This window comes from Salmo salar, chromosome 01 (assembly GCF_965601325.2).
Source record: "Salmo salar chromosome 01, fSalSal1, whole genome shotgun sequence".
NCBI lineage: Eukaryota > Metazoa > Chordata > Actinopteri > Salmoniformes > Salmonidae > Salmo > Salmo salar.
In genome coordinates, this window is record NC_138291.1 from 53,797,456 (window position 1) to 53,869,544 (window position 72,089).

General features: G+C 41.4%; 2 protein-coding genes and 1 long non-coding RNA gene across 7 annotated transcripts; 2 read left to right on the plus strand and 1 right to left on the minus strand.

The window, feature by feature from the left end:
• The first annotated feature begins 11,771 nt into the window (after positions 1-11,771).
• On the plus strand, positions 11,772-29,816 carry LOC106604770 (tubulin--tyrosine ligase-like). Of its 2 annotated transcripts, none has more exons than XM_014199801.3 (7): positions 11,772-12,050; positions 16,584-16,662; positions 16,790-17,022; positions 17,283-17,418; positions 17,615-17,884; positions 18,079-18,222; positions 25,408-29,816. In XM_014199801.3, exons 2-7 carry the CDS (start codon positions 16,601-16,603, stop codon positions 25,610-25,612), a joined length of 1,050 nt encoding a protein of 349 aa, XP_014055276.1. In that variant the 5' UTR covers positions 11,772-12,050; positions 16,584-16,600; the 3' UTR covers positions 25,613-29,816. The 2 variants fall into 2 exon arrangements, with proteins under 2 accessions (XP_014055276.1, XP_014055268.1); XM_014199793.3 differs by lacking the exon at positions 11,772-12,050 and adding an exon at positions 14,733-15,494.
• Positions 29,817-33,708: 3,892 nt separating this feature from the next.
• On the plus strand, positions 33,709-36,966 carry LOC106604785 (uncharacterized). Of its 4 annotated transcripts, none has more exons than XR_001328730.3 (5): positions 33,709-33,898; positions 34,353-34,792; positions 35,113-35,221; positions 35,404-35,533; positions 35,879-36,966. It is a non-coding gene; the product is annotated as an uncharacterized LOC106604785 (long non-coding RNA). The 4 variants fall into 4 exon arrangements; XR_014392309.1 differs by having other exon boundaries at positions 33,711-33,898; positions 34,353-34,443; XR_001328728.3 differs by lacking the exon at positions 33,709-33,898 and adding an exon at positions 33,905-34,039.
• A 2,789-nt stretch (positions 36,967-39,755) lies between these two features.
• Positions 39,756-41,439, minus strand: nanp (N-acetylneuraminic acid phosphatase). The gene is made up of 2 exons (XM_014199845.3): positions 41,240-41,439; positions 39,756-41,081 (listed from the first exon to the last, which is right to left on the minus strand). Exons 1-2 carry the CDS (start codon positions 41,327-41,329, stop codon positions 40,440-40,442), a joined length of 732 nt encoding a protein of 243 aa, XP_014055320.1. The 5' UTR covers positions 41,330-41,439; the 3' UTR covers positions 39,756-40,439.
• Positions 41,440-72,089: the final 30,650 nt, after the last annotated feature.

Below are 72,089 nucleotides of genomic sequence, written 5' to 3' on the forward strand. Positions count from 1 at the left end.
TCCACTGGGATTCTCTGCCTCAAACCCTATTACAAGGGCTGAGTCACTGGCTTACTGGTGCTCTTCCATGCCGTCCCTAGGAGGGGTGCGTCACTGACGTGATCTTCCTGTCCGGGTTTTGCCCCCCCTTGGGTTCGTGCCGTGGGGGAGATCTTCGTGGGCTATACTCTGCCTTGTCTCAGGATAGTAAGTTTGTGGTTGAAGATATCCCTTTAGTGGTGTGGGGGCTTTGGCAAAGTGGGTGGGGTTATATCCTGCCTGTTTGGCCCTGTCCGGGGGTATCGTCGGACGGGTCAACAGTGTCTCCCGACCCCTCCTGTCTCAGCCTCCAGTATTTATGCTGCAAAAGTTTATATGTCAGGGAGCTAGAGTCAGCCTGTTACATCTGGAGTATTTCTCCTGTCTTATCCAGTGTCCTGTGTGAATCTAAGTATGCTCTCTCTAATTCTCTCTCTTTTTCTCTCTCTTTCTCTCTGAGGACCTGAGCCCTAGGACCATGCCTCAGGACTACCTGGCCTGATGACTCCTTGCTGATACTCTGAATGATTGGCTATGAAAAGCCAACTGACATTTACTCCTGAGTTGTTGACCTGTTGCACCCTCTACAACCACTGTGATAATTATTATTTTACCCTGCTGGTCATCTATGAACGTTTGAACATCTTGGCCATGTTCTGTTATAATCTCCACCCGGCACTGCAAGAAGAGGACTGGCCACCCCTCATAGCCTGGTTCCTCTCTAGGTTTCTTCCTAGGTTCTGGCCTTTCTAGGGAGTTTTTCCTAGCCACCGTGCTTCTACACCTGCATTGCTTGCTGTTTGGGGTTTTAGGCTGGGTTTCTGTATAACACTTTGTGACATCAGCTGATGTAAGAAGGGCTTTATAAATACATTTGATTGATTGAGTGTTGCCATTGCTTATAAAAGTTATTTTTCTATAATGTTGAAATAAACACATAGCTAACCTCTATCACACACACAAAAGGAAATCATAATACAATACTATGTGTGTACACATAGTACGATCAATTAGAGAAAGCCTCAAATATCACATTTATTCGTATAAATTCATTGTAATCATAAATCACAGCAAATTGGTTCCTGTTTCAAATCCAATCTAATGTTATTTGTCACATGCTTCATAAATAACAGGTTTAGACTAACAGTGAAGTGGTTACAGGTCCTTTTTCAACAATGATGAGTTAAAGATAATTCAAAAAAACATTATATATACGGTACCAGTCAAACGTTTGGACACACCTACTCATTCATGGGTTTTTCTTATTTTTTTAAACTATTTTCTACATTGTAGAATAATAGTGAAGACATCAAAACTATGAAATAACACATGGAATTATGTAGTAAAAAAGAAGAAGTGTTAAACAAATCAAAATATATTTTAGATTCTTCAAAGTAGCCACCCTTTGCCTTGATGACAGCTTTGCACACTCTTGGCATTCTCTCAACCAGCTTCATGACGTAGTCACCTGGAATGCATTTCAAGTAACAGGTGTGCCTTGTTAAAAGTTAATTTGTGGAAATTCTTTCCTTAATGCGTTTGAGCCAATCAGTTGTGTTGTGACAAGGTAGGGGTGGTATACAGAAGATAGCCCTATTTGGTAAAATACCAAGTCCATATTATGGCAAGAACAGCTCAAATAAGCAAAGAGAAACGACAGTCCAGCATTACTTTAAGACATGAAGGTCAGTCAATGCAGAAAATTCTAAGAACTTTGAAAGTTTCTTCAAGTGCAGTCGCAAAAACCATCAAGAACTATGATAAAACTGCCTCTCATGAGCCTGCCACAGGAAAGGAAGACCCAGAGTTACCTCTGCTGCAGAGGATAAGTTCATTGGAGTTACCAGCCTCAGAAATTGCAGCGCAAATAAATGCTTCACAGAGTTCAAATAACATACACATCTTAACATCAACTGTTCAGAGGAGACTGCGTGAATCAGGCCTTCGTGGTCTAATTGCTGCAAAGAAACCACTACTAAAGGACACCAATAATAAGAGACTTTCTTGGGCCAAGAAACACGAGCAATGGACATTAGACCGGTGGAAATCTGTTCTTTCGTCTGATGAGGCCAAATTTGAGATCTTTGGTTCTAACCTCTGTGTCTTTGTGAGATACAGAAAAGGTGAACGGATGATCTCTGCATGTGTAGTTCCAACCGCGAAGCATGGAGGAAGAGGTGTAGGGGTGCTTTGCTGGTTTTTATTTATTCTATTTACCCTTTATTTAACTAGGCAAGTCAGTTAAGAACAAATTCTTATTTACAATGACGGCCTACCCCGGCCAAGCCTGGACGACGCTGGGCCAATTGTGCACCGCCCTATGGGACTCTCAATCATGGTCGGATGTGATACAGCCTGGATGACACTGTCTGTGATATATTTTGAATTCAAGGCACACTTAACCAGCATGGCTACCACAGCATTCTGCAGCGATACGCCATCCCATCTGGTTTGCGATTAGTGGGACTATCATTTGTTTTTCAACAAGGCAATGACCCAACACACACCCAGGCTAAGTAAGGGCTATTTGAGCAAGAAGGAGAGTGATGGAGTGCTGCATCAGATGACCTGGCCTCCACAATCACCCGACCTCAACCCAATTGAGATGGTTTGGGATGAGTTGGACCGCAGAATGAAGGAAAAGTAGCCAACAAGTGCTCAGCATATGTGGGAACTCCTTCAACACTGTTGGAAAAGCATTCCAAGTGAAGCTGATTGAGAGAATGTCAAGAGTGTGCAACGCTGTCATTAAGGCAAAGGGTGGCTACTTTGAAGAATCTAAAATCTAAAATTAATTTGTTTAACACTTGTTTGGTTACTACATGATTCCATATGTGTTCTTTCATAGTTTTGACTTATTCACTATTATTATACAATGTAGAAAATACAAAAAATAAAGAAAAACCTTTGAATGAATACGTGTGTCCAAACTTTTGACATGTATTGTATATATACATACAGCGCCTTTGGAAACTATTCAGACCCCTTAACATTATCCACATTTTGTTACGTTACAGCCTTATTCGAAAATTGATTAAATTGTTTTCCCCCTCATCAATCTATACACAATACCGCATAATGATAAAGCAAATTTTATTTTAAAATCTGAAATATCACATTTACATAAGTATTCAGACACTTTACTCAGTATTTTGTTGAAATTCATTTAGCAGCGATTACAGCCTCGAGTCTTCTTGGGTATGACGCTACAAGCTTGGGTTCTTGGTCACCTCCCTGACCAAGGCCCTTCTCCCCCGATTGCTCAGTTTGGCCGGGTGGCCAGCTCTAGGAAGAGTCTTGGTGGTTCCAAACTTCTTCCATTTGAGAATGATGGGGGCCACTGTGTTCTTGGGAACCTTCAATGCTGCATAAATGTTTTAGTACCCTTCCCAAGATCTGTGCCTCGAAACAATCCTGTCTCAGAGCTCTACAGACAATTCCTTTGACCTCATGGCTTGGTTTTTGCTCTGACATGGAGTGTTAACTGTGGGACTTCATATAGACAGGTGTGTGCCTTTCCAAATAATTTCCAATCAATTTAATTTACCACAGGTGGACTCCAATCAAGTTGTAGAAACATCTCAAGGAGGATCAATGGAAACAGGATGCACGTGAGCTAAATTTCGAGTCTCATAGCAAAGGGTCTGAATACTTATGTAAATAAGGTATTTCATTATTTATTTATTTATTTTTGCAAAAATTTCTAAAAACATGTTTTCGCTTCCTCATTATGGGATATTTTGTGTAGATTGCAGATTTTTTTATTTAAATCAAATCCATTTTAGAATAAGGCACCTGAGCTAAATTTCGAGTCTCATAGCAAAGGGTCTGAATACTTATGGAAATAAGGTATTTCATTATTTATTTATTTATTTTTGCTAAAATTTCTAAAAACATGTTTTCGCTTCCTCATTATGGGATATTTTGTGTAGATTGCTGATTTTTTTTATTTAAATCAAATCCATTTTAGAATAAGGCTAACAAAATATGGAAAAAGTCAAAGGGTCTGAATACTTCCCGAAGGCACTGGATGGTTGAATCATCAGCATACATGGACACGCATGCTTTGTTTAATGCCAGTGGCAGGTCATTGGTAAAAATAGAAAAGAGTAGAGGGCCTAGAGAGCTTCACTGTGGTACACCACACTTTACATGTTTGACATTAGAGAAGCTTCCATTAAAGAAAACCCTCTGAGTTCTATAAGATAGATAGCTCTGAATCCATGATATGGCAGAGGTTGAAAAGCCATAACACATAAGTTTCCTCAACAACAGGTTATGGTCAATAATATCAAAGGCTATACTGAAATCTAACAGTACAGCTCCCACAATCTTCTTATTATCAATTTATTTCAGCCAATCATCAGTCATTTGTGTCAGTGCAGTACATGTTGAGTGCCCTTCTCTATAAACATGCTGAAAGTCTGTTGTTAAGTTGTTTACAGAGAAATAGCATTGGTATTTGGTCAAACACAATTTTTTCCCCAACAGTTTGCTAAGAGCTGTTAGCAAGCTAATAGGTCTGTTGTTAGAACCAGCTTTACCACTCTTGGCTTCCCTCCAGGTCTGAGGACAAAGACTTTTCAATAGGCTCAGATTAAAGATATGACAGATAGGGGTGGCTATAGAGTAAGCTACCATCCTCAGTAGCTTTCCATCTAGGTTGTCAATGGCAGGAGTTTTGTCATTATTGATCGATAACAATATATTTTCCATCTCTCCCACACTAACTTTACAAAATTAAAACTTGCAATGCTTTTCTTTCATTATTTGTATTTTTATGCAAGAGTAAGATGGCTCACTGTTCGTTGTTGGCATTTCCTGCCTAAGTTTGCCACTTTGCCAATTAAGTAATCATTAAAATAATTGGAAATACCAAATGGATTTGTGATGAATAAGCCATCTGATTTGATGAAAAATGGAATTGAATTTGTCTTTCTGCCCTTAATTTAATTTAAAGTACTCCAATGTTTTTTTCCATCATTCTTTATATCATTGATCTTGGCTTCATAATACAGTTTCTTCTTCTTTTTGTTGAGTTAAGTCACATAAGTCAGCCAGGAAGATGTGCAGCCAGACTTATTAGTAAACTCCTTTTGCCCCATCTCTTTCAACCATACAGTTTTTCAATTCCTCATCAATCCACAGAGCCTTAACAGTTCTACAAGTCAGTTTCTTAACAGGTGCATGTTTATCAATAATTGGAAGAAGCAATTTCATAAATTCATCAAGTACAGCGTCTGGATGGTCCTAATTAATCACATCAGACCAACAAATATTTTTTTACATCATCCACATCTTTTGTATGATCTTATACATTATTTTAGGCCCAGCTTTTGGAACTTTGGCTTTCCTGGATATAGCCACTATATTGTGATCACTGCATCCAATATGGGTATGGATACAGCTTTAGAACAAAGTTCTACAGTATTAGTAAAAATGTGATCAATACATGTGGATGATCAGATTACAGGCACTGGTTACAGTGAGAAACTTCCTCTTGAGTGGACAGTTTGATGAAAACCAGTCAATATGCTGGTCCACAAGAAAGTAGACCTCTCTGTTTACATCACATACACTATCAAGCATTTCACACATTATTTACATACTGACTGTTAGCACTTGGTGGCGTATAGCAACACCCCAAAAGAAAAGGCTTTAGATGTGCCAAGTGATCCTGCACCACAACACTTCACTAACACTTGACATAATATATTCTCTAAGCATTACATGGGTATGGCTCTGAATACATACAGCAACACATCCCCCATAAGCATTTCTGTCTCTTCTATAGATGTTATATCCTTGTATTGCTACTGCTGTATCATCAAATTAATTATCTAAGTGAGTCTCAAAAAGGGATAATATATAAATGTTATCTGGTGTTAGCAAGTTATTAATATGGGCTATTTTCAGCCCTTTCCTGGGTAGCTTATCAGAGAGACATAATATGGAAAAGAGCAAACAAAGCAAGAGAAAAAAATATACATTCAGCAGTCCATTAATCAGTTGGTGTGTCATTTACATATAATTTGGCTGATTAGGGGGCTTGTGCACATTAGTGTTTTGTTAAGTAGTTAGCTAAGTTACTGACTAAGCTAATTATTATTAATGTTTTTGTTGTTGTTGCATTTCAAGTGGGCATTGCTGACAGGCCAGGGCCCATATTCACAAAGAATCCCAGAGTAGTACTGACTTTAGGATAAGTTTAGCCTTCACACCGAGTAAAATTACATTGACAAGGGGGAGGTTATCCTAGATCATTATTCTTACTCTAAGACACTTTGTGAATATGGGCCCTGGAAGAAAGTTGTTGCCCAATACCTTGCACAGCAGTCCGTTCACCACAGGACCCTGGAGCAGGGCTAGGCAACCCTGTGCCTGGAGTGCCGCAGGTACTGCAGGATTTTTTTTCAACTAGGCACCACACCATGGGTGCGTTCAGTTAGCTTGAACGTTTGTAACGTTGCAGACTGGTTTGTACTGAACGCAACATTTTCTTAAATCATTGCGTTTTTGTACGTTTTTGACAGGAGTGCAACTTTCACTGGGGATCATGCCCCCCCCACATTCTGAAATTGCTTTTTTGTCCCCCCCAGTTTTATCATTGCAATGTGATACAAAAAGCGACAACGGTGTGCTTAAGTACCATGCGGATGCCTTCGAGTGGTTGGGTGGGCTGTTCAGAGTGTTCAGCCGGCTGGATTTAGGACTACATGGACACTACAGAGCAGGCTGACAGGCTGTGTGAAGGCAAAGCTTCTGGAAGGCAAGCAGAGCAGAAACTGGCTACTCTTTAGTTGACTGATGTAGCTGGCAAGGTAACTGATGTTTAACTTAACAGAAAAAACTAAACCAGTGTTTATTCGCAGTGCTGAGCTAGTATTGTAATGTTAGCTAATGTTTCATCTCCTCTCAACTGAGGTGAATGAATTAGCTATACTAGCTAGTGGCTACAACAGCCAGGTCAGCTCTATCCTCTAGCTATCTGTCAAATAGCGATATGAAGTGGCTATTATTACTATAGTACTGCAGTTGTTTGTATGGAAATGTTTTTTAGCCTTAGTTTTTTCCAGTTTCAACAGAAGTAAATTAACTTGGCTAGCTTTCGCCAGCTGATGTACCGTTAGAGAGAGAGAGCTGGCCAAATGTTGGCTAACGTTAGCTATTATTTGTTCCTCACGCACACTAGACCTGAATCAAATTATGAAACCATCAGCCAAATGATTAAAGATTGATATTCTGATGTTTTTTTCAGTGCAATGTGAGTTTTTATTAGACAGTATGGCAATGTAATGTTATTGATCTGTCAGTTTCTAGCTAATTCCCTACTTTTTACACTGACATAGTAATAAACAGCTCTAACGTTACAGGCTTCACTGTCATGGTGCACAGTAGAGGTCTTCGTGGGACCAATCTCTTTATTCCGCTCCCGCCAGCCTGCATCTGCAGCTTTTCATACCACACTCCGTCTGACTCCCACCCGCTACCGCAAGAACTGGTCCCAAACCCAACCGCAGTCCCGCCATGTTATTTTAGTGATGCAGCTCACTTGCCAGCCATGGTCCCAGCAATTTTGCGCCCTATAGGCAATATCATATGCACAAAAATAACTTTTTCACATGGCCCTTACATGGCCCGAACTTCCACCTTGTGTATTCTACTATTCTAACTCAGTAAGTTGAGACCCCGACTGAATTCCTCCAAAATGTTTTATATTTTTTTCAGTTTTAAAGCAAGTTTTCTGCAGTTCTACACATTTTGCCATGGGGCGGAGAGAACATTTAGCAATTTTATAACAAATTCCATGCAATTCTACCATTTTGCCATGGGGTGGAGATTTAAAAAAATCCGTTTTGAAGCTAATTTCCCGCAATTCTACACATTTTGCCATGACTTAAGCCATGTTAATAATATCTGAGTGAGAGTAACTAACAAAATCAATACGGGCCCCCTGGAGGTCAGGGCCCCTGGGCAAGTGCAATGCGTGACCAGTCGGTATTCGGACATGATAGCTGTCTAGACTAATTTACAAATAAAAAAAGTGTTAGCTGACATGGCTAATTGAGTGACTGTCTTTGACTGACATAACCAAATTTCGAACTTGCACCTTGTGCATTCTACTATTCTGCTTATGTTGCTTATGCCTGGAGCCAGCCCTGACTGTACCTACTGTTTTTTTTGTGTCATTCATTTATTGTGGCCACCAACAATTGGAATGTGCATGCGCACGCACCTACTGTGCGGGAGTGTGTAGTCCACAGGAGGTTGGTGGCACCTTAATTGGGGAGGACAGGCTTGTGGTAATGGCTGGACCGGATTTAGTGGAACAGTATCATTCCATTTGTTCCCGTTCCAGACATTATTATGAGCCGTCCTCCCCTCAGCAGAGTTCACTGTTGTAGTCGATCACGTTACACTTACTTTGTGATACAAAAAAACAGTGTGCTGGCTGTGGTGAAAAGGGAAGTTAAGGAGGGGGGGGGGGGGGAATTGCACCACCAACTAACCCTGCACCTATATCCCACTCTCCTATAAAAACATAATGTTAAGAAGCCAACCTTAATGAATGACATATTATTCAGATCACTTTGTATTGGCCTACTACTCACAGGGAACTGATCTCTTATCCTTGCCCATCATCCTCTACTCTCCTCCATGCCTCAGCATACGACACCTTCTGCACTATGACCCTGACAACCGCTACCTGTCTCTCTTGCACCTGACACTTCTGATCCCCAGGGAACCCCCACAGTTGACACACAGCTTTTTCCAATGATTCTACACACTCCTTTGTTTCATGCCCTCCTGACCTGCACACTTCTTACATCTTGGAATCAGTCCTTCCAACACACTGCTGCAACATGCACATAAGCTTGGCATACATTAGGTGGCGTCACTCCTCACGATTCTCGTCCTTCAACGAAGCTGTGATTTGTAGATCTATGTAGCTATGCGGAGGGCTAGATGAGACTTATGTTTAACACTTGTGTAGGATAGGTGTAAAACACTATACTCAAATTGGGCCGAATCCTGAGCCCTCCCACCTTACAGAGCTCAATGATAGTCCATGGTGCCATCTGGTGGTGAAGATATGCAGTGGCAAGAAAAGGTATGTGAACCCTTTGGAATTACTTAGATTTCTGCATAAATTAGTCTTAGAATTTGACCTGATCTTCATTTTAGTCACAACAATAGACAAGCACAGTGTGCTTAAACTAATAACACACAAATGATTGTACTTTTCTTCTCTATATTGAATACATCATTTAAACATTCAGTGTAGGTTGGAAAACATATGTGAACCCCTAGGCTAATGACTTCTCCAAAAGCGAATTGGAGTCAGGAGTCAGCTAACCTGGAGTCCAATCAATGAGACGAGATTGGAGATGTTGGTTAGAGCTGCCCTGCCCTATAAAAAACACTCACAAAATTTGAGTTTGCTATTTACAAGAAGCATTGCCTGATGTGAACCATGCCTCGAACAAAAGAGATCTCAGAAGACCTAAGATTAAGAATTGTTGACTTGCATAAAGCTGGAATGGGTTACAAAAGTATCTCTAAAAGCCTTGATGTTCATTAGTCCACGATAAGACAAATTGTCTGTAAATGGAGAAAGTTCAGCACTGTTGCTACTCTTCCTAGGAGTGGCCGTCTTGCAAAGATGACTGCAGTAGCACAGCACAGAATGCTCAATGAGGTTAAGAGGAATCCTAGAGTGTCAGCTAAAGACTTACAGAAATCTCTGGAGTCTACGATACGTCAAACACTAAACAAGAATGGTATTCACGGGAGGACACCACGGAAGAAGCCACTACTTTCCAAAAACAAAACATTACTGCACGTCTGAAGTTCGCAAAAGAGCATCTGGATATTCCACAGCGCTTTTGGCAAAATATTCTGTGGACAGATTAAACTAAAGTTGAGTTGTTTGGAAGGAACACACAACACTATGTGTGGGGGAAAAAAAGGCACAGCACACCAACATCAAAACTTCATCCCAACTGTAAAGTATGGTGGAGGGAGCATCATAGTTTGGGGCTGCATCAGGGCCTGGACAGCTTGCAATCATCAATGGACATTTTTTTGCAGGAGAATATTAGGTTATCTGTCTGCCAATTGAAGCTCAACAGAAGTTGGGAGATGCAACAGTACAACGACCCCAAACACCAAAGTAAATCAACAACAGAATGGCTTCAACAGAAGAAAATATGCCTTCAGAGTCCTGACCTCAACCCGATTTAAAATGCTGTGGCATGACCTCGAGCAGTTCACACCAGACATCCCAAGAATATTGCTGAACTGAAACAGTTTTGTAAAGATGAATGGTGCAAAATTCCTCCTGACCGTTGTTCAGGTCTGATCCACAACTACAGAAAACGTTTGGTTAAGTTTATTGCTGCCAAAGGAGGGTCAACCAGTTATTCACATACTTTTCCCACCCTACACTGTGAATGTTTACACAGTGTGTTCAAGAAAGACATGAAAATGTCTAATTGTTTGTTATTAGTTTAAGCAGACTGTTTGTCTATTGTTGTGACTTAGACGAAGATCAGATCAAATGTTATGACCAATTTATGCAGAAATCCAGGTAATTCCAAAGGGTTCACATACTTTTTCCTGCCACTGTAGCTAATAGCAGAACATTGATAGTGTACTGTGGGAATTCAAATATATTTTGTTTAATTGGGGATAGTCCGGGCCAGTCCAGTAAGTTCAGTTCAAGTCTAATTAGTCCAGTCAAGTGTAGTCTAGTCAATCAGTCATGTCTAGCCACGTGTCCAAACAGGCTTTGACCCCGGGCATTGCTGTGCATTGTTTTTCACTATATGTCTCATAATTTAATATATAAGATCTGCTGGGTATTGATTGAATAGGAGGCAAGCTCAACTGACCATTATTAGGCAATACTCTCAAGAGAATAAGATACATTAAATCTGCACATTCATTCAGAGATTACATCTGTATCCATTTCAAACAACCAAAATAGAGGTTTCATTTAGACAAAAAAAACTTTCTCTATCAAAACCTTTTGACCCTTAGAACAGAGTTTCTAAACCCAGAGGCGCAACATTTATTTATTTATTTCACCTTTATTGAACCAGGTAGGCAAGTTGAGAACAAGTTCTCATTTACAATTGCGACCTGGCATAACATCGCGAGACTTCCAGGAACGCTTGCAAAACAGACGATGCAGACCGGTTTGGGGTTTGAGAAGTCAATGGCCATGTTCGAGAGGATCAAAAACTGTAGTGTATCATGGGTAAATTGTGACTGACTTATCAACAAATAGAGTAGTTATTTATGATGCAAAGTTATTTGTAGATCAGTCAGTCGGCAGCCAATTGAGAGAAGATAATTTACAACTAAGGGATAATGTTTGTCATAAGTAGTTGAACATGTAATTACTCCAACCTCATAAAATTGACAGACTGGCGTTTTTTTTCTTTCGTAAACAACCTCATATTGGAGTTCCTTTCATTTGACGGCAATTCGGCGCAGTTCGGCGCAAGATGACTGTTAGACCCGATGACGTTATTTTGCGCATGAGCTTAGCTAGATCGTCACTAGTTACCACAGCTACAAAGTCAGAAGGCCTGTCTACACAACCAATCAGGTGAGGGAGTGTAATAACACGTTTACCGGTTTCGGTATATTTCAAGTTCAAGTTTGAGGTTCAATGGTGCTTTCAAGACAATTGCGAATTTGGAAAGAAATTTGGTCAAATTATGACGTCAATGATCTTCAGGTCGGAAAGTCTGAGTTCTAGAAAGATGCAAGTTGCCGACTTGATGACCGTTCAAAACTATTTTTTCCCAGTCAGAGAGAGTTTTTTTCCCCCGAGTTCCCAGTTGTCTTGAATGCACTGAAATCAGAAGAGGGAGATTTCCGAGTTTCAAGTTGTTCTGAATGCGACACACATAAATAAATATGCCATGTTCAAAACAGCTGAGGACGTTCAAGACAACTGGGAACCACCAATACATTCGGCAACGCCACTGACGTTCATAACATTGAGAAAGGACAAAAGGGTAAGTTATCTTTTTCTTTTTTTAGTTAACTAAAATACTAGTTATAGCTAACTTGCAACTCTCATCTAAAATTAGCTAGCTAACTAGCATTCCATTCCAACCACAGAGTTATTCTATTTGATAGAGCAACGTTTTTAGTTTCTCTACAAGCCTTTCATTATAATAGTAATATAGCCTATCATATTCTTTCTATATTTATTTGTATTTTTTTTTCGGCTTCCATCAATGTAATTGTCTGCGTCATTTCCTATATATATATTTACCTTGAACAGATTCACAACCTTTGGAAGGAAACACTGCAAAGAGCTTTGGGTATTTACATTTTAGTCATTTAGCAGACGCTCGTATCCAGAGCGACTTACAGTAGTGAATGCATAAATCTTTTTTTCCGTACTCGTCAACCGTGGGAATAGAACCCACAACCCTGGCTTTGCAAACACCATGCTCTACCAACTGAGCCACACGCGAATTAGAAAATTGACTTGCAATTCCAATCAATTATTATAATAATGTTTTGCCATCTTCCGTAGCTTGAAGACCATGCCTTTGCACAGAGATGGAAACTGGTAAAAAAAAAAGCTGGACTGCAAGGTGATAATAAACATCGCACATGTTATCTGCTTTACTTTCTTGGTTTTAAGGTAAATATGAAAAAGTATATCTACCTACTGTTCGTAAAAGTCTATTGCTGCATTTATTTAAGATGTAAAAAAAATAAAAATGACCGTAGTAAGTGCCAAATAAATCAACAGGGTTGAAATCATCTTAATTAAATTAGCCAAAAATCAACAAATTTAAAAAGGAAAAACATTTATGCGAAAGTGTGTATGTTTTACTTGTGAATTACTTTGCCGTTTGTTTAAATGCCATTTTAAAATCAATACAGCTGTAGTCAGACACAGTGGACGCATCATAATACCCATAAAACCTAGCGGCCAAACACAGCAATGGTTCCAATTGTCTTTCCACCATTCATTTTTTACATAGTGAATTTTACAAACACTTCAAATTAAGTACAGTATGTGTTTGGTGTAATTCTTTCTCGGACAAGGTGAGTGTTATCAATATATTTGTCTCAATTTACCCTAAAAATCGAAATGCTAATTAGCAACAGAGAAGACCTCAGCAAGACTACAAATTCCTGCAGGAAGTTCCTGCATATCATCTCTAGCCAACGCTTTCAGCTACGTTCACCAGTGCGATCAGATACCTGTGCCTAATCCATGTTGAATCCATGTGCTGTAATGAAATTAATACTGTTAGATTTGTGTAGATTATTGTGAATTGTTAGATACTACTGCACTGTTGGAAATAGGAACACAAGCATTTCGCTAGACCTGCAATAACATCTGCTAAATATGTGTATGTGACCAATAAAATTGATTTTGAATTGAATAGTGTTTAATTTATGTCCCCTTTCTCTGTCTTGGCTAGCCACTGACTACACTTTAACTAGTTAGCAGAGCAGTAGATAAATATTTTTGTATTACTTAGCCTAGATAATTGTTTGTATAGTATGTCGACTCTGGTGTCTATTTCAGACCTTATGACATTTTTCAAGAATGAGTTTTAAAAGGGGAGAAGACTGCTATAAGTCTGGCCATGTGGAGAAGTGCAGCTCTTGTTAGGGGCAATTTACCGGTTTGGTCAAGGCCAGCATGAGGGATAAAGTGTATCCTGTGTCGGTGAGTGTAGCTATTAAGTTTTAGCAATACAATGTGTTCTATACAGCTGTCAACATTCTACAAGGAAAGAGACACGTAAACCTACAATATTTTGGGTTAAGACAAGTTACTATGAGTAAGGGCAAACATCATGATAAACTTGCAAGCTGGGTTTGAATAAGACATCCGATTATCACTTTGCATGTAGAATATTTGGTTTTATTATAGCTAACAAATAACAATCATTAATGGATCACGCGTTATCAAACATCACACTCCCTCATCTGATTGGTCGGATTTGTGGCCGTTGTAACTAGTGACGACTGCTAATGTGCTAGTCGGAACTAGGAAGCTCTGAAATATGCAACTTGCTAACTGGTTGTAGTTATACACGTGCCGCGTTCAAAAATGAGGCTGATATTTAATCGGATGTATAAATATGATACCCTTTTAAATGATCGAACGATCTAGAAAAGCACTCATCGCTCAGCATTATTTACAACAATGTAACGGACGTTAATGCCGTAGGTGTACATTTTCTGTGAAAATCACTACAATACATGAGCTTTAGCTATCACCCTGGCCTGGCTAAACTATCTAGCTACTAAAAATAAATGACCAAATAAAAAATATACACACAAATGATCAATAAAAAAAATAAACATATCTAGCGACTTGCCTCTCTAAAATGGGGGTCCGCACCGGGATATGCAGTACATCAACATTTCCGTTATACCCAAATTGCTGTTGTTATTATGAGGAAATATACCGTTGAAATATAACTGTTTATTTTGAATCTGCAGAAGGTATTTCATTTGATTACCTTTAAGTGAGGTACCAGAATATAAAGACTACAATAACCACAACTTTGAACTCGGAAATCTCCGATTTACTCCAGCGCGTTCAAGACAACTTGGGGCGGGGGGGGGGGGGGGGGAACAATCGATTTGAACCGTCAACTGGCTTCGTTCAAGAGCTCAGTCTTTCCGACCTGAATATCGACGTCATGATTTGAGCTCTTATTTGTCGAGTTCCCAGTTGTCTTGAAAGCTCCTTAAAATAACCTTTACAGGAAAACATTAATCTCTTTTCATTGGTCTTTTTTTTTTTTTGTCTCCCAAGTTAAACATCTAAAATCTTAGGAAAGTACCAGTTTACATAGATACCGATTTAAACAACATTTAAAAAATATATTCAGCTACCGGTAAACGACAGCAAGTTAGCTAGCTATGTAACATTAGCAAGCAAGCCAGATGGGAGAAGCCAGAGGATCTCAGCCAGACGTGGGACCAAGTAACGTTAACGTTGTTAGTCAGGCACACCCTAAATCTGGGCACCCATGACTGAAACGTAACGTCAGGCCAGAGTCATGCAACATGAAGTAGTTAGGACTTTTGTGATCATGAAAGACATTCACTAGCAACAAGAACACGCGAAGCACTTTTTTTCAGAACCTGGATATGACTGTCTCATCATCATGCCACAGACACATCCGTCCGCGAGATAGCGTTTGCCAGCCAGTCTGCTAAATTCAATAGCTACACCTGGGCTAGCTAGCTAGCTAATAATTCGTTTTGATGTGTGCTTTTGCACATATAGTATTGTTGTAATATGAATGCACCGATATATACATTTGTCGCAAGAGACGAGAACAGCACTATTTATGCTGAAGTTTCCAAAATTCTCGTCGCAACTGGACAATGGAAGAGACTGAAAAGGGATAATCCCAGATTCAATTTGATGTTGGGCGAACGGAACAGACTGCCATTTGGACGGCTTGGTAAGAGTAGCACTTTTGGCATACTCAGTAAATTGTATTGCATGGCTTTGAATACCTTTTGTTGTAGTGTCAGTATTCTTGTTCTCACCCTCAAGTTGAACCCATGAATTGTGTCGCATGAAACAGCTAATGTAGAGATCTGATGGAGGCCCATAGTAGATACACACACCACCAGTATTATTATGGCACTCACTGCATCGTTCCCAGCCTCCTTGTGAGTCTAACCAGGACTGCTGCATTATGCAAAGTACAAGAAAGTTATTCCCTTATACCACTAATAATGTTCCTTAATTATTGTTTGTGGCCCACCCCCGTTAAACTTAATGATTCATATTTTGGGCTTGACTATCCTGGAGCCTATAGTCTATAGACTATATTGGCTACTATGTTACGAAATTTTGCTCTCTCCACTGGCTTCCAGTTGAAGCTCGCATCCGCTACAAGACCATGGTGATTGCCTACGGAGCTGTGAAGGGAACGGCACCTCCATACCTTCAGGCTCTGATCAGGCCCTACACCCAAACAAGGGCACTGCGTTCATCCACCACTGGCCTGCTGGCCCCCCTACCTCTGAGGAAGCACAGTTCCCGCTCAGCCCAGTCAAAACTGTTCGCTGCTCTGGCACCCCAATGGTGGAACAAGCTCCCTCACGACGCCAGGACAGCGGAGTCAATCACCACCTTCCGGAGACACCTGAAACCCCACCTCTTTAAGGAATACCTAGGATAGGATAAAGTAATCCTTCTAACCCCCCCCCCCCCCTTAAAAGATTTAGATGCACTATTGTAAAGTGGTTGTTCCACTGGATATCATAAGGTGAATGCACCATTTTGTAAGTCGCTCTGGATAAGAGCGTCTGCTAAATGACTTAAATGTAAATGTAATGTAATGAAATTTAAACCTTGGTGACGTCACTGAATCACATCCTGTGCGGATAAGTAAGAGAATGCCACAAGTAGGCCCTATTGGACACATTGACGTTTGACTACAGAGAGGGAAAAGGACCAGACACATGCAAAATGCTTTCCTGTTTACACCGCCCTATTGTCATCACTTTTTTTTCTTCATGTGTTTGTTTAACCTCCATAGGTCATGAGCCAGGACTGATGCAACAGGTGAATTATTACAGAGGAGCAGACAAGTTGTGCCGCAAAGCATCTTTAGTCAAGTAGGTATTTGAACTTTGGTATTGAAAAGGTTTGTGTAATAATTTTCACTCTGATACTGTAATTTTCACTCAAATTCTCACTGATGCTGTAAATATCATCAATATCCTCTTTCTTTACATTATGCAGGTTAATCAAGACTAGCCCAGAGCTTCCAGACCCCAGCAACTGGTTGCCTGAATCCTACATCATCTATCCTACGAACCTAAATACCCCCGTCGCTCCTGTAAAGAATGGCATCAGCCACCTGAAAAGTAACCCCAAGACAGATGAAAGAGAAGTTTTCCTGGCCTCTTATCACTCAAGAAAGGAAAGCGGAGAGGGAACAGTGTGGATTGCCAAGTCATCTGCTGGAGCAAAAGGTACATCCCAGTCATCACGTCTGAAGGCTCGAGTTTCTATTGACAGCTGGTACTGCTAGATATTGTAGTCATTGGGCACTATGGGGAAAATATGATAGTATTGTTGCCTAAAGAATCTATTTTTTTTTAAGTTAATGCTTGCCTCATGTTTTTGGAAGTTTCCTTGGACTGCCCAGTGAGTTACAAACTCTTTATTGGCAAAATATGTATTCCAAGGATTGTATACAAAGATTAGGCTTGGGTTGGTTTTCTTGTTCCAGGTGCTGGAATTTTGATATCCTACGATGCAAATCAATTGCTGGAGTTCATTGATAATCAAGGGCAGGTTCATGTCATTCAGAAGTACCTAGAAAGACCACTACTGCTGCAACCTGGCAACCGTAAATTTGACATCAGGTAAGCATCTGATACTAATATTTTTGTGAGTGATAGCACATCTAATGTGTGTTTATTACATATTTATTACCAACAAAATACCATATAGCCTTATAAATACACAATTCAGGCTCTCTGAGGAACAGTAACAGAAGCAATGTTATTGCTGGGGTTTTGCCCAGTAGTCTCTAACTCTGCGGGTTTGTATTGTTCTTAGGAGCTGGGTGCTCGTGGACCATCAGTACAACATCTACCTTTACCGGGAGGGTGTGCTGCGGACGGCCTCGGAGCCCTACGACAGCTCCAACTTCCAGGACATGACCAGCCACCTGACTAACCACTGCATCCAGAAAGAGCACTCCCAGAACTACGGCCGCTACGAGGAGGGCAATGAGATGTTCTTCGACGAGTTCCGGCAGTACCTGCTGAGCACCCACAACATAGCACTGGAGACCAGCATTTTACCTCAGATCAAGCAGATCATAAGGTAGCTACTTTTCTTCCTGTGCTGTGATGTTTGTGTTTTAATTAATTGAAGGTGGAAAAATACCCTTTTTTGTCAGATGACCTTGCAAACATGACCTTTCCCTAACATGCATAGTTCTACAAATAGCTGTGTACAGGTATTTGCTACACCACTACTCAGACTCCTGACAATGGTTGTTCTGTCTGGTCTCCTAGGAGCTGTTTGACATGCATTGAGCCAGCCATCAGCACTAAGCACCTGTCCTATCAGAGTTTCCAGCTCTTTGGCTTTGACTTCATGGTGGACGAAAGCTTCAAGGTGTGGCTGATCGAGATCAATGGAGCTCCGGCCTGCGCACAGTCAGTATTATTTTATATCCTTCTCCTCCTAGTGGTCATATACACATATACAGTGCATTCAGAAAGTTTTCAGACCCTTTCCCTTTTTCCACATTTTGTTACATTACAGCCTTATTCTAAAATTGATTAAAAACATTTTTTTTAACTCATCAATCTACACACAATACCCCTAACGGCAAAGTGAAAACAGGTAGTTCGAAATTTTTGCACATTTATTAAAAATAAACAACTGAAATACCTTATTTACATAAGGTTCAGACCCTTCGCTATGAGACTTGAAATTGAGCTCAGGTGCATCTTGTTTCCATGGATCATCCTTGAGATGTTTCTACAACTTGATTGGAGTCCACCTGTGGTAAATTCAATTGTTTGGACATGATTTGGAAAGGCACACACCTGTTTCTATAAGGTCCCACAGTTGACAGTGCATCTCAGAGCAAAAACCAAGCCATGAGGTCGAAGGAATTGTCTGTAGAGCTCCAAGACAGAATTGTGCCAAGGCACAAATCTGGGAAAGGGTACCAAAAAATGTGCGCGTTGAAGGTCCCCAAGAACACAGTGGCCTCCATCATTCTTAAATGGAAGACGTTTGGAACCACCAAGCCTCTTCCTACAGCTGGCTGCCCGGCCAAACTGAGCAATCGGGGCAGATGGGCCTTGGTCGGGGAGGTGAACAAGAACCCGATGGTCACTCTGACAGAGCTCCAGAGTTCCTCTGTGGAGATGGGAGAACCTTCCAGATGATCCAAGATGGCGTTGCAGTAGGACGTGTGTATTTGTTGTCTTGTTCCTGTGTCTTATCCGTGTAAATAGCCAGTCTTTTTCGTATATATCTTAATCTCACTTTCTATCTACGAACTAAATATACTTTCCTGCAACCCGCCTCACCCTATGTGGTACGGATCTGCTATTTTTATTCCTTGAAACTGGAACTTCCATCCGGAGCTAACTAGCTACTAGTCTTTGTTAGCCACGGCTAGCGGTCTTCACCTTTTTCCCGGTTATCAGCCAGCCTTAGCTCGGACAACACCTGCCAGTCTGCACAGCGTGATATCAACTCAGAGCATATTGGACTGCTTCTCTCTGCCAAATCACCAGATTCCTACCGCTCTGGATCATTATGCCAGATCATTGCAGCTAGCTAGCTGCAAACGAGTGGCTACTGTTAGCTGATTCCTCTGTCCTGAAGCAAGCACCAGCTAGCCTTGAGCTAGCCTCGAGCTAGGCCCATATAGCAGCTAATTCTAGGGCTACAATACCTCCTTTGCCAATTGGCCTGAACCCTTTATTGTCGACACGGAGCCCCGCCGATCCATCACGACTGGACTGCCGACGTGATCGCCCAATGTGGTCTCAACAGGCTATTCTGTTACGATGTCGCCAAAGAACCATCTACCAGCCCCAGCCCGCTAGCTTCTCTGAACGCTGTGTCCTCTGCTCGCCTAGCGTAGTAGTGACAAGCGAGCGGCACCCTGACTCACCTATTGCTACACTTTTGACCCTATGATCACTCTGCTACACAGCTGATGCCCCCTGGACTGTTTCAATAACACAGTACCTCATTTTGTTTACCTGAACTAAGAACAGATATAGCCCTTGGTTCACTCCAGACTTGACTGCCCTTGACAAGCACAAAAACATCCTGTGGCGTTCTGCATTAGCATCGAATAGCCCCTGCGATATGCAACTTTTCAGGGAAGTTAGGAACCAATATACACAGGCAGTTAGGAAAGCAAAGGCTAGCTTTTTTAAACAGAAATTTGCATCCTGTAGCACAAACTCGAAAAAGTTCTGGGACACTGTAAAGTCCATCGAGAATAAGAGCACCTCCTCCTAGCTGCTCATTGCACTGAGGCTAGGAAACACTGTCACCACCGATAAATCTACGATAATCGAGAATTTCAAAAGGATTTTTCTACGGCTGGCCATGCTTTCCACCTGGCTACCCCTACCCCGGTCAACAGCTCTGCACCCCACACAGCAACTTGCCCAAGCCACCCCTATTTCTCCATCACCCAAATCCAGATAGCTGATGTTTACATTTACATTACATTTACATTACATTTAAGTCATTTAGCAGACGCTCTTATCCAGAGCGACTTACAAAATGGTGCATTCACCTTATGATATCCAGTGGAACAACCACTTTACAATAGTGCATCTAAATCTTTTAAAGGGGGGGGGGGGTATTCCTTAAATAGGTGGGGTTTCAGGTGTCTCCGGAAGGTGGTGATTGACTCCGCTGTCCTGGCGTCGTGAGGGAGCTTGTTCCACCATTGGGGTGCCAGAGCAGCGAACAGTTTTGACTGGGCTGAGCGGGAACTGTGCTTCCTCAGAGGTAGGGGGGCCAGCAGGCCAGTGGTGGATGAACGCAGTGCCCTTGTTTGGGTGTAGGGCCTGATCAGAGCCTGAAGGTATGGAGGTGCCGCTCCGTAGGCAATCACCATGGTCTTGTAGCGGATGCGAGCTTCAACTGGAAGCCAGTGGAGAGAGCGGAGGAGCGGGGTGACGTGAGAGAACTTGGGAAGGTTGAACACCAGACGGGCTGCGGCGTTCTGGATGAGTTGTAGGGGTTTAATGGCACAGGCAGGGAGCCCAGCCAACAGCGAGTTGCAGTAATCCAGACGGGAGATGACAAGTGCCTGGATTAGGACCTGCGCCGCTTCCTGTGTGAGGCAGGGTCGTACTCTGCGAATGTTGTAGAGCATGAACCTACAGGATCGGGTCACCGCCTTGATGTTAGTGGAGAACGACAGGGTGTTGTCCAGGATCACGCCAAGGTTCTTAGCACTCTGGGAGGAGGACACAAGGGAGTTGTCAACCGTGATGGCGAGATCATGGAACGGGCAGTCCTTCCCCGGGAGGAAGAGCAGCTCCGTCTTGCCGAGGTTCAGCTTGAGCTGGTGATCCGTCATCCACACTGATATGTCTGACAGACATGCAGAGATGCGATTCGCCGCCTGGTTATCAGAAGGGGGAAAGGAGAAGATTAATTGTGTGTCGTCTGCATAGCAATGATAGGAGAGACCATGTGAGGATATGACAGAGCCAAGTGACTTGGTGTATAGCGAGAATAGGAGAGGGCCTAGAACAGAGCCCTGGGGGACACCAGTGGTGAGAGTGCATGGTGCGGAGACAGATTCTCGCCACGCCACCTGGTAGGAGCGACCTGTCAGGTAGGACGCAATCCAAGCGTGGGCCGCGCCGGAGATGCCCAACTCGGTTGTTCGGATGTTCTGAAAGAGCTGCAAAATCTGGACCCCTACAAATCAGCTGGGCTAAACAATCTGGACCCTCTCTTTCTTAAATTATCCGGCACAATTATTGCAACCCCTATTACTAACCTGTTCAACCTCTCTTTTCTATTGTCTGAGATTCCCTAATGATTGGAAAGCTGCTGCGGTCATCCCCCTATTCAAAGGGGGAGACACTCTAGAACCAAACTGTTACAGACCTATATCTATCCTGCCCTGCCTTTCTAAAGTCTTCGAAAGCCAAGTTAACAAACAGATCACCGACCATTTTGAATCCCACCGTACCTTCTCCGCTATGCAATCTGGTAATCGAGCTCAAGGTCCTAAACGATATCATAACCACCATCGATAAAATACAATACTGTGCAGCTGTCTTCATCGACCTGGCCAAGGCTTTCGACTCTGTCAATCACTGCATTCTTATCGGCAGACTCAACAGCCTTGGTTTCTCAAATGACTACCTCGCCTGGTTCACCAACTACTTATCAGATAGAGTTCAGTGTGTCAAATCGGAGGGCCTGTTGTCCGAGCCTCTGGCAGTCTCTATGGGGGTGCCACAGGGTTCAATTCTCGTGCCGACTCTTTTTCTCTGTTATATATCAATAATGTTACTCTTGCTGCTGGTGATTCTCTGATCCACCTCTATGCAGACCACACCATTCTGTATACTTCTGGCCCTTCTTTGGATACTGTGTTAACCTGTTGGGGATAGGGGGCAGTATTTGCACGGCCGGATAAAAAACGTACCCGATTTAATCTGGTTACTACTCCTGCCCAGTAACTAGAATATGCATATAATTGTTTGATTTGGATAGAAAACACCCTAAAGTTTCTAAAACTGTTTGAATGGTGTCTGTGAGTATAACAGAACTCATTTGGCAGGCCAAAACCTGAGAAGATTCCAAACAGGAAGCGCTCTCTCTGACTATTTCTTGGCCTTCTTGATCATCTCTAACCAAAACAGGGGATCTCTGGCATAACGTGACATTTTCTAACGCTCCCATAGGCTCTCAGAAGGCGCCAGAACGATGAATGGTGACTTTGCAGGCCATGGCTGAAAAACAGTAGCGCATTTGGATAGTGGTCGATCTGAGGACAATGAGACTGGAGGCGCGTGCACGAGCTGACACCATGTTTACTTTCTCTCTCTTTGAACGAAAACAACGACTCCCGGTCGGAATATTATCGCTTTTTTACGAGAAAAATCGCATAAAAGTTGATTTTAAACAGCGTTTGACATGCTTCGAAGTACGGTAATGGAATATTTAGAATCTTTTTTGTCACGAAACGCGTCGGGCGCGTCTTGAACGCACGAACAAAACGCCGCTATTTGGATATAACTATGGACTATTTGGAACCAAACTAACATTTGTTATTGAAGTAGAAGTCCTGGGAGTGCATTTTGACGAAGAACAGCAAAGGTAATCCAATTTTTCTAATAGTAATTCTGAGTTTGGTGAGTACCACACTTGGTGGGTGTCAAAATAGCTAGCCTGTGATGGCCGGGCTATCTACTCAGAATATTGCAAAATGTGCTTTCACCGAAAAGCTATTTTAAAATCGGACATAGCGAGTGCATAAAGGAGTTCTGTATCTATAATTCTTAAAATAATTGTTATGTTTTTTGTGAACGTTTATCGTGAGTAATTTAGTAAATTCACCGGAAGTGTTCGGTGGGAATGCTAGTCACATGCTAGTCACATGCTAATGTAAAAAGCTGGTTTTTGATATAAATATGAACTTGATTGAACAAAACATGCATGTATTGTATAACATAATGTCCTAGGAGTGTCATCTGATGAAGATCATCAAAGGTTAGTGCTGCATTTAGCTGTGGTTTTGGTTTTTGTGACATTATATGCTAGCTTGAAAAATGGGTGTCTGATTATTTCTGGCTGGGTACTCTGCTGACATAATCTAATGTTTTGCTTTCGTTGTAAAGCCTTTTTGAAATCGGACAGTGTAGTTAGATTAACGAGAGTCTTTAAAATGGTGTAAAATAGTCATATGTTTGAGAAATTGAAGTAATAGCATTTCTAAGGTATTTGAATAACGCGCCACGGGATTCCACTGGCTGTTGAGTAGGTAAGTGTCCCACCTAGCCCATAGAGGTTAACTAACCTCCAGACGAGCTTCAATGTCATACAACACTCCTTCCGTGGCCTCCAGCTGCTCTTAAATGCAAGTAAAACTAAATGCATGCTCTTCAACCGATTGCTGCCCGCACCCGCCCATCTAGCATCACTACTCTGGACGGTTCTGAATATGTGGACAACTACAAATACCTAGGTGTCTGGTTAGACTGTAAACTCTCCCTCCAGACTCACATTAAGCATCTCCAATCCAAAATTAAATCTAGAATCAGCTTCCTATTTCGCAACAAAACATCCTTCACTCATGCTGCCGACCATACCCTCGGAAAACTGACTATCCTATCGATCCTTGACTTCGGCAATGTCATTTTAGAAAATTGCCTCCAACTCTCTACTCAGCAAATTGGATGCAGTCTATCACAGTGCCATCTGTTTTGTCACCAAAGCCCCATTTACTACCCACCACTGTGACCTGTATGCTCTCGTTGGCTGGCCCTAGCTTCATATTCGTTGCCAAATCCACTGGCTCCAGGTCATCTATAAGTCTTTGCTAGGTAAAGCCCCGCCTTATCTCAGCTCACTGGTCACCATAGCAGCACCCACCCGTAGCACGCGCTCCAGCATGCTAGGATGTTTTTGTGCTGGTCAAGGGCAGACAGGTCTGGAGTGAACCAAGGACTATAACTATTCCTAGTTCTAAACTTTTTGAGTGGGGCATGCTTATTTAAGATGGTGAGGAAGGCACTTTAAAAAATAGCCAGGCATCATCTACTGACGGGATGAGGTCAATGTCATTCCAGGATAACCCGGCCAGGTCGATTAGAAAGGCCTGCTCGCAGAAGTGTTTTAGCGAGCGTTTGACAGTGATGAGGGGTGGTCGTTTGGTCGCAGACCCATTACGGATGCAGGCAATGAGGCAGTGATCGCTGAGATCTTGATTGAAAACAGCAGAGGTGTGTTTGGAGGGTGAGTTAGTTCGGATGACATATATGAAGGTGCCCGTGTTTACGGATTTGGGGTTGTACCTGGTAGGTTCATTGATCATTTGTGTGAGATTGAGGGCATCAAGCTTAGATTGTAGGATGGCCGGGGTGTTAAGCATGTCCCAGTTTAGGTCACCTAGTAGCACGAGCTCAGAAGATCGATGGGGGGCAATCAATTCACATATGGTATCGTGGGCACAGCTGAGGGCAGAGGGAGGTCTATAGCAAGCGGCAACAGTGAGAGACTTGTTTCTGGAAAGGTGAATTTTTAGAAGTAGAAGCTGTTTGGTTACAGACTTGGATAGTAATAGAGAGCCTGCAGAGTTATCTTTGCAGTAGATTGCAACACCGCCCCCTTTGGCAGTTCTATCTTGGCGGAAAATGTTATAGTTAGCGATGGAGATTCCAGGGTTTTTGGTGGTTTTCCTAAGCCAGGATTCAGACACAGCTAAGACATCCAGGTTGGCAGTTGTTTGATATTTCAGCTTTTTATTTTAAATAAATGTACCAAAAAATTCTAAAACCTGTTTTTGCTTTATGTGGTATTGTGTTTAGATTGATGAGGGGAAAAAACGATTTAATCTATTTTAGAATAAGGGTGTAACGTAACGTGTTTCAGTTATATATTTGCTCGTTCATGCTAGTTTCTGTCCAACCAAGAGGTTTGGGCAGAAATTTGAATTATTATGAAAATGTTTTGTTCCATTGTTCAAAGCTTAGAGGGCTATGTTAACCTATGTTAACCAAAATGTGCTTGTAAAATTTTCCTTTGAATCATTCATTTTTCCCGGTATAATCTCACTAAGCCTGATTTAAGGGGCATCTTATTAATTGCACCATCTCTCCATCCTCTAGGAAACTCTACCCGGAGCTATGCCAAGGTATCGTGGACGTAGCCATCTCCAGTGTCTTCCCACTGAACAATGATTCCGAACCACGATCATCTTCCTCCTCCCCCGCTCCTTACTCCTCCTCCCCCTCCTTTTCCACTCTCAACTCATCCTGTTCCTCTCCAAAACTGAGAGGACCCCTCCACGTGGGCCCATTCACTCGATTGTAAGTCCCTCCTCTGCTTCAGAAGTTCCAACCTCTGCCCTCTGCTCCTCACTCCTACGCTTTTCCCGAGATGTCCCACAGGCCAGGAAGCTTTGCCATCTCATTGGTTCTCGCATGGCAAGTTTTGTCTCGAATGGGAATACCCTTGTGATTGACTGAAGATTGTGTGACTTTCTCGTATGTGCTACCACATTCTCCTCCCCATACCCCACAGTGGAAGCGCATTTCGGAGGAAAGCCTGGACAGGCATGTAGAAAATGAATGTGTGTAGACTTGGTGAATGTTCAGATGGTGACGATGATTAAGATAAATTGGCGACAGACTGATGATGGATTTGGGGGTCCCAGAACAAGAAGAGATTCCCTTGTGAACCAGCGCTGCCACTGACTGTGTATGGACGACCTCTGAAGATGGAGGGGACGCTTCACTTATTATACAGACTTTAGTGCCTTACATCTCCACCCATACCCCCTTAAAGATGCAACCTGTCGATTTAGCATAGCGCCTCTGCTACTGTGTGTGTGTTATGTGAGCCTGTGTATTGTCGGTCAGGCAAGTGTGTATGTCTGTGTGGTCTAGTCTTTTTTTCTCTCTCTCTGGGTTTGGAGATCTTTGGATTTTATCCACAAAAGTTAGCATTATCAGGGGGGAAAAAAACGTTCCTATATCTTGATATGAATACCTGACATTGATTATAGGCATACTGCATATCATGGTTATTCACAAAGTGTTTTTTTTGTACTGTATTTTAAAAGAGGATTAAAGCAGAAAATAGGCTACATTTTTATTGCTACTGTAATTGTATAATAGCTATTTGATAGCTATTATTCCATGCACGCTGTGTAGTGTTAGGTCTTCCATTTTGACCGACTTTTATTCAAGTTCATTTAGTCAGTGTTGTTCATTCACACTGTATAAAAGATTCCTAGACAGATTACTCATTTTTCTCTGTCAACAAAGAGGTTTTGTGGAATGACTAGAGGAGAAACCTCTCCTGTTAACTTGAGACTAGCTTTGCCACTTCAGAACATTTCAACCCATTTGAACCTTCTAAATGCTCTATCAGTCAAACTGTTACACGGTTATGCATGGGGATCTCCACTACAGCTGTAGATCTGTTTTTGTTTGTGATTTTAATAGAGATTGCATGTCGGTGTGGAAGCATGTTAGTGTCTGTTTTGTGTCATAATGCAAGTAGGCCTACTCTCCCTTTTGCCTCTAATACTGTTAGTTATTAGCCAAGAGCTGCCTTTTTAAAATGGTCTATTTCATAGAAAGTGAGTTTCTTGTTAGTTTTTGCTTGCTTCCTTGAAACCTGTAGTAAACGTAGTAGCTTCAACCCTACAAACTACTTTGTCAACGCAAAGTATTATTCTTATTTTTATTTTTTAAAGTATTTTTAGACTACTAACGCTGTTGGTTATGGTGTTGCATAGCTTCCATGATATTACGTGGAGTTGCAATACATGCATGCTAAAAAGTTGTTTTCCTTGTCTGTCTGTTAAACTGTAATATTCAGTGTAGACAACCTGACCACGTTCAGTTTACAGAGGCTTTATAGCATTATCACCCACAGTTAACGCTTAGATTAAGTTACTTTGTCCTCTGTTAATTAAGCATTAGTTAGTCCCTTAAAAGGGGCAATCCGCAGTTGAAACGATAACAAAGTGCTTCTGTTTCGGTAAAAAGCTAAGGGGATGCGGCTGGAGAAATATAACCACTCTCAAATTCATAGACCGAGCTATGGATGCAAGGGTTGACCATCCATGATATCAACATTATAGTTTTAACCATGTTTTGAGGCTATATAGGCTATTGTTTGTTTACATTTACTTTGTTTACAAACATTGGAGTAAACCAAACTTATACACTACATGACCAAAAGTATGTGGACACCTGCTCGTTGAACATCTCATAAAAAAATCATCGGCATTAACATGGAGTTGGTCCCCCCTTTGCTGCTAAAACAGCCTCCACTCTTCTGGGAAGGCTTTCTACTATATGTTGGAACATTGCTACTGGGACTTGCTTCCATTGAGCCACAAGAGTATTATTGTGGTTGGGCACTGATGTTGGGCGATTAGGCCTGGCTCGCAGTCGGCGTACTAATTCATCCTAAAGGTGTTCGATGGGGTTGATGTCAGGGCTCTGTGCAGGCCAGTCAAGTTCTTCCACACAGATGTCAACAAAACATTTCTGTATGAACCTTGCTTTGTGCACAGGGGCATTGTCATGCTAAAACAGAAAAGGGCCTTCCCCAAACTGTTGCCACAAAGTTGGAAGCACAGAATTGTCTAGAATGTCATTTTATGCTGTAGCATTAAGATTTCCCTTCACTGTAACGAAGTGGCCTAGGCTGAACTGTGAAAAACAGCCCCAGGCCATTATTCCTCCAAACTATGGATTTGGGCAGGTAGCGTTCTCCTGGCATCTGCCAAACCCAGATTCGTCCGTTGGACTGCCAGATGGTGAAGCATGATTCGTCACTCCAGAGAACGCGTTTACAATGCTCCAGAGTCCAATGGCGGCGAGCTTTACACCACGCTAGTCAACGCTTGGCATTGCGCATGGAGATCTTAGGCTTGTGTGTGGCTGCTCGGCCATGGAAGCCCATTTCATGAAGCTCCCGACGAACAGTTCTTGTGCTGACATTGTTTCCAGATGCAGTTTGGAACTCGGTAGTATGTGTTGCAACCAAGGACAGACAATTTTTACACGCTTCAGCACTCACGGTCGTGTTCTGTGTGCTTGTGTGGTCTACCACTTCAAGGCTGAGCCATTGTTGCTCTTAAACGTTTCCACTTCACAATAACAGAACTTACAGTTTACCGGGGCAGCTCTAACAGGGCAGAAATTTTACGAACTGACTTATTGGAAAGGCTATGACTGTGGCATGTTGAAAGTCACTGAGCTCTTCAGTAAGGCCATTCTACTGCCAAGGTTTGTGTATAGAGATTGCATGGCTGTGTGCTCGATTTTATACACTTGTCAGCAAGGGTGAGGCTGAAATAGCCAAGTCAACTAATTTGAAGGGGTGTCCACATACTTTTGAATATATAGTGTATTTTGGATTCTGATGGGATACGACAGTTGAACTTAACTCATGAGGCATGTACAAGTTATATTCTTCAAGAATCAATGGGTACAACTGCAGATTGCCCCTTTAACCACTACCTCTACTCTTCATTATCACACATTTTCAAATATTTTAGTTGAGGTCATGCTTCAACATGTTTTGAGTGAAACACCGCTTAAGGGACAACATTGACACATTTATATTTTAATCCATATCTTATGTTTACAAGATTGCTATGGGGAATGATGTACGTACAAGTGAATGACTGCTAAAATATAATCTATTTGATATGCACATGGTCAAAACATACAATGGCTATGAATTATATTATATAGTATTTGCCGTTGAATGTTCAGTTAGATTGTATATCATAGGGGCAAAAGAAAAGATGTTTGTTTCTAGATTTAACATTTTTTGGTAAGAGCTAAACTTTATTATTTAACATATTGGAAAATATCCAAAGACGATTATCAGTATTATCAAAATTAGGGAAATGTCTTTCAATCCAAGGGAAGGGGTGTCTTAGTGGGAATTGCCTCTTGATGTTTGGAAGACGCAATAAACCTCCTGCATATAAATGCATAATTTGTTTGATTGTGAAGAGATACATTTGGCTATTGCCATCTGGTCTGTCTGACTATTAATTGTTCAATCTCTTGTAACGTCTGGTTCTCAGTTTATTTGCACTGAACTTTTCTCATTTTTAATTACTTGCATTCTCATTGTATTTTATGAATTCCTATTTCTTACCAAAGAAAATTGCTTGTATGTCTAAAATTAATGTAATTGTTTCCCCCGTATTATTACTTCTCTAGCTATGAATGTGAGTTTTAGGTATTTCAAGGCCTTTAGAAATGTGTAACTTCCTTTGAGTGTACCGCCATGGGAGACGAAGAAGTGACTTAAATCTATCATTATCAAACATTTTCACTAAACCAAGGCAGCCAAGAAGAAAGAAATCCGTATAAGACATAACAGCAACATTGGCACATTTGAAATGTTAAGCTCTCCAGTCAACAAGATTTTACTGTACTGTATGTAGTCAGAGGAATGCCTATGTTTTTCTTTAGCTAATGTTTCTCAAACTCTTGCATGAAAACTTGATTGTATGTAGAATAAAATGTATTGTTGATCTGAGTCTCCTGTTTTCCCTTTTGGCGTAAACTGATATAATACCCAGGGATGTACACTAGATAGACTAGTACTGTATATTATTTTATTTCATGTTCTAAAGTTTTAGAACACCTCAAAGGTTTTTCTTTATTTTTACTGTTTTCTACATTGTAGAATTGTAAGGGGTGCGTAACTGGTGGCAGTGAAGTCAGACGCAGGAGAGCAGAACTAGGTAATAGCCGGAGCAGTTTAATTTCAAAACCAACGGCATAAAGAAATAACCAACATGGGTACAAAACTCGACGCACACCAGTAAACATGTGCACAAGCACTTACAACAAACAACTCCACACAAAGACATGGGTGGAACAGAGGGTTAAATACACAACACTTAATGAGGGAAATGAGAACCAGGTAAAGAGAAAACAAGACAAAACAAATGGAAAATGAAAAGTGGATCGACGATGGCTAGAAGACCGGTGACATTCCACAGCAAGAACCTCATACCAACGATCAAGCATGGTGGTGGTAGTGTGACAGTTTGTGGATGCTTTGTTGCCTCAGGACCTGGATGACTTGCCTTGTAAAAAATGTGAAATACCCTTGACTGAGTAGGTTTGTCCAAACTTTTGACTCGTACTGTAGATATTGTAGCATAATAATTTGTTGTACATAATTGCCAACTATGAATGACAGTCATGCTGACTCCGCAATAGACCACTGACACAAAAGGCTTTCCACATTGCAGCTGACTTTAAAGGCTAGTCGAGTCTGACTGATCTACAAATCATCTTGCATCATAAATAAATATCAATATTATCAATCAGTCGGTCACAGTTTACCCATAATACAACAGTTTTGATGCTCTCGAACTCGGTCAAAATCAATACATAAAGCAACTGAGATCTGATGTACAGTTGAAGTCGGAAGTTTACAAACACTTAGGTTGGAGTCATTAAAACACGTTTTCTACCACTCGACAAATTTCTTGTTAACAAAATATAGTTTTGACAAGTCGGTTAGAACATCTACTTTGTGCATGACGCAAGTAATTTTTCCAACAATTGTTTAGACAGATTATTTCACTTATAACTCACTGTATCACAATTCCAGTGGGTTAGAAGTTTACATACACTAAGTTGACTGTGCCTTTAAACAGCTTGGAAAATTCCAGAAAATGATGTCATGGCTTTAGAAGCTTCTGATAGGCTAATTTACATTATTTGAGTCAATTGGAGGGGTACCTGTGTAAGTATTTCAAGGCCATCCTTCAAACTCAGTGCCTCTTTGCTTGACATCATGGGAAAATCTAAAGAAATCAGCAAAGACCTCAGATTTTTTTTTTTGTATACCTCCACAAGTCTGGTTCATCCTTGGGAGCAATTTCCAAACGTCTGAAGGTACCACGTTCATCTGTACAAACAATAGTACGCAAGTATAAACACCATGGGACCATGCAGCCATCATACCGCTCAGGAAGGAGACGTGTTCTGTCTCCTAGAGGTGATCGTACTTTGGTGCGAAAAGTGCAAATCAATCCCAGAACAACATCAAAAGGACCTTGTGAAGATGCTGCAGGAAACAGATCCAAAAGTATCTATATCCACAGTTAAACGAGTAGTATATCGACATAACCTAAAAGGCCGCTCAGCAAGGAAGAAGCCACTGCTCCAAAACCGCCATTTAAAAAGCCAGACTACGGTTTGCAACTGCACATGGGGACAAAGATCGTACTTTTTGGAGAAATGTCCTCTGGTCTGATGAAACAAAAATATAACTGTTTGGACATAATGACCATCGTTATGTTAGGAGAAAAAGGAGACGCTTGCAAGCTGAAGAACACCATTCCAGCCGCGAAGCACGGGGGTGGCAGCATCATGTTGTGGGGGTGCTTTGCTGCAGGAGGGACTGGTGCACTTCACAAAATAGATGACATCACGAGGAATAAAAATTAAGTGGATTTATTGAAGAAACATCTCAAGACATCAGTCAGGAAGTTAAAGCTTGGTCGCAAATGGGTCTTCCATACTTCCAAAGTTGTGGAAAATGGCTGAAGGACAACAAAGTCAAGGTATTGGAGTGGCTATCACAAAGCCCTGACCTCAATCCTATAGAAAATTTGTGGGCAGAACTGAAAAAGAATGTGTGAACAAGAAGGCCAACAAACCTGACTCAGTTACACCAGCTCTGTCAGGAGGAATGGGCCAAAATTCACCCAACTAATTGTGGGAAGCTTGTGGAAGGCTACCCGAAACGTTTGACGCAAGTTAAACAATTTAAAGTCAATCCTACCAAATACTAATTGAGTGTATGTAAACTTCTGACCCACTGGGAATGTGATGAAAGAAAAGCTGAAATAAATAATTCTCTCTACTATTATTCTGACATTTCACATTCTTAAAATAAAGTGGTGATCCTAATTGACATAAGACATGGAATTTTTACCAGGATTAAATGTCAGGAATTGTGAAAAACTGAGTTCAAATGTATTTGGCTAAGGTGTATGTACATTTCCGACTTCAACTATATATATATACACCTCTAGCTATTTGGTTACAATGGAAATTATCTTTGATACTGGTCATTTCTTTCTATCAACACATTTCTCACCTCTATGAATCTTCAACCAAACTTAAACGATCACTTTCAAAAAGACAGCTTGGATTTTGTTTGATAGCTCACTCACTTACCAGAAACTTGCAAGCTGTCCTTTTAAATTACTTGACCTTTCACTCACTTCTTATTACAACAAGTGTATTTCCTGGGTCGCTATGCGCATGTGGAAAACAAGAAAAAGCAAACTTCCTGTAAAATTGGCGGCTTTTCACAAGCAGGATTTAATGTGCTGGGCTTTGGTGCATTAACACAATTTTCACCTCATACATGTTTTATATGCAATAATTGGTCGATATTACATAGAAACAAGATGTTACTTTACCATAACTAGTTCTCGAAAAACATTGTCCTTGTCAGCCAATTAGTTAGTATTAGTGGGAATCTATTTACGCGGAGAGAATGTATGGAAAGACAACTTTGAAGTTTCAAGCAAGGAATGTGACTGTTATAGAAGCTATACCTAGTAGGATAAAATCTTTAATTCATAATAATGCATATTTTGGAATATCTCCTATTGTAAGCGATATCCAGTTGAATGGCATAGGTTTAATACATAAGAAAGTCAACAATAGTTTATTAATAAGGGCTATTTTATACAGGAAGTCTATTCCCCCCGTGATATTTTGTTAGGCTTCATCGTTTGATGTAAACTGGCGCCGCTTTGCTCACTCCACACAAATTTATGGTGACCAATAAAGTAAAGGAGGTCTCCTTTAAGATTATCCATAGATTCTATCCGTGTAATAGCTTGATTTCTAAATATATACCTGATGTTACCAGTGAATGCAGTTTTTGTGAACTAGAAAGTGAATCTATTGAACACTTATTCTGTCATTGTTTATATAGTGAAGTGTTCTGGACTGATGTAAAACTATATCTTGGCAACAAATTGCATACAACAATTTAAATTTCTAATATCTTGACATTATTTTACTACACTGATTCCACAATTGAACGTATGCCATACATCTCTTTATTTTATTAGGAAGAATGTTCATACACAAATCGAAATTTATGAGAAAAAAATCCTCTTTTCTTATTTTAACGTCATTAAAACGTCAACAAAACAAAATGTCTAAAATGTATTCGCTACATGTCTGTATTTGAATTGAATTCACGTGGATTTGTATTTTTTCTCTCTCTTATTTCTTTGTGGAATCCCTCTGCCTGTTCTGTTTATGTTTGGCATGTTACTGTTTAATAAAACGTTTTTAAAAAATAAAAGAAGGAAGAAAAAAAACGTTAAAAAGCATGGATTTTACATCGCAGTGGAAGTCCAACCCTTACATTTTTTTACTGAACCAGGCTTTGGCATACCTAAGGAAAAACAACATTCCGCTTTTCAGGACCTAACGAAGGCTCATGAGTCGTTTGACCAATGAGTCGTTTGAGTCGTTTGACCAATGAGTCGTTTGACCAATGAGTCGTTTGACCAATGAGTCGTTTGACCAATGAGTTTCAGATGGTCTGTGTCGTGCTGTGCAGGTAACGTTAGGTGCAGTGGGGACTCTTACGTGGGAAAATCAGTGCTGTGTAAGCTGTGCCTCTTCAAGCACAATGTTTGAAGTAGCTAGCGGTTAGCTAATACAATAGTTAGGCCTACTGATATGAGTGTCCTGCAGCAACGTAAGAAAACAAGATTTTGTTTGAGGAAGTCACTGATATGTATTTGCGAGAAAGTGACCTAGTTAATGTTACCAGATTGTCTTTAATTTAATACTTTTTTTAAGGCTTCAATTCAATTTGATGTCATTATCCCCAGTACGCCACAAAATCTGACCCAAATACTGTTACCTTCCAACTTTGAGCTGATGTTCACTGTGTTCAAGTTAGCTTAGCTAACGCAGGAACTTGGTTGTAGTTAGCGTCTGTCATTTAAAACCATGGGGTTAGATGTTTTAGAGTTTGTGAAATGTTGGTTTTCTTTTTTACTTTTCAGGCCATTCCTCCCTTGGAGTTTATGTTTAGAAATGACCGGATCAGCTTGGCGTTAGCGGAGGCCACCATCTATAAACCGGGAAACGCTTGTGGTAAGCTTGCCAGTAGACCCAACCATACCGTATCCGGATCTACCCCATTCATAGACGTTAACTGCTTTAGCCCCTATAGACGATAGTGTCTTCTGGTCGGGCGCTCGTTTTGAACATTAAAACGCATCTTTTGACAAATGATTGAAGAAAAAAAATAGGTTAAATTACTACACACCATATCTCCATGTTACAGTGATTTGTTTATGGAAGACAGACTGAAGACAGGCTACCTGTGTGAATTAGCTATATAGCGTGCTACGAACACCTATGTGTAAGCATAACGGCGGAGGATATGTAGTTATTCAACTGGAGGAACACACAGTGTATTGATCTGTCCAAAACTGCTACAGTAAGTGTATATTTTTTTATTTGAAATATTATTTATGTTGAAATGAAAGATAAGGGGCATATCAGCATAGGTTTCAAAAACCATTTCCCAAGCGATCATTATTGACGTTTCTAAACGTTAAATCACAGCGTCGGAATTGTATTTCTCACTCAGCCAACTTTGGGCGAAGCTAACCGCTGAAAACCCGACAGATAATAAGAAGGGTTTTCTAGAGCTAAGTCCGGATTGTACTGTATATGACTGTCAAGACACGGTTTATCTATACTTACAACACTTGCCCATTGTGATGAATTTAAGTTTTGAGCTGTGATTCATCACAGACAGATGTCAAGTGGTCCGTGAATGGGATTCCCAAAGGCATCAAGCAGTCCCTGGGCCAGGTGCCCATCATGGTGAAGTCTAGGCTGTGTAACCTGCATGGGCTCTGAGGTAGGAGAATGGCATGCTTCCTAGCCCACAGCACATCTGTGGGAACTATTCAATCTTATAATTTGAGCTTCAAAGCAGAAATAAAGGCACTTTTTATGTCTTACTTTACATACCACTTTACATTCTTTAGATATCAGTATCTCTCCTTTTCTTTACCGCACTCTCTATCCTCATTGAAACAGGAAATGGGTGGTTATTTTGTGAATGGGATCTAGAAGGTTATTCGCATGCTGATCATGCCAAGGAGGAACCAACATATTGCTATGTCAAGACCCAAGTGGAAGAACAGAGGCTAGGGATACACTCAGTATGGTAAGCAAGGCAGTTATTGTACAGTATGTGGAGGGTGTTTATGTACAAGCTGAACATTGCAGTGTTAGAGTATTTAAGACATATGTAGCCTACTGTAAGTAGCCTGACATTGATTTTACATTTTAGTCATTCAGCAGACGCCCTTACAGGAGTAATTAGGGCTAACTGCCTTGATCAAGGGCGCATCGACAGACTTTTCACCTAGTCGGCTCTGGGGTTCGAACCAGCGACATTTCGGTTACTGGCCCAACACTTAACCTCTAGGCTACCTGCCGCCCTCATTATCACAATTCTATCACCTTGATCCAGACAAAAGATCAAGCTATGCTTTGTCTGTCTCCCCAGATATCACCATGCACTGTGTGAAGGAGGAGTGCACAGCTATCAATATGAACCTGCATTACCTGGACAACGGGACTGTGACGCTCAACTTCATCTACCAGAAAGAACTCTTCTTCCTGCCCCTAGGCTTTGCACTGAAGGTGAAATGAAGCAGTGATATTTGGAACAGGAACATACAGGACTAGAGCAGAGCGATATATCGAATGAATTTGATTCATTCAAATTTGTTTTTGCACAATTTTCTAAATGCCTGTATCGCAAGAATTCGTTTTTTTATGAGCGTTCATGTCTGCTTGTTCTCATGTCTTTTTGGTCTCGTCTCTTTCGTTCCTTCTGTGCTGTGCGCATCTTCCATTCACATCAGAGATCTGAATATAATGACGAGATGCTCATGTCGCTGCCCTAACAATGGGAGCCTTTGACCCAAATGGCGGGAAGGCAGGCGACAAGCTTAGGTCCAAAATGAGCCCGTAGAAACGCATTGGGCTTATTTTGGACATATTTTGCCAAGAGTGAAGCCTCGCGCTTCTCCTCTTCCTCTGTTTACACACACACACACACCAATCCCCTCCCCCTGCCTCTCACACCAACACAGTTGAGATCGCTTCTTCCTCTCTGACAAGCGGTTTCAACTCACTATTTGCATTTGAGGTTTGGTTCAACAGAAATCGGTCATATGGACACCAAAACACATTGAGACATTCTTTTCTCCAATAGAGAAGTTAACCTCTCTAACAATATCCTTTTTATGTCTCAGCTACTCAAATTGCACGCAGAGCAGACACTACTAAAACAGGAGTATTAAAGAACGTTGATTCTGGAAAAGTTATGCTAGCAGCATTTTAGCCAAAGACTGTTCTACTTGCTGTCTAGTCTGTATTTTATAAATGTGCAATAAGCATAAAACACAATTTATAGAAGTAATTGGCAACTCATTCTGAGAAATGAGTTAGGCTACTTGATTTCAACATCTGAACAAAGTGGAAAGGTTAGCGTGCTGTTCAGACAGAAAGGTGTGTTCATAACAATTCAAATGTTCTCCCTTTGTTAGCTAATAAATACATACAAGTTGTCTAAACTTGAAATATAAAGCATGTGGGCTGGTGCTTGAAAGATTGAGACCTGTGTTCATTTTCAAATGGCTGCTACAAGATGTTAGTCATTATTAGTGAATTTGCATTATGCATAGTTCTGGTCATTTTTTAATATACAGACTTGAAAGCCAGATGATTATTGCAAAGAAGCAGGTTCAATTATTTTGATAAAAGAATTACATTATAAGTGGGGCTTAAATTTAGCCTAATTACACACACCCTGAAGTCATTAGATTATTGCTGACTGTTTGAAATGCAGTGTATTTTAACTTGAAAATGTACAACAGCTTATTAAGAGAAAACAATACAAATATATTGTGAATTGGCCATGAATTTGAAAAAATCAAATGATTTTTAGGCCATATCGCCCAGCCCTACATGTGACATTTTATTACAAACCTCTAGAGTTGATGTCCACACCCCTGCATCAATCAAATTAGCATAATACAAATGTTCACAAAAAAATCTGTCTAAGCTAGAGATGTCTGGGTTTTTGCATCAGCAGTGACGGAGCTAGAGCTGTGTTTGTCATGAGACATCCCGAAAACCGGTCTTCTCACAAAATCGTCTGTACAGTCCGAACAGTTTGGCCTATAAACAAAGTTTGCCCCCCCCCACACAAGCGTCTAGGGACTCATCTGAAGTCTGTACTGTCCTTCTGCCAGCTTCTGTCTGTAGTGTCTGAACAGTTAGGGCTACACACAAATATGACCCCTTTGTGGAAATGTGAGACTCTCACGAACACGTCGGTTGTTTTTCTTCAGGACGCCAACAGGCCTCACAAGACTTGTCTGAAGGTCCCTCGGTACCAGTTGAAAAAATGAATGGAAGTATACTGAACAGAAATATAAACGCAACAATTTCAAAGATTTTACTGAGTTACAGTTCATATAAGGAAATCAGTCGATTGAAATCATTTCATTAGGCCCTAGTCTATGGATTTCAAATGACTGGTAATACAGATATGCATCTGTTGAGCCTCACAATGGGCCTCAGGATCTCGTCATGTTATCTCTGTGCATTCAAATTGCCATTGACTAAAATGCAATTTTGTTTGTTGTCTGTAGGTTATGCCTGTCTATACCATAACCCCACCGCCACCATGGGCCACTGTTCACAACGTTAACATCAGCAAACCGCTTGCCCACACGACACCATACACATGGTCTGCGATTTGAGGCTGGTTAGACGTACTGCCAAATTCTCTAAAACGACGTTGGAGGTGGCTTATGGTAAAATTAACATTAAATTCTATGGCAACAGCTCAGGTGGACATTCTAGCAGTCAGCATTCCAATTGCACGCTCCCTCAACCTGTGACATCTGTAGCGGGACAAGGTGACCAACCAGCTGGTGGGCGAGAGGCACATCCAGGGGGGCATCCGCTTTGGGGAGATGGAGCGCGACGACCCCTGCTGGCGCACGGGATCTCATTCCTTCTCCACGACCACCTATTCAACTGCTCTGACTGCCTCAATCCTCGGGCCGACTCTTTCTCTGTATACATCAATGATGTTGCTCTTGCTGCTGGTGATTCTCTGATCCATCTCTACACAGATGACACCATTCTGTATACTTCTGGCCCTTTTTTGGACACTGTTAACAAACCTCCCGACAAGCTTCAATGCCATACAACTCTCCTTCCGTGGCCTCCAGCTGCTCTTAAATGCAAGTAAAACTAAGTGCATGCTTTTCAACCGATCGCTACCCGCCCGCCCGACTAGCATCACTACTATGGACGGTTCTGACTTAGAATAGGTGGACAACTACAAATACCTAGGTGTCTGGTTAGACTGTAAACTCTCCTTTCAGACTCGCATTAAGCATCTCCAATCCAAAATGTAATCTAGAATCAGCTTCCTATTTCGCAACAAAGCCTCCTTCACTCATGCTGCTGAACATACCCTCGTAAAACTGACTATCCTACCGATCCTTGACTTCGGCGATGTCATTTACAAAATAGCCTCCAACACTCTACTCAGCAAACTGGATGTAGTCTATCACAGTGCCATCCGTTTTGTCACCAAAGCCCCATATACTACCCACCACTGCGACCTGTATGCTCTCGTTGGCTGGCCCTCGCTTCATATTCGTCGCCAAACCCACTGGCTCCAGGTCATCTATAAGTCTTTGCTAGGTAAAGCTCCGCCTTATCTCAGCTCACTGGTCACCATAGCAGCACCCACCCCTAGCACGCGCTCCAGCAGGTATATTTCACTGGTCACCCCCAAAGCCAACTCCTCCTTTGGCTGCCTTCCAGTTTTCTGCTGCCAATGACTGGAATGAATCGCAAAAATCACTCAAGCCTTATATCTCCCTCACTAACTTTAAGCATTAGCTTTCAGAGCAGCTTACCGATCATTGCACCTGTACACGGCCCATCTGTAAGTAGCCCACCCAAGTACCTCATTCTTATGTTATTTATTTTTGCACCCCAGTATCTCTACTTGCACATCTATCACTCCAGTGTGAATGCTAAATTGTAATTATTTCGCCACTATGGCCTATTTATTGCCTTACCTCCATAATCTTACTACATTTGCACACACTGTATATAGATTTTTCTATTGTGTTATTGACTGTACGTTTGTTTATCCCATGTGTAACTGTGTTGTTTTTGTCGCACTGCTTTGCTTTATCTTGGCCAGGTCACAGTTGTAAATGAGAACTTGTTCTCAACTGGCCTCCCTGGTTACATAAAGGTGAAATAGAAAATGGTCTCTAACCTATCATAAATAATGGCTGAGTTAAGAGACAAGTCAAAGGATAGTTGGAATCTACCAAAAATTGTAAAGCTATTGCACAATAACTGTTTAATATATAAATAACATGTCATTTTGCAGACGCTCTATACAGAGAGACTTACAATTAGTTCATTCATCTTAAGGTGGCTAGGTGAGACACATCAATCATATCAAGTACATTTTCCCTCAAAGTATTTATCAGCACACAATACTGTAAATCAAGTGACATTCTGTAAGAAAATACACTTTGATGGTGTACTTTAAGCATTAGACAAAGTTGATTCATGTGACCACTAGGGAAAGTGAGTTTTGACATTTAGACTGAGTAGACGTTACTTTTCGGACTGACAATCAAGACACATTCAAGTGGATCAGTTGTTTCGGACCTAACCAGCGCCTTGACACTGCTGTGCACAGGGCTTCAGCTTCTTATTTCCAGTAAACTATATGTAATACCCACCTCCACCAACAGATAACATAAAATGACCAAATTATACATTAGCTGCATTAGAGAGTAGAGACAATGAACAAAGTTGGTAGGTAAGCAAATAATTGTTTGTTGCTGTAAAGTCATTTTGTCTTTCATCCAGATTGAATATGAAAGAAAATAAGCTGATATAGATTTTTTTTTACAATCCCTTTTTCCAAAAAAAAAACATGTTTTCATGAACTCAGGCCTTCGGAAACAATCTTCATGTGATTGGTTTAGACATTGTTCCCCGTACTTTCACTTCAACTTGGCCAGCACCTCAGGTAAATCCAGCACAGAGGGAATGGTGTAGTCTGGATTGACAGATCCCTCAGGTGGACGCACCCCTCCGTCATTAATCCACACTGTGGCTCTAACCCCTGCATTAAACCCCCCGACAATGTCTGTGTCAAGGGAGTCTCCCACCATAACACAGTCGTGGGCCTGCACCCCGAGCTTGCCAAAGCAATGGTTGAAGATGGAGCGGGCTGGCTTTTCTTCTGCATGCTCTCCCCCCACCACCACAGCATCAAACAGCCCCTGACACCCCAACGCCACTACCTTCTCCCTCTGTGTCTGGGTTTCTCCATTGGTCAGCAGCAGCAGTTTGTGGCTGGTCCTCAGCTGCTTCAGCAGGGTAAGTACTGGAGGTGTTATGGTTAGAAGCTCCAGGCGAGTGTTCTTCCACTGGTAGTAGCACTCACTGGCAAGGGTGGGGTTAGAGCTGGGACTCCCACCCATAACCTCCTGGATGCTCTCCTCCCAGTGACTGATCCGCACCTCATCTATTGTCCTACCACCAGCTGGGTCAAAGGTCTCGTGATGGAGCTTGTGCTTAAATCTGTCACAAATGGCAATGGTGTGTTCATGGCCTAATGTTGTCTTCAAGAGCTCTGTGACCTGGGAAACAAGGAAATCAATGCTGATTGTAATATGTGTACCTAAACAACCCAGGGAATGTTTTGAACAAACAAAGGACAATCTAATCAAGTACCTGTAAGCCTACTTTACTCGGAATTAAAAAAAATGGTATGTCATGAAACGGCCGGGCTACTCACTTTTTGAATGGCCACTCCACCGGCACCCGCTGTGTCAATGAGCGTGTTATCCAAGTCGAGCAATATCGCCTTGATACCTTCACTGTTCATTGCAGCTATCAACAGGTTACACAGAAATGTAATGTTAGTAAAGCTTTTATACGGCGAAACAAGTTACTAGCTAGCTACTGTAAATGCATGCCTTCAATGCGGAAATGTTGGCAATAAAGAAGCGCATTGTGGGAGCTGTAGGTTTTCAGATTGATTTTCTTTTCGTTTTGTCCACTAGAGAGCGTCAATATATCACATAAAACAGTATACGTTCCAGATAAATAGGCCTAATTGCAAGCAATTTCAAGGACATCATCAAACCCCGCTAAAAGCCTTTTAAAGCTACAATATGGAACTTTTTGGGTGTCCCGATCCAGTTATGGATCTGTGATTCTCATTGATAGCAAGTTAAGAAGCGGTAGATTGTTCAATGTGCGATATTTTTATTCTTCCAGTTCTTAAATTTAGGTTTTGTTTATTTTTGTACACCAGCAAACAGCTGAAAATACTATTTTTGGTTATGGAAAAGATATCTCACAGCAGTTTAGATGGTACAATGACTCCTTGTTTTGTCACAAACTGAAATTAGGCGAGTATTCGAATTTTAGCAACCAGGAAATGGAGCGATTTATGCATATTGCACCTTTTAACTAAAGATTTACACATTACTTTCACTAATTTATATAATTTATGATGCATGAGTTGCAATTGTTAAGTTAAAGTATTTTTTTAAATGAAACTGCTTGAGTGATCAATTAAAATCGAAGTATACAGTGCCTTGCAGACGTATTCATACCCCTTGTATTTCTTCAAATTGTTTTAAGTGTGATTAAAATGTATTTAATTGTCATTTGTTGTCAACAATGAACTCAATACTCTGTCAGTGGAAGGAAAATAGAGATTCATAAGATATGTTAACTAATATATAGTCATTGCATAAGTGTTCAGCCCTTTTGTTAAGGCAAGCTGAAATAATTAGCTCAGGAGTAAAATTTGGCTTAACAAATCACAGAATATGTAACATGGACTCTATGTGAAATAATAGGGGTTAACATGATTTTCTTATGACTAACCCATCCTCTGTCCCCATACAGTACATACATCTGTAAGGTCCCTCAGTCAAGTTTTGAATTTCAAGCACAGATTCAACTACAAAGACCAGGGAGCCTATCAAAAGCCTCATTAAATGGCAGTGATTGGTAGATCGGTAACAATATCAAATCAGACATTGAATATATCTTTAAGCATAGTGAAGTTAATAATTATGCTGTGGATTATGTATTAAACCACCCCGACACAAAGATACATGCGTCCTTCTGAACTGAGTTGCAGGACAGGAATGAAACTGCTCAGGGATGTTACCATTGGTGATTGTAAAACCGTTACAGACTTCAATGACTGTGATGGGAGAAAACTGAGGATGGATCAACAACATTGTAGTGACTCCACGAGAATGATTTAAATGACAGAGTGAAAAGAATAATAAAAAACGACAGAATGCCTAAATGCAAAGCCTTATATTTGGGGCAAATCCAACACAAGACGTCGCTTTGCTAGTGAAATGAATTAAATGCGAATACGAAAAATAACTGGTCGCATTTGTGAGAGTGTGATATACATAAAATTCTGCGTCCCGTTAGTTGTATTTTCCATGTAACATTACGAGGATCACGCAACCGGTTACTGAAACTGTAATTATGATCCACGTCACTAAAATCATTACAAAAGTATAATAAAAAATAACTAGAAACATCTTGGCATTAAATGTTGGGAGTTTAGAAGAATGAATGACTGTCCGGTATCAGCTATAGAGGCAATGCTTTTAAAATGCCTTTGCACTACATTTGAGAGATTATCAATTTCGAAAATCTGAAATGATGTATGCGCTGCAAAGAAATACAATAAGCACCTTTACATAAACTGAAACACTGGATTCTTCTAGCGAACAGTGTTCAGATTCCCTTTGCGGTAGCCTACTTAAGCTTTGTGTAGCCAGTTTGCGGCCTGTGTTGATGCGATCATTTGTTTTTGTTTTTATGTTTTCAAAATGATTTTGCTTTTAGTGTTGATTTAGGGACCTTGTCTAAAAAGCCAAAACTTGTGAGCTGGCCCTAGTGATTGGCCCTGTTTGAGAGGTGACAAGCGTTCCTCTGCTATAGAGACTAAACTTGGGGGCATGTGCTAAGAAAAACGTTATAGATAATTATCTCCATTCTACACTGTTTGTATGTTTATTCCATTACATGTACAATTTTTGATAATTCCACAAAACATATATTTATTTTATATGTTCTGCACTTATCAGTATGAATCTCTTATGTTTTGTAAACACCATTTCAAAGGACTGAACTGAACCAGGTGTGATCCATAATGTTTATGTGTTGAAGATCTCTGTTGGGTATCTCTGTTGGATGTCTTCGGATTAGCCTGGTCTTTAAATAAAATAAAAAAATTACCCCTTTTTTCTCCCCAATTTCATGGTATCCAATTGGTAGTAGTTACAGTCTTGTCTCATCACTGCAACTCCCATACGGACTTGGCAGAGGTGAAGGTCGAGAGCCATGCGTCCTCCAAAACACAACCCAACCAAGCCGCACTGCTTCTTGACACAATGCCCATCCAACCCAGAAGCCAGCCACACCAATGTGTCAGAGGAAACACTGTACACCTGGCAACCTGGTCAGCGTGCACTGCGCCCACCAGAGGAGTCACTAGTGCGCGATGAGACAAGGATATCCCTGCCGGCCTAAACCAGACAATGCTGGGCCAATTGTGCACCGCCCCATGGGCCTCCCGGTCGCGGCCAGCTGTGACAGAGCCTGGGCTCGAACCCAGAATCACAGCTAGCACTGTGATGCAGTGCCTTAGACCACTGCCCCACCCGGGAGGCCAGATTGGCCTGGTCTTTTGTCCTCAGGTGTAAGTCTCTGATTGTTCACAAGATGTCACAATGTCCTTTCTCTTAGTTGTCTGTTTCCTTGCACTCGTTCTGTAAGAGTGGTCTTCTCAGGACAGCTAATCAGACGTGTAGATGAACCCAGCGTGGCAATGAGAGCAGTGTAGACAAACGATGACGTGAAGAGAATAACGGGGTGGTCCTGCTTGAATTCACCTTCCTAGATACAGTACTTAGGATAGCTACTCAACCGTTGCATTGATTGTTAAGAGGTTCCTTTGTCTTCTTCAGCCTGGTGTTGCGTTTGGGGTCGTGACTTATCAGTAGACCTCGGCTGCAGCGCGTTCATCTAGTCTAGTATGTTAATTCTTAACTCGGATGCTTTATACCTTCGGGTAAAAAGGTGTGTTTCCGTCTTCATGACACGCTCTCTGGGTTCCCTTGGGCGTAGCTAGTTACGAGGCAAGGTATTAGAATTTACTATGATCTCGTTTAGACAAATAAAATCACTTATCGTCAGAAACGTTCTCTTTAATCTGGATATTTTCTACACTATGTAAAGTATGTAAACAAGTACACAAACTCTTTAAGTTAAAATGTTTCCGTTATAACATATTCATTTAACTTTTCATGACATCATAAAATAGACATTTAATTTTCATATTCCATCCATCATTATTCCCATCCATTCGGATGATGAAATATATTGTCCCAGAGTCCATTTATTTGATCTAGTTTTGGGCTGTATACTAGGTGTCATAAAACCCCCACATTCATTCCTCCCCCCTCTGCGGGAGGGAGAGATCTCTGTCAAGCTGATCCACCGTAGCCTGATCCTTTGACCCTCCCAGGAGTAATGACAGTGTGCTTGAGTAGTGGTTTCTTTGCAGCAATTTGACCATGAAGGCCTGATTCATGCAGTCTCCTCTGAACAGTTGATGTTGAGATGTGTCTGTTACTTGAACTCGTTGAAGCATTTATTTGGGCTGCAATCTGAGGTGCAGTTAACTCTAATGAACTTATCCTCTGCAGCAGAGGTAACTCTGGGTCTTTCTTTCCTGTGGCGGTCCCCATGAGAGCCAGTTTCATCATAGCGCTTGATGGTTTTTGTGACTGCACTTGAAGAAACATTCAAAGTTCTGGATTGACTGACCTTCATGTTTTAAAGTAATGTTGGACTGGCATTTCCCTTTGTTTATTTGAGCTGTTCTTGCCATAATATGGTCTTGGTCTTTTACCAAATAGGGATATCTTCTGTACACCACCCCTACCTTGTTACAACACAACTGATTGGCTCAAACGCATTAATAAAAAGGAAAGAAGTTCCACAAATGAACTTTTAACAAGGCACACCTGTTAATTGAAATGCATTCCAGGTGACTACCTCATGAAGCTGGTTGAGAGAATGCCAAGAGTGTGCAAAGCTGTCATCAAGGCAAAGGGTGGCTACTTTGAAGAATCTCAAATGTAAAATATATTTTGATTTGTTTAAAACTTTTTTGGTTACTACATGTGTTATTTCATAGTTGTGATGTCTTCACTATTATTCTACAATGTAGAAAATAGTAAAAATAAAGAAAAACCCTTGAATGAGTAGGTATGTCCATACTTTTGACTGGTACTGTATATTTAACCTAAATGTCCACAAAATATATAAGTATGAGAATACTTTCAAAAACGCATGTGAACAGAAATTTGCATATTACCCAGCAGCCTTTTCTTCAACTGAAGTTTTGATTTATAATCTGATAGAGTTACTCATTTAGCTTATTACAATTTTTTGTTGTTAATTTTCAAACTGAATATTGTTTTACTTTTACATATTACACATTATTGAAATGTTAATTTATTACAGTAATATGAACATCTAACGTGTGAAATGGCAATGGTGCACAGTTCTCAATATTGTTTCTTTTAAATTGTTGCTCCAGCCACACACAACTGCTTTGTAAATATCATGTTAACATTTGCTGAGAAGACACCTTGGTCAATCAAGGTAACCTTTACATGGCTGATGTAGGTAATTAGTAGAAGTGTATTTGTAAAAGTATACTTGAAACATTATAAATACACTTTTTTTGTCAAGAAAATACAGGACTTCTAATTTAAATACCATTTTATTATAATTCAAATTTATGTGAAATATATATATATATGTCCTCTGGTCTGATGAAACAAAAATATAACTGTTTGGCCATAATGACCATCGTTGTGTTTGGATGAAACAGGGGGAGGCTTGCAAGATTAAGAACACCATCCCAACCGTGAAGCACGGGGGTGGCAGCATCATGTTGTGGGGGTGCTTTGCTGAGGAGGGACTGGTGCACTTCACAAAATAGATGGCATCATGAGGAAGAAAGATTATGTGGATATATTGAAGCAACATCTCAAGACATCAGTCAGAAAGTTAAAGCTTGGTCGCAAATGGGTCTTCCAAATGGACAATGTCCCCAAGCATACTTCCACATTTGTGGCAAAATGGCTTAAGGACAACAAAGTCAAGGTATTGGAGTGGCCATCACAAAGCCCTGACCTCAATCCTATAGAACATTTGTGGGCAGAACTGAAAAAGTGTGTGCGAGCAAGGAGGCCTACAAACCTGACTCAGTTACACCAGCTCTGTCAGGAGGAATGGGCCAAAATTCAGCTTTTGGAAGGCTACCCAAAACATTTGACCCAAGTTAAACAATTTAAAGGCAATGCTACCAAATGCTAATTGAGTGTATGTAAACTTCTGACCCACTAGGAATGTGATGAAATAAATAAAAGCTGAAATAAATCATTCTCTCAACTATTATTCTGACATTTCACATTCTTAAAATAAAGTGGTGATCCTAACTGACCTAAGACAGGGATATCAGGAATTGTGAAAAACTGAGTTAAATGTCTATGGCTAAGGTGTATGTAAACTTCCGACTTTAACTGTATATACTGTATTCTACTGCTGTACACACCTATTCTATTCATAAGCTGTCCATAATGTCTATACACACCATCATGTACAGTGGCAAGAAAAAGTATGTGAACCCTTTGGAATTACCTGGATTTCTGCATAAATTGGTCATCAAATTTGATCTCATCTTCATCTAAGTCACAAAAATAGACAAACACAGTGTGCTTAAACTAATAACACAAATTATTGTATTTTTCTTGTCTATATTGAGTACATAATTTAAACATTCACAGTGTAGGTTGGAAAAAGTATGTGAACCCCTAGGCTAATGACTTCTCCAAAGGCGAATTGGAGTCGCTACTCTCCCTAGGAGTTGCTACTCTCCCTAGGAGTGGCCGTCCTGCAAAGATGACTCCAAGAGCACAGCGCAGAATGCTCAATGAGGTTAAGAAGAATCCTAGAGTGTCAGCTAAAGACTTACAGAAATCTCTGGAATATGCTAACATCTCTGTTGACGAGTCTACAATACATAAAACACTAAACAAGAATGGTGTTCAAGGGAGGACATTACGGAAGAAGCCACTGCTGCACGTCCTGAAGTTTGCAGAAGTGCACCTGCATGTTCCACAGCTCTACTGGCAAAATATTCTGTGGACAGATTAAACTACAGTTTAGTTGTTTGGAAGGAACACAACACTATGTGTGGAGAAAAAAAGGCAAAGTATGGTGGAGGGAGCATCATAGTTTGGGGCTGCTTTGCTGCCTCAGGGCCTGGACAGCTTGCCATCGTTGACGGAAAAATGTATTCCCAAGTTTACGAAGACATTTTGCAGGAGAATGTTAGGGTGATGCAACAGGACAATGACCCAAAACACAGAAGTAAATCAACAACAGAATGACTTCAACAGAAGAAAATACGTCTTCTGGAGTGGCCCAGTCAGAGTCCTGACCTCATCCCGATTGAGATGCGGTGGCATGACCTCAAGAGACTAGTTCACACTAGACATCCCAAGAATATTGCTGAACTGAAACAGTTTTGTAAAGAGGAATGGTCCAAAATTCCTCCATACCGTTGTGCAGGTCCGATCCGCAACTATAGAAAATGTTTGGTTGAGGTCATTGCTGCCAAAGGAGGGTCAACCAGTTATTAAATCCAAGGGTTCACATACTTTTTCAACCCTGTACTGTGAATGTTTACAAGGTGTGTTCAATTAAGACATGAAAATGTGTAATTGTTTGTGTGTTATTAGTTTAAGCAGACTGTTTGTCTATTGTTGTGACCTAGATGAAGATCAGATAAAATTTTATGACCAATTTATGCAGAAATCCAGGTATTTCCAAAGGGTTCACATACTTTTTCTTGCCACTGTACATATATATTTATATTCAGGACTATGACATTGCTTGTTTTTTCTTAATTCCTTTCTTTTTGTTTTGGGGATTTCGCTACACCCATGATAACATCTGCAAAATATGTATACGCGACCAATACAATTGTATTTGATTTATATAAAGTGTGAAGGTATGAATATGAAATTGCATTTCCCCTTTGATAACAAAAACAGATGACTTCATAATGAGTTCTAAGAAAGTACTGGCATCTAAAGGAATCATGGGACATTCTTTGTCTCCTCCGCTTGCAGACAGACACCTCCATTCCCATTTTATCTCGGTGGGTGTTCATGGCTGCACCAGTCACACGCTCGCTTTTCTGCTGTCCACTCCCCTCTCCCAAACTGATAATGCGGTGCCCCATCACATCCTAGACGGAACATTTAGATAAAACCTGGACATCGGCCTCTTTTTCCACACTCAGATAACTGACAGAGAAAAGGCAGCTAGTCTCAAAGATATCTGGCCTTATTTTTTGTCTGGAGAACTGACCTCTAGGCCCTCACCAGAAAGGGTTATAAACTTCTTCGGGCTAGGCGTCCCACTAGCGGGACAACTTCCGGTGAAACTGGAGGGTGCCCAATTCAAATAAATAATCATAAACATTATGGATATTAAACATTTAGGTACATATAAGTGTCTTATATCAGTTCAAAGCTTAAATTCTTGTTAATCTAACTGCACTGTCCGATTTACAGTAGCCATTACAGCGAAAGCATGCCATGCGATTGTTTGAGGACAACGCCCCAAATCAAAATATTTTTCCACCGGAACAGGTTTCATAAATTCACAAGAAGCGATTAAATATTCACTTACTTTTTGAAAATCTTCCTCTGATTTGTCATCCGAAGGGTCCCAGCTATAACACGTAGTGTCATTTTGTTAGAAAAAAATCCTTCTTTATATCCCAAAAAGTCTGTTTAGTTGGCGCCATCGATTTGAGTAATCCACTCGTTCAACATGCAGAGAAAAGAATCCGAAAATCTACCTCTAAACTTTGTTTCAACAAGTCAAAATACATTTCTATTCACTCATCAGATACCCTAAAATGTAATCAAACTATAATATTTCTTACGGAAAGAAGTATGTTCAATAGGAAACCGATTTTAGCAGGTGCGTTCTGTCTTCATCGTTACTTATTTGTTTTGGAAGTTACAAGCCTGAAACCTTGAACATAGTCTGCTGACACTCTGTGGAAGCCATAGGAATTGCATCCTGGGAGCTAGAATTCAGTATGCCCCTATGCTTTCCATTGTAAGAGCATGGGCTCTCAAAAAAAGACAATTTCCTGTTGGTTTTTCTTTGGATTTTCTCCTACCATATCTATTGTGTTATATTCTCTTACATTATTTTTACATTTCTACAAACTTCAAAGTGTTTTCTTTCCAATGGTACAAAGTATATGCATATCCTGGCTTCAGGGCCTGAGCAACAGGCAGTTTACTTTGGGCACGTCCTTCAGGCGGAAATTGAGAAAAAGAGGCCTCGGGAATAGCTCACAAATTGCAACCTCCCACTCTTTTGTTGATGGACTCACTACACTAAGTCATATGTCAGAGGTGAGGACTTGGTGATGTCATAGTGGAGCGTTAGCTCTGAGCATGACTAGATGAGTGACACACATCATCCACATGGCGTCACGTCTGCTCCACGTCAACATCCAGACCATCCATCTGGAGAGTTCCTAAAACCACCACACGTTCCTTTCCTTCTCTAATGAAAGGGAAAAGGATTGGATCGGAAAGCAATTTAACCGCTGTATACGTAAAGCATCCGTTCCATTCGTCCATTCATCCTCCACTCCTATATCCCAAGGATTTCTGTATTGAAACGACTTGTACACATCTTGATCCAATCAAAGACCGTAAGCAATAGGAACTTCACTTGGTTTTATTTTCCCGATCCTTGAGTGGAGAACCATAGAAATGTCCATTGTAAACGATAGTCAGCCCTAGGGAGTGGAGACCTATATTTACATGCAGACAGAGAGAACGGAAAGGCCCGAGGTGGCCCCCATATCTATGCTCTTGATAAACCAGGGCTCCACACTCCCTTTCCCCAGCAGCTGCAATTTATGCTGTTACCAGTCTACCACTATATTATACTTTTGGATTGCTTCTAAACCCAACAAAACTAGCATGCCATTCTAAAATGGGCATACAATAATTGACAGTTGATGCTCCAACCTTAGAGAAGCTCTTGGAATCCTGCTTCTCCATATCGAGATGTGTTTGGTTACCCATACCTCTTCTGTGAGTCATTTCCTAAAAAACCTTGCTGTGCTGTTTGACTTGACACACCAAGTCAAACACTTATAGAACATTCTGCTTTTATGAGTTTACAGAAACAAGTTACTGGTGAGTTGTGCTTGCCACACACACACACAGTGGCAAATATAAACAGAATAACGTGATATGCTTCCCCATGTGATATCAATAATGTAGAGTGAAATGATACTGTAGGCTCATGGTGCCTCCAACATAGTTCACAATTATATATTGATGCTATAGGTGATTTCATAAGATCGTATATTACAAAAGCGCCTGAGTAGGATTGTCCTGTCCTGCTGGAGTTGTTTGTGCCAGCGTGCAGGTTGCCTTACTCCCACCGTTGCCATGGCAGATTGAATTAGCCGCAGCAGTGCTCTTGTATTTAGACAATAGCTCATACATTCCTCTGTGCTTGATAAAATCTCACATGTATGTGTGTGTGACCAGTGTCACGACCTTGACAACAGGAGGTCAGTAGAGTACATAGATCCTCTATGTTAACTCAACACATGATATGTACAGTGTAGCAGTTTTGGGTGGTGGACCATTCTTGATACACATGGGAAACTGTTGAGCGTGAAAAACCCAGCAGCGTTGCAGTTCTTGACACACTCAAACCGGTGCGCCTGGCACCTACTACCATACCCCGTTCAAAGGGACTTAAATCTTTTGTCTTGCCCATTCACCCTCTAAATGGCACACATACAAAATACATTTCTCAATTGTCTCAAGGATTAAAAATCCTTCTTTAACCTGTCTCCTCCCCTTCATCTAAACTGATTGAAGTGGATTTAACAGGTGACATCAATAAAGGATCATAACTTTCACCTGGATTCTCTTGGTCGGTCTATATCATGGAAAGACCAGGTGTTTGTTTTGTACACAATGTAAACTCTAGCTCTACATGACTCTGGATAGAACATCTACAATGTTTTGTAGTAATGTCTCTTTCTACAAAACATGTAATCTCTTCCTTGCCTTCAAAGACATGCATAAACAAGCAGCCCTGTGATTGCAAGCCACCTCTAGGCTGAAAGTCTGTGCACCTCAACCCCTTTCTCCCTGCCTGTGTAGCTAACCACGTTGGCTGTTTCAGTGTACTTTTATTGATTGGGGTTTACATTCAAACACCAGATGTCAGGTTAGGTGCACTACTTTTCATGGTTTAATTACACAAATCATTGTGTTTTGAGTCTTTCTATTTTTACGGTGTAGTATTTTTTCCCAGGGTGGGACAAACAGTGCAGTGAGTGCACCCAGTATGCATACATAACTGTAAATATATACAAAATGATCAACAACTTACATCACTACATTAAACATGTCTAACAAAACCAAACACAGGTAAATAGAACCTGTTGTTGTTTCTGTCCATCACGATGACATCACTCTCAGAGGTGCAGTCACAAAATGTAGAGATTCACACAAGCAAACCATTAAGTAATGTAGCGATTTTAGTGAAAAGGGGGGTTACAAGCTTTTCAAAACATTTTATTCAAATGTGTGTGAACCTGTAAAACAGAGGTAACATCCCATGCCTGTCCTATAAAAGTGAACCCTATACTGTATTTTGTTGTTGATGGCCTCTGGTCATGGGTACTAAAATGAAATGAAACTCTCCCACAGTCATAAACATAACAGTAACATGGGGTGGGAAATCACAGATGAATTTAGGATATTGACATCAATTAGCAACAAATGAAAACAGTGGTCTGTCACCAAGTCCTGTTCGAAAGTGTTAAATTCAGCACACTCCTCCGAAAGCTAGGAAGGAATGGTCGGAGCTTACACACCACAATGAGAAAGCTGTCAATGCCACTATCAGCAAGCCGTTAATTAACGAATGCCTTAGTCAGACTTCCAACACCGTTGGGAGGAGGATCTCAGTTACAGATGATAAAACTCTCAATATAACAGCACAAACTCCGTTTTAGAAAAATGCCTTTGACAGGATTTACGGTCAACTGTGATCCAAACACAATGTGACATGGGAGAGTCAATAAAGTTTGGCACACGAAAAGCTCAGCTTGTAAGGGAACGTATTAGAGTTAATGGAATATTCTGCATAGCCTCCTTACAGTCAGGTGTTTCTGTCTTGTGTTGTGGTAACCAGCCACTGTTTGTACCGCTGCACAGTTATGTCCACACATTTCCATGTACGCACATCACAGGGAAGGAAGAGGATTCACTGACTCCTAATAGGTTCGAAACAATTTCCTCCATCAATCAAAGGTTTGGTTTAGATGTTTTGGCTCTAATAACACTATTGTACTATTTATTTATAAAGCAGGTCCCCACACAGAAGTTATAGAACAGCCAACAGGCATCAATGGTGAAGTGACATATTAGTCAGACCTTCAGAATTTAGGACAATTTGGCAAGTAGGCAAGTGTCCTAGGAAGACAAGGGACAGGTAGGATGCCCAGTGACCCAAATGCCCGTCTCAAAAACTGCTCATCTCTATGCCTATACAATTACAAAGCAATTACTAAACAAATGATTATTCTGAAACAAAAATGTTGTTACTGAAGTAATGACAGTGTTATTACACAGGCATATGAGCAATTTAATATAAAGTCTTAATGCTGTTCCTGTGTGGTACTTGCTGAACTAGTCACACCACTTGAAACACGTTTAAAGGTGAAAGCACTGCTTACATATTGTCATCATAAAGATTAAGCCACAATTTTTATTTTTATTTTATTTAACCATTATTTAACCAAGTTAAAGCTCAGACACACCGGTAGGATTGTCAAATGTTTTCCCGCCGACAGTACTTAGCACCTCTAAAGAGAGTGTCGGCAGTCAGTCACTTTAGTGTTCACACAGCAAAGACCTTGAAGTCGTCAGCTACTCAGCGTGGTGAAAATAATCCAAACCAGAAGGTGGCAGTAGCGTTGTTTGGCAATACATGTCCATGTGTGTTGCTTAGTTTATGGTCTAGATTTCAATGTTAGCTAGCTAGCTGCACCAATGTTGCTATTTTGTAGAAATCCCTTGTTGATACTAGTCAGATGGCCACAACTAGATAAGTATCTAGCAAGATGACAAGACAATTTAAATCACTCTCCATAATCCCATACTGCCAGTGCCAGCCCATAGCCAAATGTTTAGCTAGCTAACTAATGCTAGCATATTCGCTAGCTAGTACAACATAGTATCAGTACCAATGGTATCTAAAGATGAGCACATCCCTGCTTGACTTCCAGCATGCCCAACTTCTCATCATCCCAAACTCCCAGATATGTGTATGCTTTGACTTGCTCTATGGAATGATCTCTAAGGTAGTAATGACATGGTTTGGTTTTTGTTTGGTTTACATAATTAGCATACAGCCATTTAGCTGTGACAAAGGCCCCAGACATGGAGAAGAAGTCAACATTCAGGGACAATTGTTGCATTAACATGTTTATCACAATTTAACTGCAATTAGGAATACCTTTTGACTTGTTATACTTTTATGCGATATGCTGTCAGAGGCAATTAAATCTCTCTTGACGCCAGCCCAAATTAAACTCATGCTCTGTCAAACTCAGTTCCCTATAAAATACAGAAATACAGTATACACACCAGTACATTAACAGTTAAATATTTCACTACATACATACAGTATAACAAATGAGGTGTAATCGTTGAAAGTGAAGAAAAAAAAATCCTGAATAGACTATGGTAGGACCCCAAATACATAGCAGTTTCCTTTGCAGCTGCAATAAATGCATTCAGATCATATTTCTGTGGGATTGAACAAATAACTGTAGAGGTTGTGCGAGTTCTGCGTCTAGGAAAACTGTCTGACTTCCTCAAACTGTCCATGGCAGCCTGAAGAAAGCATAATGTTGATGAAGATGTCAGATTAGAGTCTGATGAGTTCTTAGAAAAGGAAAATAGAAAAGTATAGCATTGAACGAGAGATCCTTCTCTACAAGTCCTGCTCAGATTTCCCTTGAGCACGTTTTCCCCTCCCTCTCTGCATGTGTTCGTGAGAAGACGGTGCAACAGAAAGTTGTCAGGGCAGAGCCGCCACACGAGATATACTGTTCTATAACAATAACACTACGGCAGCTCCTCTTACCTCTGTAAACCTTGATGTCTGACTGACATAGAAACGTGTAGTAGGCAATCAACAGAGCCAGGAGAGGCACACATTCAAACACAACAACATATCACAGTATTCCATGACATACTGAACAGAGCATATAGACATTATAATTTATGACACATTTACTTTTGCATTTTGCATAATGCTATTTACCCCACACTAAAAAATGCAAACAAACACAAAAAATGCTTCATTTTGAATCACTTGAAATGTTGATTTATAAAGAGATGTAACATATTATAAGCCTTATTATGAGACATTATAAAGTCTCATACAGTATATGCTTATAATAAATTGCAATGCTTTAAAGAAAGTGTTACTTATACTCTTAATATCCAAGTATTTCTTAAGTGTATTCCTGTCTTTAGAAATGAACTGAAGAGTGCGGGTCTGGTTCTGTTGTGAGGGGTGTGTTTGTAAATGTGTACGTGTTAGCGTGCGAGAGTCGGGAGATTACAGAGCCCCCGTGTGTGTTTATCCCGCTGCGACCTTGCCAATCCAGTTTGCCGTGTTCTATTCAGCTTGACACAAAATCCATTTCCTGGTTACATAAACGAATGTAAACAACAAGGAATGTAATGAGCCCTCCTGTAAAAAAGGCACTGTCACGTTCTACAGAGCACAATACTTATATCAATGGAATTACAAGAGGGTAAAAATGTCACACCATTCATAAATCCACCATATGTACACAACTACTAGGTAATGTATTCCTGAGCAAACATAGGCCCCTTCAAAGGCTGAATATAGTGTGATAAAATCACTTAGCTCTCAGCCATAGTGCCAACACGTGCTGCACAATCTCTGATGGACTGTTATCAATCAACTTTTCAATAAATGCATATAGACCAAAATGTAATTGGAAGAAATGCACATACAAAAACAAAAAGCGTACACACAAACACAGTTTTGAAATGTTATTCTTGTGGGAACCAAAGAATTGATTCTAATCCTAACCGTAACCCCAAAGCCATAAAACCATATCTAACCCTAACTCTTAACCCTAACCGTAACCTCTAACCTTAATTGTAACTCTAATTGTAACCCTAACCCTAAAATAGCATTTTTCCTTGTGGGTCCGGCAAAATGTCCCCACCCGTGGAGACTCCTCCTCAGAAGAAGAAAATGACCATCCTCCTCAGTGAACTTTTATAAATATAAAAATAGTGAACCATTTAAAAAGTATTTTTTTTAGTTAAAACTATACTAAATATATTCACTTCACTAAATAATTGATTAAAACACACTGTTTTGCAATGGAGGTCTACAGTAGCCTCAACAGCACTTTGTAGGGTAGCACCATGGTGTTGACTTTAATACAAAACCTAGGAGGCTCATGGTTCTCATCCCTTTCCATAGACTTACACAGTAATTATGACAACTTCCAGAGGATGTCCTCCAACCTATCAGAGCTCTTGCAGCATGAACTGACATGTTGTCCACCCAATCAAAGGATCAGAGAATTAATCTTGTACTGAAAGCATAAGCTACAGCTAGCTAGCACTGCAGTGCATAAAATGTAGTGAGTAGTTGACTCAGAGAAAGAAAGACAATAGTTGAACAGTTTTGAACAAATGAATTACTTAAAAAATGAAGGAGAAGCAAGGGCTCTCTCTCTCGCTCTCTCGCCATGATTCACCTCAAAATGATCTTGACCTGTGTGCGCCTACGTTGCAAACTTCCATTCATAGGCCAGGTTGTAGCAAACTCATGATGGATACAGGGAAAATGTGAGTATCATGTAGTAGACTGCTACGCCATCTTGTTTATCCAAGATGGCGTAGCAGTCGGTCGTGTGTTTGTCTTTGACTTATCCCGTGTCTGATCCCGTGTAAATAGACGTGTTTTTATCTTTTCTCGTAGACATTTTAATCTCACTTTCTATCAACGAACTAAATATACTTTCTGTTACGGCTGTCGTAGAGAGGGTACCAAAGTAAAGTGTGGTAAGTGTTCATTATTATTTATTAAAACAATGAAACACTAGAACAAAGAAACAAACCGAAAAGCCAAACAGTTCTGTCAGGTCACATACAAAACAGAAAACAACTACCCACAAACACAGGTGGGAAAAGGCTGCCTAAGTATGATTCCTAATCAGAGACAACGATAGACAGCTGCCTCTGATTAGGAACCATACTCGGCCCAACACATAGAATTACAAAACATAGAATGCCCACCCCACACCCTGACCTAACAAAAAGGAGAAATAAACCGTCTCTCTCAGGTCAGGGCGTGACACTTTCCTGCAACCTGCCTCACCAAATGTGGTACGGACCTGCTTTTTTTATTCCTTATAACTGGAACCTCTGTCAGGAGCTAGCTAGCTAACTAGCTACTAGTCTTTGTTAGCCACGGCTAGCGGTCTTCACCTTTTAGCTCGGACACTGCCAGCTTTAGCTCAAACAATACATGCCAGTCTGCAACCCAGAGCATGTCGGATTGCTTCTCCCTACCACATCACCGGATTCCTGCCACTTTGGATCATTACACCGGGTCATCGCAGCTTGCTAGCTGCTACCAAGTGGCTACAGTTAGCTATTGCCTCTGTCCCGAAGCAAGCACCAGCTAGCCTTGAGCTAGCCATGAACTAGGCCCATATACCAGCTAATTCTAGGGCTACAATACCTCTTTTGCCAATCGGCCTGGACCCTTTGTCGTCGACACGGAGCCCCGCCGATCCATCACGACTGGTGTGCCGACGTGGTCACCCGATGCGGTCTCAACGGGCTTTTCTGTTGCGATGTCGCCGAAGACCCATCTTCTTGCCCCGGCCTGCAAGCTGTCTAAGCGCCGTGTCTCCCACTCGCCTAGCGTAGTACTGAGTACTGAACGGTTCCCTGATTCACCTATTGCTGTTCTTTGGACCCTATGATCACTCGACTACACAGCTGATGCCACCTGGACTGTTTCAAAAACACGGTACCTCATTTTGTTTATCTGTCGGCCCCAGCCTCGAACTCAGGTCCTGTATGTACCTCACTGACCCACTCTGCCCATTCATCGCCATTTACCTGTTGTTGTCTTAGCTCCCCCGATCAACACCTGTGACTGCTTTATGCCTCTCACTAATGTCAATATGTCTCCCTCTAATGTCAATATGCCTTGTCTACTGCTGTCTCGGCTAGTCCTTATTGTTTTATTTCACTGTAGAGCCCTCAGTCCCGCTCACCTTGCCTTAGATAGCTCTTTTGTCCCACCCCCCACACATGCGGAGACCTCACCTGGCTTAACTGGTCCCACCAGAGACTAAACCTCTCTCATCGTCACTCAACGCCTAGGTTTACCTACACTGTACTCACATTCTACCATACCGTTGTCTGTACATTATTCCCTGAATCTATTCTACCACGCCAAGAAATCTGCTCCTTTTTTTCTTTGTCCCCAATGCACTAGACGAGCAGTTCTTATAGCCTTTAGCCGTACCCTTATCCTACTCCTCCTCTGTTCCTCTAGTGATGTAGAGGTTAACCAAGGCCCTGAAGACCGCAGTTCCACATCTATTCCCCAGGTGTTATCATTTGTTGACTTCTGTAACCGTAAACGCCTTGGTTTTATGCATTTTAACATCAGAAGCCTCCTCCCTAAGTTTGTTTTATTCACTGCTTTAGCACACCCAGCCAACCCTGATGTCCTAGCTGTGTCTGAATCCTGGCTTAGGAAGGCCACCAAAAATTCTGAAATTTCCATCCCCAACTACAACATTTTCCACCAAGATAGAGCTGCCAAAGCGGGCGGGGTCGCAATCTACTGCATGAGTTCCGTCATGCTATGTAACGATCGTCTGACAGAGGGGACCAAGATGCAGCGTGGTAAGTGCTCATATTAACTTTAATGAATCACTTTAAATAACACAAGAAAACGAAAGCCACAGTTCTGTCAGGTTATCAAGAACTAAACAGGAAAATAACTAGCCACAAACCCCAACGGAAAAACAGGCTGCCTAAGTATGGCTCCCAATCAGAGACAACAATAGACAGCTGTCCCTGATTGAGAACCACACCTGGCCAAAACAAAGAAATGCAAACACATATACAAAGGGACATAGAATGCCCACCCAAATCACACCCTGACATGCTATCCAGGTCTGTGCCCAAACAGTTCGGGCTTCTACTTCTAAAAATCCACTTTTCCAGAAAAAAAGTCTCTCACTGTTGCCGCTTGCTATAGACCCCCCTCAGCCCCCAGTTGTGCCCTGGACTCCATATGCGAATTGATTGCCCCCCATTTATCTTCAGAGTTCGTACTGTTAGGTGACCTAAACTGGGATATGCTTAACACCCCGGCCGTCCTACAATCTAAGTTAGATGCCCTCAATCTCACAGAAATTATCAAGGAACCTGCCAGGTACAACCCCAAATCCGTAAACACCGGCACCCTCATAGATATCATCCTGACCAACGTGCCCTCTGAAAACACCTATGCTGTCTTCAACCAGGATCTCAGCGATCACTAACTCATTGCCTCATTGCCTAAGCATGCCCCATTCAAAAAATGTAGAACAAAGAACAGATATAGCCCTTGGTTCACTCCATACTTCACTGCCCTTGACCAGCACAAAAACATCCTGTGGCGTACTGCATTAGCATCGAATAGCCCCTGCGATATGGAACTTTTCAAGAAAGTTAGGAACCAATATACACAGTCAGTTAGGAAAGCGAAGACTAGCTTTTTCAAACATAGATTTGCATCCTATAGCACAAATTCCAAAAGTTTTGGGACACTGTAAAGTCCATGGAGAATAAGAGCACTTCCTCCCAGCTGCCCACTGCACTGAGGCTAGGAAACACTGTCACCACCGATAAATCCACGATAGTCGAGAATTTCAATTAGCATTTTTCTACGGCTGGCCATGCTTTCCACCTGGCTCCCCCTACCCCGCCCAACAGCTCTGCACCCCCCGCAGCAACTTGCCTCCCGCTTCTCCTTCACCCAAATCCAGATAGCTGATGTTCTGAAAGAGCTACAAAATCTGGACCCCTACAAATCAGCTGGGATAGATAATCTGGAGTCTTTGCTAGGTAAAGCCCCACCTTATCTCAGCTCACTGGTCACCATTGCAACACCCACCCGTAGCATGTGCTCCAGCAGGTATATTTCACTGGTCATCCCCCAAGCCAATTCCTACTTTGGCTGCCTTTCCTTCCAGTTCTCTGCTGCCAATGACTGGAACGAATTGCAAAAATCACTGCTGTAGACTTATATCTCCCTCACTAACTTTAAGCATCAGCTGTCAGAGCAGCTTAACAATCACTGCACCTGTACACAGCCCATCTGTAAATAGCCCACCCAACTACCTCATTCCCATATTGTTATTTATTTTTGCTCTTTTGCACCCCAGTATCTCCACTTGCACATCATCATCTGAAAATCTAGCACTCCAGCGTTAATGCTAAATTGTAATTATTTTGCCACTATGGCCTATTTATTGCCTTACCTCCCTAATCTTACTACATTTTCACACACTGTATATAGATGTTTCTATTGTGTTATTGACTGTATGTTTGTTTATCCCATGTGTAACTCTGTGTTGTTGTTTTTGTCGCACTGCTTTGCTTTATCTTGGCCAGGTCGCAGTTGTAAATGAGAACTTGTTCTCAACTGGCCTACCTGGTTAAATAAAGGTTAAATAAAGAAAATATATTTAAAAAAGTAGCCTAAACCTATTGATGTTAAATTGAACTGGGTGAATGCAATATGAATGACAGTCATCCAATTTGCTGTAATTGAAAATAAGGCAATACTCGTAAAAAAAATAATCATCCTCCCTCATCTTAAACGGCACGAACACCGCTGGTCACCACCTGTCAGAATTTTCCTTGTTTTACTATCCTTGTGAGGACTTCTGGTACCCACAAGTATAGTTAAACAACACACACACACACACACACACACACACACACACACACACACACACACACACACACACACACACACACACACACACACACACACACACACACACACACACACACACACAGCTATGTCTTACTATACTAAAATTCTATTTTCCCTAAACCTAACCACTAGTCCCAATTCTAATACTAATTCCTCACTTCTCTTTATTTTAGTAGGTTTACTATTCTTGTAAGGATAGTAAAACGTGCACACACACACACACACACACACACACACACACACACACAACTGCTCTTCTCTCTCTCTGCTACAGATAGGAGCCAATCTAAACACTCAGGGAGGAAGCCTGAGTTCCACAGCATGTAAATGTTGTCTGCTGCTGTCACCATACATCAAAGCTTGTTGAGACAGAAGTAATCCCGACTAACAGGCCAGCCCTTACCTCCACGCTAGAGTACCAAAGCCATGACAGCCTCTTTATTTGAACTATGAGAAACAAAACAATCCCAGCAGGGCAATCCTTCCTGGCACAACTCTACACACCTTCTTAACTTCTTAGTAACCTCCACAGCAGTGCTCCAAACACTGAATGAGAGCATCCATGGTTCTCAAGGATATGCAAAAAGGTGTGAAGCTCTAATCTCAATCCTAGAAATGAATAGAAATTGAAATTTAACATAAAACCTTCTATGCTCATCTTTTTCCAGTTCGGGCCTGTTTAAAGTAGACAGAAATTGAGAGTTTCCAATTTGTCCCTGGAGCTAGAGCAGTGAAAGTGGATTTTGATGAGGTACATTAGGGGTGTACTGGGGAGTAATGGGTGAGTGTTTGTGGAGGGTCGTGTTACGGTGTTTCCTCTCCCTTTGATTGGGGCCATGCGAGGGCAGCTGTGTTTCTTCCTTGCACCCTATTCTATCAACCCTTCTGTCATTCCAGGGGAGAGGGGGGGAGAGACCAAACAAAGAATACGTTTCATAAGTTTTCATTATATACAGGGAGTGCGGTACCGAGACAATGTACGGGGGGTACAGGTTAGTCGAGGTCTTATACATGTAGGTAGGGGTAAAGTGAATATGCATAGATAACAAACAGTGAGTAGCAGCAGCGATGAAAACTGTTTAACAGTCCTATGGCTTAGGGGGTAAAAGCTGTTAAGGAGCCTTTTCGAACTAGACTTGGTGCTCCGGTACAGCTTGCTGTGCGATAGCAGAAAGAACAGTCTATGACTAGGGTGGCTGGAGTCTTTGACAATTTTTAGGGCCTTCCTCTGACACCGCCTGGTACAGAGGTCCTAGATGGCAGGAAGCGATGTACTGGGCCTGTCATGACAAATGTCCCCCGGCCAAATAGTGCCCCCCTCTACGTCACAATGGGATTCGATATACTATTAGCATCCGTTACTATATCAACACCGTGATGACCTAATGATTAGAATTTTGGAGATCATTACGGCCTAAATTACGTTATTTTCATCATCGCTGTGCAAACAAGGCTGATTTTCGCAACAATTTCGCTATTTAAACACGTTTTTTTTAGCTAATAAAATGAAAACATTAATTTGAACTACTTTTGGGTACCTTGTTAACATTTCAACATGAAATCCATGTCTTAAACGTTGTTACATTTCGGAAATGGCAAAGAAAACGTGTAATATACTTGAAACATCAAAGTTACTTACCTTACTGATCAGGAAGTCAGCTAATTTCCACTCCATTCATGTGCAAATCCGTTTGATTCATACACTGGCTTGTCTGGCTGTCATGTTTTTAGTTTAACCTGCCTTTCCCTTGTCTACACTGAAGTAATATAATTTCAGTAGTACTCTATTATTTAAAAAAAATTATATCTTGCATAGCTCATTAGTACACCCTTGGGGTTGAATATATATGTATCTATTGTAGGTCCTAGGATACAACAATTAATAATGTAGAGAAAATAAATACAATCAAAGGAGAATTTACAATAATGAACACCTTGTGAAACAGCTGTGAAAACCAACCTGGCAATATTTAAGATTATAATGCATACACTTTGATAGTCTTTGGTACAATTGTGTCATTCATTTATTTTCACAGATTTTTTTGTACACTCACATGGCAATCATAGACTAAAATACTGAATTCAGGTGTTTGGAAAATAGAGGAGATAGTTGCGAGGTTCTGCCTGTCACTTGTTCTCAACAGACAACCAGTCTCAGAAGGGGGACTTGAAGAGGAGACTGCTAAGTCCAGGCACTGCTGCTCTCTTTGTTCTGAGTGTTTGCAGTGCTAGTGTTTTAAGTTCATCTGTGTATCGAACATATTATGTACCCAGTATGATAGAGCAAGAAAACTTTCTGAACAGATAATGACAACAACAGTAGCTGTAGATGATGTAATGAAAAGTGATGGATTAGTGCAGTGTTATAAATGGGAGATATATACTTTTCAACACTTTTGGAAGGTATAGCCTACCTCAAGCTGGTCCCCCTCAGACTCTAAGCACACAGAATCAGACTGATCCGAACTCACTGGTTCTGGAGGACAGATACCTCCTTGGGGGCAGGTGTTGAAGATGTCCATCATCGCCTTGGAGGTTTTCATATTTGTAAGGGTACTGACACAAACACACATTCTATAATATTGAACCCTGCTGTGGTCAAATAAAGAAACCATTACAAAACAACTTATCAGGGCATAATTTGAATTGGGACACTTACTGATCATGTGCCATGGTGAAACAACTTTCACAGTCCTCGCCATCTCAAACTTCTGGCAGGCTAGACAGGGTACTGACCTTTAAGCAAAAACTGACAAATTGAAACATTGTGTGCTCTCAGATATGACTGACATTCATTGAAATCATAATAATTTCAGATATAATAGATAAACAAACAAAAGGTTTACTTGCCCAGCTGTCCACCTCCTTGACAGTTCCCCATCAGATGAAGCATAGGTTGATTTAGGCAATCATGCGCTTCACTCCGAAATGGCCAGCATGCATCTCGGTCAGCACGGCCTCCTTCTCCTCCTTAGTAAAAATCACCCTCCTGTGTGGCTGGCCATCCTTTCCCCGTAAGTAGATATGATTGCCTAACAAGTTGAAATAGAAGAGTTGTGGAAATACTCAAGTCTAAGTATATTTGCACTGCTGTCTTTCTCTCTTTGTTTCTCTCTTTCCATCTCTCTCTCTGTCTGTCTTCTACTCTCTTCCCACCTCTCTCTCTCACTTTCAGAATCTTGCAAGTTCTAGCAACAGCCCTAGCAACAAAAGTTAGAACTCATCAAATCCCATTGTGATGTATAGGGGGACACTATTTGGCTGGGGGACACTATTTGGCATGACAGGCCATACGCACTACCCTCTGTAGCGCCTTGTGGTAAGATGCAGAGCATTTGCCATACCAAGTGGTGATGCAACAAGTCAGGATGCTCTCTTAAATGATGCAGCTGTAGAACTTTGAGGATCTGAGGACCTGTGCTCGGCACTCCTTTTCCTATAGTCCATGATCAGCTCACGTTGAGGGAGAGGTTGTTGTCTTGGCACAACTGTAAGAGGTGCGTGACTGGCTGCAGGGAAGTCAGGCGCAGGAGAGCAGAACTTGGTAATAACCGGAGCAGTTTAATATGCAAAAAACCAACGGCACCCAGAACAACAAAATATGGGTACAAAATAACCCGTCCACAAACACTTTACAACAAACAATTTCACACACAGACATGGGGGGAACAGAGGGTTATATACACGACAAGAAATTAGGGAATGTAAGCCAGGTGTGTGGGAAAACAAGACAAAACAAATGGAAAATGAAAGGTGGATCGGCGATGGCTAGAAGACCGGTGACGTCGACCGCCGAATGCCGCCCGAACAAGGAGAGGAACCGACTTCGGCGGAAGTCGTGACAACAACACTGCCAGGTCTCTGACATCCTCCCTATAGGCTCTCATCGTTGTCAGTGATCAGGCCTACCATCATTGTGTCATCGGCAATCTTAATGATGGTGTTGGAGTCGTGCGTGGCCATGCAGTCGTGGGTGAACAGGGAGTACAGGAGAGGCCTAAGCACACACCCCCGAGAGGCCCTGTGTTGAGGATCAGCATGGCAGATGTGTTGTTGCCTACCCTTACCACCTGGGGGCCTGACAGGAAGTCCAGGATCCAGTTGCAGAGGAAGGTGTTGAATCCCAGGGCCCTTGGCTTAGCGATGAGCTTTGAGGGCACTATGATGTTGAATGCTGAGCTGTAGTCAATGAATATCATTCTCACATAGGTGTTCCTTTTGTCCAGGTGGGAAAGGGCAGTTCGGAGTGCAATATAGATTGCATCATCTGTGGATCTGTTGGGGTGGTATGCAAATTTTAGTGGGTCTAGCGTTTCTGGGATGATGGTGTTGATGTGAGCCATGATCTGCCTTTCAAAGCACTTCCTTGCTACAGATTTGAGTGCTATGGGCGGAAGTCATTTAGGCAGGTTACCTTAGTGTTCTTGGGCACACGGACTATGGTGATTGGCTTGAAACATGTAGGTATTACAGACTCGGTCAGGGAGAGGTTGAAAATGTCAGTGAAGACAACTGGTCAGCGCATGCTCTGTGTATGCGTCCTGGTAATCCGCCTGTTCCTGTCGCCTTGTGAACGTTGACCTGTTTAAAAGGTCTTACTCACATCGGCTACGGAGGGCGTGATCACAGTCATAAGTATATGAACTGTAAGGATTGCCATGCCAAATTTGATTTGGTATACGCCCGTTTTCTTGTCATGTGAGCATTTAAGATTTCCTTTAACATATACTACTACATCTTAACGAGTCATAACAGCACAACTGGGCTGAACGTTGCACACAACAAATTACATCATGGCTTTGGATGAAAGCTTGCTGTGCCAGTAAAATGTGTTAACAGTCCGTGACCTTCCTGAAAATGTTTAACATATGCACCCTAATTACCTCAAGTCATGAGATGCTCATCAGGAGTCGGCTTGGACAACATACAGGTAACTGACAAAATAATGGAAACACCAACATAAAGTGTCTTTATTGGGCCACCACGAACCGCCAGAACAGATTCAATGCGCCTTGACATAGATTCTACAAGTGTCTGGAACTCTATTGGAGGGATGCGACACCGTTCTTCCACAGGAAATTCAATCATTTGGTGTTTTGTTGATGGTGGAGGAAAACACTGTCTCAGGCACCACTCCAGGATCTCCCATAAGTGTTCAATTGGGGTTTCACCATAGGTTGAAGGTGCTCACTCAGAATGGCTGTCTATTTATTGCCATTTACCTTACCCTCGTAGGTAAGGTAAATCTAAACCATGCCAGGTAAATGCACCCCACACCATAACAAAGCCTCTAGAACCCTCATCCCTTCAATTGTTTCCATTATTTCGGCAGTTGGTGTAACGTGTACGCTAAGAATCGGGAAGCAAGTACAGGGAGTGAATTTAATAAATAACGGAACGTGATATGAAACACAGAAACAGAGTCAATAACGCATGGGGAAAGAACCAACGGGAGTGACAGATATAGGAGAGGTAATCAGGAAGGTGATGGAGTCCAAGTGAGTCTCATGAGGCGCAGGTGTGCGTAATGATGCTGGCAGGTGTGCGTAATGATGGTGGCAGGTGTGCGTAATGATGGTGGCAGGTGTGCGTAATGATGGTGTACATCGCGCTGGAGCGCCGGAGAGGGGGAGTGGGAGTAGATGTGACAGTTGGCTGTAAATTGGGATGTGATAAAACATTTCAGATAGAGAAAAGGGTATATTAGTTCATTTTTGTTCCTGGAAAATGTGTTATTCAAATAAACTTAATACGGTATGCTTGAAATGTTTCATGAGTGTTTGACATTGTACATCTATTACCAGCTTATATACACCTCCAGTAATATTTATATGATAAACTTGTATTTGTTGTCTTCATGGATCTTTTGCTTATAGCTACAATGTGTCAACTAGCTCATTTAGAGAAACCTGGAGGGAACTACAGGGCTAGAGCTTGTGTTATGTTCTAACATTTGACAAATTTAGCATTTATACATTTCAACTTAAAATGAAAAGTCCCCTCCTATTAGGTTACAAAAGTTTCAAAACACAAACTTTGTACACACTGGAAAGGTGAGCAAAACAGCTAACCTTAAAAGTTTTGACCTTCCCGCCACCCCCCAGTGGTGCCCTTTTTCCATGTACCTCATTTTAAGGAGCTGTGACATTCTACTGATGTTGTGGCAAAATGTTCTGTGTATAAGACTGACAGTTGAATGAGTTCAAACATAACACCATAAGAAACTATACAGATAAGTTCTTGCCATGTTCCTCTCCTCTTTGGTTGAACATTAGCCCACTTACCAAACTGTTAAATGTTCACATGGACACTTTTACCAGTTTTTTTGCATTGGCTGTAGCGCAATCCACTGAATCCACCGCTTTAAGTCATTCGCCTATTCGGTGGACAGGTGCTTCCCAAAGTCACTTTTTGTCAGACATGAGGGGATGCCAAAAAGTACATTTTCACAAAATCATCTTTAAAGTCTGAATAGTTTGAGCTAGAAATTATTTGGACCCGAGTATCGAAAGCTGAGACTCTCACGAGTCTAATAGCAGTAATGTCAAATTCAATATTTCATAAAATAATTGTAAAAAATGGATACCTACAGTGGTCCTAGAATTCTAAATCAAGGCTTAGACTCACAAGGGTTTTAATGAATGGCATTTAAATGTGTTCATTCATAACATTCCTACCCCTCTCCACCTTTCCTCCTTTCATTGGACTAGCCCCACTGGGGCTCTCTATTATTACTGTCAGGAGTAATGTGTCTCCTGGCAAACGGGGACGTGGTTGGAAGGGAAGTGCCTTGTTTTCCACTGTGAAAGCTGGGACCTACAGAGGCGAGGTGGCACAATGATGGGGTGTGTGGGTTTCCATGCACGTGTGCGTGTCTTGATAGCAGTAGAGGTGGGGGTCATCGTCTGGCATTGTTTTTTATGCAGCTCCAAAAGTCACACAGCTTCCTTCCTGTAGGGACCGGGCTTGGCTAGCTGAACCATATTGTTGACATCAACATCATACTGATCTGGGTCCACATTAAATGAATGAAAAATAGACCCCTCCTTTGCTCCTCCAGTCCATGAATGCAAAAAGAGCAGGACAACAACCACAACAACGTACTCTGACTGCAAGTCACCTCTGAAGAAGTCTCCCAGGTCTGCTATTGACCCCTTGCCTAACGGAAGTTTGACCTCAACAATAGGTTTAAGACCAGAGACACTTGGTAAACCACTAAATCTGTCCAAATCTGCCAACACCTGATCAACTCTGAATGCCTTATCAGCAGCAACTAACAGCTCAGAGGAAATATCAATCCCACTGCCTTAGCGGAACAATAAGCTGAGAACATGCAGTGCCTGAATGGAGACTGGCTGTCAACAGGGAGCTCTCTCTCCAAAGGGGAAATTTCTCTCCCTTCCTCCTGGGGTCCAAAGTCACGCAAGGTGGCTTCACATACAAGCACGAAACTCATGTGAGTCATGAAAGATTCTGAAAGTCAGGGAACAGACTAGAACCCTTCTGCTTCTGGTCCTTTGGACGCTAAGGAGGTATTTTGGCAATGATGACATCAAGGTTTAACGCAAAAGCAACACTGTTAGCCTCCCGAGTGGCGCAGCGGTCTAAGGCACTGCATCGCAGGTTGTGTCACAGTCGGCTGTGGCCGGGAGACCCATGAGGCGGTGCACAATTGGCCCAGCATTTTTAGGGGAGGGTTTGGCCGGCCGGGATTTCACTGTCGCTTCACTCTCTATGAATCCTGATTGTCAAAGGCTCTCAGTCGGTCGATGCGTTCCCCTCAACCAGTATGACAAGAGGATTAACAATGAATCAGTCAACTCTGATCTTTCATTTAATATGGACCCAATCCCCCCAAAAAGTCAGTAAACAGCTGAGACATCGGAGAACAGATCATGTATTGTTCCAGGGTCGTCATCTGTATTTTTTCTGAGAAGTTGGATAAAGCTATCTTAATGTTCTGAGAACATGACTTCAAATAGAACCATGAGGAAACCTGCAGAAAACATTATGTTGAAGTACTGATGTTCCCAAAGAAGAACGTTATTTAATAACATTCTCAGAACAATGAGAACATTACTTTAAATAGAACCATGAGGAAACGTTATGCTGAAGTACTGAAATTCCCACCTCAGAAACATATGGTTCTCAGAACGTTGTGGGTTGTATGCAAAAATAACCATAGGACACTCAAACGCAACTCTGTGTTTTTCCATTGTTCCCCTCTAAATCAGAGATTTAGACCTGGGACACCAGACATGTGCAATTAGTTATCAGGTAGAACAGAAAACCAGCAGGCTCTGGACCTCGTTGGGTAAGTTGAATACCACTGCCATAGGACAACCACGCTCTAAGAAGCATATGGTTCTCAGAACGTTATGTGCTAGCTGGGACACGACTCATCTCGAGAACACTGCAGATTGTACAACAGACAAGATGACTCAGTACCTTGCGTGACTTCACCTCTGAAGGCTGTGGCCAATCGTGCGTGACTGTCTGTCATCATTACCTGCTTGTAAAAACACCAAAGACGGGCCCAGGGAGGGGGTAGAGGAGAGGCTAAGCTTCCCTTTGTAGTGATTACTCACCTCTGACCTCTCACATGGGGGAGACAGATAAACAGAAGAGGGAGACAGCTAAGCTACAATGACAGACTCGGTTAGGGTTAGAATAGCATCAGTGTCATCATGCAGAGGCTAGATAAGATTAGGGCTCATTAGGCATGGTAACAAGGCTCTCAGCTGCTGCAGAACTATTTTCTCTGTGTGCACAAATGTTAACATTTTACTGCAGTGGGCTAAATCAGGGCAACATAGTGATTCTTGGTAGTCTTAGATCTACTTTGAAACAAAATAACCCACAGTTATGGGCTTAAAAAAAGAAGACACCTGTACCATGTCAGATAGTTTAAATGTATTACATTTTGAGTTTGCATCCCAATATTAAACGTCACAGAAGACTAATATAACAACCATTTGACATAGAAATACCAGATGTCAGATTTTTTTGTAAATAGTCTAATTATAAATATTAATAACATTCCACATATGTGGCCAAAGAGGGCATTCTTGGTCATTGACTGCAGGAAAGGGCTACAGAGTAACCTGCTATCACATAGAAAGTCTGAGATTCCACTTCAAATGGAGGCAGGGGATCAGCTTTCAGAACAGATCTACTGAAAACAGTCAAGGGCCAAACTAAGATCATGTGGCTTGTAAGTGCTTCCTGAAGGAAGCAACCATTTGAAAAAGAAAAACATTCCTTACTGATTGTTTTGTGCAAATAAAGTAGTGCCAATCATCCATTCTAATGTCCTTTTTCTGACTTGGCAACTGGTTTACAAGTCAAGCTTCAGTCTAGAGGGATCGCTCAAAACAGAAACAATCTACCTTTACATAACCTGTATGATATGCGCAAAATGTGTGTCTGAGACCAGGCAAAAATGATAAACCTTGCTAAATTGCCTCAGACTGGTTGATACATAGCCTGAATATTTATTTTTGTAATCAGTTCACAATGTACATTTCCAAACAAAGTAGTTCTAGTCTCATTAAGAGCTCTCTTCCATGAATTTCTCTACATGGAAAACACTGACAAGACCTATTATTAGGACGATGACCAGTGGCCACAGCGAAAGAAGGACAAGCGATGACAGCTTTCTTAGCTGACGTGGTTTCGGTCTGTATGTACTGTATAAGAGCACAAGGCGAGATCCAAATGCAGGCACAGGAGGCAGATGGTTGAGCTCTGATATTTATTATAACAAAAGGGGTAGGCAAAAGGCAGGTTGGGGACAGGCGAGAGTTCATAAAACAGGACAGAGTCCAAACAGTACCAGGGGATAGGCAGGCTCGAGGTCAGGACAGGCAGAGTGGTCAAGCAGGCAGATTCGGCATCAGGACAGGCAAGGGTCAAAAACCAGGAGCGCTAGGAAAAAACCAGAGACTGGGGAAAAATAGGCACTAGGAAAACTGCTGGTTGACATGGCAAAACAAGACAAACTGGCACAGAGAGACAGGAAACACAGGGATAAATACACCAGGGACTAACGGGGAAAACAGGTGACACCTGGAGGTGGGTGGAGACAATCACAAAGACAGGTGAAACAGATCGGGGCGTGACAGTATGGCTGGTCTCCCATTCTTCCCAAAGTACCAGGTGTTCAGTCGGCTTCCACAGACTTGTGATAATGTTTCTGCCAATAAAACCCCCCAAAAATCTGACATACATTCCGATTCATAATTCAGAGGGGAAAATAGCCTTTTAGTGTGAGGATGGCGAAAGAAGAAAAAACACACAGATAGAAGTACCTCAATGAGCACTCAGTTAGTATGCAAGGCCATTAGGATACTGCAAACACTCATTAGCATCGTCCTCCTTTTATGAACTTTAGCATTTTTTTGGTAAAACAGGATTCAAAGTCTTCTGGGAAGCTTTGAGACTGGGCAGGGGTGTTGTGGGGCAGTTTGACATTCGGAGTCACAGGCGTCATTCCATTCAGTCGTAATGAGGGGTGGCCAAAGAAACAGTGTACGCCCCTGCGTTCAACTCACTGACTCATCCCTAGACCAACCTCAAAGAAGTATGTTTCTTCATCTTTAATAAGAAGCAATTAACAGGATGGGGCCACGTAGACAAACACACTTTGAAGACTGAGGCAAAAATAGAGGCGAGAGAGAGGAGCAGTTGTGAATCCACTGTGTGTGTGTGTGTGTGTGTGTGTGTGTGTGTGAGTGTGTGTGTGTGTGTGTGTGTGTGTGTGTGTGTGTGTGTGTGTGTGTGTGTGTGTGTGTGTGTGTGTGTGTGTGTGTGTGTGTGTGTGTGTGTGTGTCAGGGTCAATTTTATTTCAATTCAGGAAGTAAACCAAATTCCAAACGTTCTAAATTGAAAAGCATTGGCATTTCAGTGTAATTCCTGAATTGAAATGGACCCCAGCCCTGGTGTGTGCGTCATACAATATTAGCCTTACATCTCCGATAACATAGTGAAATGACGTTACAATAATTGTGTGTAATTTTACCAAGCTAATACGTTAAGCTGAGAAGAAAAGTATAAAGTTACCCACATGTAATGATGACTGAAGTAGTAATCATAGTTACGTTGCTTGAGAAAGTACAGAAATACATACAGTCAATGCTCTAAAGATCATACAAGGTCAACAAGGAAATATGATGTCCTTTACCATTTCAAACTGCCATAAGCCACCCCATGCAGTTTTAAACAAGAGCGTGCGGAGCTCAGCCTTACACACATACAGGTTCTTGGTTTGGGTTGAGTGGCAAAATAAGGAACTTCCAGACATGTAGCTGACAATTTCTATTATCTCCTTCTCCAAAATTATAGTATCCAAAACTCAATCACATGTCAGCCT

Bases quoted from the DNA above. Each gene is read 5' to 3' on its own strand.
- LOC106604770 (XM_014199793.3), top strand. From the start codon at position 15,326: ATGAATGCACCGATATATACATTTGTCGCAAGAGACGAGAACAGCACT. The intron at 15,495-16,583 runs GTAAGAGTAGCA...TAACCTCCATAG, and splicing joins ACTGCCATTTGGACGGCTTG to GTCATGAGCCAGGACTGATG. The intron at 17,419-17,614 runs GTAAGCATCTGA...TATTGTTCTTAG, and splicing joins AACCGTAAATTTGACATCAG to GAGCTGGGTGCTCGTGGACC.
- nanp (XM_014199845.3), bottom strand. From the start codon at position 41,329: ATGAACAGTGAAGGTATCAAGGCGATATTGCTCGACTTGGATAACACG. The intron at 41,082-41,239 runs GTGAGTAGCCCG...CTTGTTTCCCAG, and splicing joins GTGGAGTGGCCATTCAAAAA to GTCACAGAGCTCTTGAAGAC.